This window comes from Anolis carolinensis, unplaced genomic scaffold (assembly GCF_035594765.1).
Source record: "Anolis carolinensis isolate JA03-04 unplaced genomic scaffold, rAnoCar3.1.pri scaffold_13, whole genome shotgun sequence".
Classification (NCBI taxonomy): Eukaryota; Metazoa; Chordata; class Lepidosauria; order Squamata; family Dactyloidae; genus Anolis; species Anolis carolinensis.
Genome location: NW_026943824.1, coordinates 16,382,795 through 16,454,883, shown reverse-complemented (window position 1 = coordinate 16,454,883; position 72,089 = coordinate 16,382,795). Strand labels below are relative to the sequence as shown.

Below are 72,089 nucleotides of genomic sequence, written 5' to 3'. Positions count from 1 at the left end.
CTATTTTATGGCTTATGGTCCCTTCACTGCTATCCATTTTTTGTTGTTTGTTTTTTAGTTGTCTGTGTATATTCACTGGACAGACATTCCTGGCACAAACGGAAAGGGTGGGGCAGGAGATTCTCTGATGTACTTCACCATGAGTTCCTTTCTGTTTGCCCTGGCAAAACAATCCTTCGACAATGCCATCGGCCAGGAAAGCTCAGAGGACTCTTGTCACTAACAACAGAGCTCAGCGGAACTGGTGACAGGAGGCTGTTCGGGGGAAAACACAGTCTTCAACTCTCTCTCGAAACTGCAGCCCTGCTAAGGTAGGAATCAGGGTTACTTGGATCAGAAGTAACTTCGTTCTGAATATTCTACAATTTTTTAAAAAAATATATATTTTCTATTAAGTATGTAATAGCACAACCTGTGAATAGGTAATAGACAGCTATTGCCTATACATATTGTAAGTCAGGGGTCCTCAAACTTTTGAAGCCGAGGGCCGGTCCACAATCCTTCAGACTGTTGAGGGGCCGGATTGTCATTTGGAAAAAATACAAACAAATTCCGATGCACACTGCACATGTCTTATTTGTAGTGCAAAAACAACAACGACAACAAGAACAATGAAAGATCAATACCATATTTAAAAATAAAAACAATTTTAACCAACATACATTGATCAGGATTTCAATGGGAAGTGTGGTCCTGCTTCTGGCCAATGAGATAGTCAAGTTAATTAGGGTTGTTGTTGTTGTTGTTGTTGTTGTTGTTGTTGTTGTTGTGTGCCTTCAAGTCATTTCAGACTTTGGGTGAGCCTAAGTCTAAAATTTATTTATTATTTATTTACTGCATTTATTTACTACATTTGTATCACACCCTTCTCACCCCAAAGGGGATTCAGAGTGGCTTACAAATTATATGTACATACAATATATTATATTATTAGCATAGCACAATATTAGCATTATATATTACTCTATTGAACTATACCACTATACTGTAATATTATTAGTAATATTATATGTAATACAGAATATATAATTAATATTATTATATGGTATTATTATTAGTGTTATACTATATTACATTATAATATTATTATCAATATTATATGTATATACAATATATTATATTATAAAACTGAGGGCGGGGGCCAGGTAAATGACCTCGGGGGGCCGCATCCGGCCCCCGGGCCTTAGTTTGGGGACCCCTGTTGTAAGTAATGGAGTATTTCTATATTACCGTATATACTCGAGCATACGCCGACCCGAATATAAGCTGAGGCACCTAATTTTACCACAAAAAAAGTGGGGAAACTTATAGACTCGAGTATAAGTCGAGGGGGGGAAATGCAGCAGCTATGGGTCAATTTCAAAGTGAAAATAGATCCCAATGAAATTATTTTGAGGCATCAGTAGGTTAAAGGTTTTTGAATATTTATCGTATTTCAAAGAAAAACAGTAAACTACAGTAGAGTCTCGCTTATCCAAGCTAAAGGGGCTGGCAGAAGCTTGGATAAGCGAATATCTTGGATAATAAGGAGAGATTGAGGAAAAGCCTATTAAACATTAAATTAGGTTATGATTTTACAAACTAAGCACCAAAACATCATGTTTTACAACAAATTTAACAGAAAAAGTAGTTCAATACACATTAATGCTATGTACTAATTACTGTATTTACGAATTTACCACCAAAATATCATGATATATTGAAAACATTGATTACAAAAATGCGTTGGATAATCCAGAATGTTGGATAAGCGAGTGTTGGATAAGTGAGACTCTACTGTAGTTCTGTAAGTGGAAAGGTAGAGTCAACAAAAACAATATGGTATTTACAATAATGTAATAATAGTAATAATAATAATAATAATAATAATAATAATAATAATAAAAACTTCATTTGTACCCAGTCCTATCTCCCCATGGGGACTCAGACCGGCTTCCAACATAGTAACCGGCAAACATTCAATGCTTATATAAACAATGCAGAGCTAGATCTAGATCTATAATTTAATATATAGATTTCACATATGCATTTCCCCCTGAAACGTTTGCAAATCCTCTCTCTATATATGAGCATTTCCCTCCTGCAATATTTGCAAGCCCTATATATTTATGTTTATATCTATCTAGAAATCTCTATATCTCTCTGTGTGTGCATTTTCCATATAATCCATATAATCCAGTTAAAATCAGATAATCTGTATTTTATAGGCAGTGGGGAAGAGGCCTAAATGATGCCTAACTCTGCCTGTCCCATGGGCTGAATGGGTTGCTAGGAGACCAAGTGGACGGAGCTTAGCCTTCTAACTGGCAGCAATTGGCTAAAAACAATTATTCCTCTCCCTCTAATTAGGACATTATTTTTCTTTTCATTTTGTTGTATGAACGTAGAGGCATGGATGAGGGGTTGTGCTGCCAAGTTTAGTGTTTCTGGGATGTGTAGTTTTTTTGTTTTGTCCTAGGCCAAAATTTCATTACCCTTATATATATATATAGATCTCGTGACATATCTGCAAGCAGCTTGAGGTTTCAACCACTCGCACAACATCCCTGGGCAAACACAATGCCAACCCATAGCAGAAGCAGCCTAGGACTCTTCTGGGTTCCAATTCCCATTCAGTTCAAATTCCCACTCAGTTATGGAAACCCACTTTAGGCAAGTCAGACACTTTCAACTTGACTGGAAGGTGGTGGGAGACTTGCATGAAGAAACCCCTACTTCTTAGTCAACTTGAAGGCAAGCAACCCAGGTTTGAATAATCATAATAAAGCCTGGGGTATTGGTCAACGTATTTACTAGACATGTCCAAAAAATCGTTTTGAATTTTATATCGGAATTATTTCGGATTGTTCTCGCTTTTTGATACGCATTCCGAGACATTGTCTCACAGCGCAACCAGCAATGTAATTCGAACCATTGTTGGCCCATTCTCTAATTGTCTCTTAATGTTTCGTTAATATTTTCCCCCATAACATTTTTTTTAAATATATTTTTAAAAATATTTTTTTAAAAAATTGTTTCTGCAACCTACCTTGAATGGGAGCTTAGTGCAGCCTAACATGGCTGCCGCTCCCCGGCCAATCAGAAGCTTCCACGATGGACGCAAAGGTGGGGGCTAACGTCCTCTGCGTCCACATGGAAGATTGCCATACAAGCCCAGTGTGTAGTGATTGCGCATGCGCATCCGCCATTTTAGAAACATTTAGAATCATTACGATTTTTCGGAAATATCCGAAATTTTTGGGTGAAAAAATCGGAAATACTTTCTATATCAAAGTGCTAGCACCCCCTACTTTAGAAACGAGAATTGAAACATTTTTTTCATCGATCGGACATGCCTAGTATTTACTGCAGAAATAAGTTCATATTCAACGATGATGTTATAACCACCACATTCTTGTTCTTGATTGAAGGAAGGAGGGATGGATTACACTTTGGAGGACGCCCAGCGCAAGGAGAAACTCCTGAAGACGGTCTACAGCCTCCAAGTTAAATCGGGCGCCACTTTCCAAAAAGCCAGCCCTCTCCTGAGCAACCACCCTGGACTGGGAATGGTGACCGAGGACCAAGTTCATCAGCTGGCGGAGAAAGCCAAGGGTATCTGCCACGACTTGGACAATATCAGGAATCATCTCCATTTCCGGCAGGACGACTTGGTTCAGCAGATCCCGAATCCCAACGGCAACCGATACGGAGCCGTGCGCGGAATTCACTGCTCCCTCGACGGGGCTGTCTACGTGACGAGTGAAAATGCTCCCCGGCTTCACATCCTCAAGCACCCGGGCCACACATTTCAGTCCTTGCCGTGTCTAGAATGGAAAAAGAAGGAGACCTTTTTGCCCGAGGATGTGACCCTGACCAGGGCAGGGCTGGTGGCTGTGACAGACATGGTGAGCGGCACCGTCCGCATCTTCAACAATCACTCCAAGTTCTCCAAAGGCGAATGGCTAAGCATTGGAAAGTTTTCTGCTCCAAGAGGGATTGGAACGGATGGGTCCGGGAAGATATTAGTGGCCGACTACACAGAAGGCCAAGTGCACAGCTTCGCCTTAGACCGCGCTTTCAAGATGCAGGCCGCCCGCTCCGTCTCCAACCTTCAAGGGCCACGTTACGTGTCCCCGGCCCCGGAAGGAGGGTTTGCGGTGAGCGAAGAGTGCGGGGACGTCAAGGTGTTCAGCAGCGCTCACAAACTGGTCTCGTCCATCACCAGCAAGTATCACCACCACTTTGGCAACCCCGCTGGGATCTGTTCCGACAACGAAGGCAACATTCTCGTGGCGGATGAGCAACACCAGAAAGTGCACTTGTTTCCCAGCAGCGGGTCCCCAATCTGCCTTGTATCGAAAGGTCTGCAGAGGCCGGCAGGGATCGCTTGTTCCACGCAGGGCTTGCTTTTTGTTGCCGACAGCGGGGATAATTCCATCAAAGTCTTCAAATACCGCGTACAACCCTATTACAGTGCTGACGTTACACCCGGGGACAGTCCAACTGTAACTCCTAGAAGGAGGGCAAAGTAGTGAAGGGACCATGAGCCAGAAAATAGTAGACTTTTGCATATATAGCTTTGCCTCTGCATATATCATATTAGCTTTTACTAGCTGTGCCCGGCCACGTGTTGCTGTGGTGTATGGTGGTATGGGAAATAAAGTACAGTATTATTATTATTATTATTATTATTATTATTATTATTATTATTAAACTTTATTTGTACCCCGCTAGCATCTCCCGAAGGACTCGATGCGGCTTACAAAGGCCAAGGCCTCAACACACAATATAACAATACAAAACAAAAGGCAAATTAAAACAATTAAAACAGTATAAACCACAAGCAATAACAATACGCTAAAACACAATAGAACTGGGCCGGGCCAGAGTAATGGGTACAAGATTAAAAGTGCTGATGTGACAGGTGATATATAAGGCTTCTAGGGCAAGTGCAGAGTGCGATATGCGATCTTAATTCTAATAAAGTGCTTATGGGACTTGGTGTTGGAGATTTCCTATTAATCTGGGAAGGCACATTGGAACAGCCAGGTCTTCAAGTTCTTTCTGAAGACTGCCAATGTCAAGGCCTGTCTGAGATCCTTGGGGAGGGTGTTCCAGAGTCGGGGGGCCACCACGGAGAAGGCCCTGTCTCGTGTCCCCACCAACCGCGCTTGTGACGCAGGCGGGATCACGAGCAGGGCCTCTCCAGATGACCGAAGTGAACGCGTGGGTTCGTAGACAGAGATGCGGTCACGGAGGTAGGATGGTCCCAAACCGATCAGGGCTTTGTAGGTAAGCACCTGCACCTTAAATTGGGCTCGGAAAGTAAATGGCAGCCAGTGGAGCTCCTTGAACAGGAGGGTTGACCTCTCTCTGGAAGGGGCCCCAGTTAACATCCTGGCTGCCGCTCGTTGGACCAGTTGGAACTTCCGAGCCGTTTTCAAGGGCAGCCCCACGTAGAGCGCATTACAGTAGTCCAGTCTGGAGGTGACCAAGGCGTGGACCACCCTGGCCAGATCAGCCTTCGCGAGGTACGGCTGCAGTTGGCGCACGAGTCTCAGTTGTGCGAAGGCCCTCCCAGACACCACCTATGACGCCTGAGCCTCGAGCGTAAGCGATGAATCCAAGAGGACTCCCAGACTGCGGACCTGTGGCTTCAGGGGGACCGTCCCGCCAACGGGATCCGTCTCCGATCTCCTGGCCCGTCTTATTGTGGAATCACGTTGGGGTCACCAGAAAATGTAGCGGAAGCCAGACTTCCCCTCTTCTCGGCTTCTCGTGTGTCTGTGCGGACGCAGTGGAAGTAGGAGACAGACAACTGGAGTTTTTTTTTTTTTCCAAAGAAAGCAGTTTACTAAAGTTCATGCAGCTGCAGAGGTTCATCCCACGCACAACTAGATGCTGAAAAGGGAGAACCCCGCCGACAGGGTCAAGTGTCTATTTATACAATTCAATGGGTTCGGTTTACGACCGCCCACATATCAAACCATTGGTGCATATTTGTGGTGCAGTATTACATTTCATTACTTTCGTTTCTCTCAAAACACATGATTTCGGGGAAATCATGTGATAACCCATCGGCTGTGTTCCTGGCCTGCTCGTACCTCCTTATATGGCCATTTCCTCCTACCCCTTCATTCCTGCCTTAGCTTCAGGGGGAGTGTAACCCCGTCCAGCACAGGTTGCCACCCTATACCCCGGTCAGGTTTACAATCGACCAGGAGGACCTCTGTCTTGTCGGATTGATCTTCAGCTTGTTCCTTCTCATCCAGATAGACACAGCGGCCAGGCACTCGTCCAGCACCCGAGAGGCCTCCTTGGAGTTCGGTGGAAAAGAGTAGTAGAGTTGTGCGTCATCTGCATAGAGGTGACACCCAACTCCAAAACTCCGGATGACCTCTCCCAGTAGAGTCTCACTAATCCAAGCCTCGCTTATTCAAGCCTCTGGATAATCCAAGCCATTTTTGTAGTCAATGTTTTCAATGCATTGTGATATTTTGGTGCTAAATTTGTAAATACAGTAATTACAACATAACATTACTGTGTATTGAACTACTTTTTCTGTCAATTTTTTTGTATAACATGATGTTTTGGTGCTTAATTTGTAAAATCATAACCTAATTTGATGTTTAATAGGCTTTTCCTTAATCCCTCCTTATTATCCAATATATTAGCTTATCCAAGCTTCTGCCGGCCCGTTTAGCTTGGATAAGTGAGACTCTACTGTATTGAGGAATTAGTGGTAGAAAGGTAAAGGGTAAAGGTTTTCCCCTGACGGAGCTTAGCCTTCTAACTGGCAGCAATTGGATAAAAACAATTCTTCCTCTCCCTCTAATTAGGACTTTATTTTTCTTTTCTTTTTGTTGTATGAACGTAGAGACATGGATGAGGGGTTGTGCTGCCAAGTTTAGTGTTTCTGGGATGTGTAGTTTTGTTGTGCTGATTTTAGCGATTATATTGTTCTGTATTATTATATCACAGTAATTATTACATATTATATTTATAATCTTATATTATCTGCTTAGAACTGGATTATATGAGGCCCCTTCTACACACCTCTATAAAATGCACACTGAAGTGGATTATATGGCAGTGTGGACTCAAGATAATCCAGTTCCAAGCAGATAATATAAGATTATAAATGGGTTATAGAGCTGTGTGGAAGGGCCTTGAGTCTACACTGCCATATACTATAATCCAGTTAAAATCTGATAATCTGTATTTTATAGGCAGTGTGGAAGAGGCCTAAGTGAGGCCTAACTCTGCCCGTCCCCTGGGCTGAGTGGGTTGTTAGGAGACCAAGTGGGTGGAGATTAGCCTTCTAACTGGCAGCAATTGGATAAAAACAATTCTTCCTCTCCCTCTAATTAGGACGTTATTTTTCTTTTCTTTTTGTTGTATGAACGTAGAGGCATGGATGAGGGGTTGTGCTGCCAAGTTTAGTGTTTCTGGGATGTGTAGTTTTGTTGTTTTGTCCTAGGCCGAAATTTCATTACCCTTTTATATATATAGATATATATACTAGTTGTGCCCGGCCACGCGTTGCTGTGGCAAAGTAAGGTGGTATGGGAAATAAACTCTGCCTGTCCCCTGGACTGAGTGGGTTGCTAGGAGACCAAGCGGGCGGAGCTTAGCCTTCTAACTGGCAGCAATTGGATAAAAACAATTATTCCTCTCCCTCTAATTAGGACTTTATTTTTCTTTTCTTTTTGTTGTATGAACGCAGAGGCATGGATGAGGGGTTGTGCTGCCAAGTTTAGTGTTTCTGGGATGTGTAGTTTTGTTGTTTTGTCCTAGGCCGAAATTTCATTACCCTTATATATATATAGATTTACATAAAACTGTTTAACTGCATTTTACGGCAGTGTAGATGCGACCTTTGAGAAACCACGCAAGGGAGTTGTATGGTTACAAGTAAGATTAGAAAGAAGGAAGGCATGGTTGCCATCTACAGCACTATCAATGCCCAGCAAAGTGTATGGAGGCAAAGGTGAAGATTGCTTCGTACCGCTCGAGGCTTATCAGAGAAAAGCAGGCATTATATTGGAAGGGGAATGCGTGTCCCACCTACAAGTCTGTTAGATCTGAATTTTGCATACATCCTTCCCTAGTTTTGCAGAGAGAATATTCTTGTAACTGTCAAAAACAGCAGACCGTTTTTCTGTTGCTCGAACGATTGCTCTCTTACATTCTCCCTTCTGGAATATTTAGGCTTCATCAGGTTAGTATGCAAGGAAGGGCGAAATGATCACTTACAGTAGAGTCTCACTTATCCAACATAAACAGGCCGACAGAACGTTGGATAAGCGAATATGTTGGATAATAAGGAGAGATTAAGGAGAAGCCAATTAAACATGAAATTAGGTTATGATTTTACAAATTAAGCACCAAAACATCATGTTATACAACAAATTTGACAGAAAAAGTAGTTCAATATGCAGTAATGCTACGTAGTAATTACTGTATTTACGAATTTAGCACCAAAATATCATGATGTATTGAAAACATTGACTACAAAAATGTGTTGGATAATCCAGAATGTTGGATAAATGAATGTTGGATAAGTGAGACTCTACTGTATTACTCTGCTATCTATGTCGTTCTAGTTGAAAATGCTTGAATTTGGCTATTAAATGATAGAGAGAGGTTGTGGTTCTTAACATTGAAAATGTTTTAATGTTTTTAACTGAATTCTTTCAATACTGTTTATATTTAATCTTGTTTTAATGTTTACATATACAGTAGAGTCTCACTTATCCAACATAAACGGGCCGGCAGAACGTTGGATAAGTGAATACGTTGGATAAGTGAATACGTTGGATAATAAGGAGGAATTAAGGAAAAGCCTATTAAACATCAAATTAGGTTATGATTTTACAGATTAAGCACCAAAACATCATGTTAGACAACAAATTTGACAGAAAAAGTAGTTCAATACGCAGTAATGCTATGTAGTAATTACTGTATTTACGAATTTAGCACCAAAAAATGTGATGTTTTGATAACATTGACTACAAAAATGCGTTGGATAATCCAGAACGTTGGATAAGTGAGTATTGGATAAGTGAGACTCTACTGTATTCGTATAATTTAAATCACATGCTAATGTTTTTATGTTAAGTCTCCTTTGGGAAGAGATAAAATGGGAAATTATTATTATTATTGTGCAATAGATAAACATGGAATTACAGTAGAGTCTCACTTATCCAACGTTCTGGATTATCCAATGCATTTTTGTAGTCAATGTTTTCAATATATCGTGATAGTTTGGTGCTAAATCCATAAATACAGTAATTACTACATAGCATTACTGCGTATTAAACTACTTTTTCTGCCAAATTTGTTGTATAACATGATGTTTTGGTGCTTAATTTGTAAAATCATAACCTAATTTGATGTTTAATAGGCTTTTCCTTAATGCCTCCTTATTATCCAACATATTCGCTTATCCAACATTCTGCCGGCCCGTTTATGTTGGATAAGTGAGACTCTACTGTAATCTTATTTTAATGTTCACATATATTCATATATTTTAAATCACATGCTAATGTTTTTATGTCAAGTCTCCTTTGGGAAGAGATAAAGTGGGATATTATTATTATTGTGCAATAGATAAACATGGAATTATAGTAGAGTCTCACTTATCCAACGTTCTGGATTATCCAACGCATTTTTGTAGTCAATGTTTTCAATATATCGTGATATTTTGGTGCTAAATCCATAAATACAGTAATTACTACATAGCATTACTGCGTATTGAACTACCTTTTCTGTCAAATTTATTGTATAACATGCAGTTTTGGTGCTTAATTTGTAAAATCATAACCTAATTTGATGTTTAATAGGCTTTTCCTTAATGCCTCCTTATTATCCAAGATATTCGCTTATCCAAGCTTCTGTCGGCCCATTTAGCTTGGATAAGTGAGACTCTACTGTACACATATATTCGTATATTTTAAATCACATGCTAATGTTTTTATGTTAAGTCTCCTTTGGGAAGAGATAAAGCAGGATATTATAATAATAATATAATAATAACTTTATTTTTATACCCCACCCCATCTCCCCGAAGGGACTCGGAGCGGCTTACATGGGGCCATGCCCGACACAACAATACAATAAAAGTAGTAAGACAATAGAACAAAATCGCATCAATAAAACTTCAACATCAGTAAAACAGTCATAAAAGTCAGCAAACATCTTATTATTATTATTATTATTATTATTATTATTATGCAATAGATAAACTTGGAATTAAATGCAATGACTATTGGAATGGCCCGAGTTGCGATTGTGGATAGCGTAGTTAATCGTGAAGGTATTGTTTTAAATGTTTTAATGTATTTTATAATTCTATTTTAAAATGTTATTCCAGTTGTACATTGTTCTAAGGCATTGAATAGCTGCCTATGTGTAAAGCCGCCTTGAGTCCCCTCCAGGGTAGAGAAAGGCGGAGTAGAAATGTCATGAATAAATAAATAAATAAATAACTGCTTCGAGTCTCCTAATAATAATAATAATAATAATAATAATAATAATAATAATAATAATACTTTATTTTTATACGCCACCTCCATCTCCTCGGAGGGACTCAGGGTGGCTTACATGGGTAAAAATGCAAACCGAAATAAAATAACATCAGAAAATACAGATACAAAAATTAAATTAACATTCCAAACATAGTAAACTATAAAATGATAATCATAATAAAAACATGGATTTGGCGCTCAAGTAAAAGGGATAAAAGGGACTGCATAAAGTGCAACGAGTGGATATTGTAAACAAGATAATAATAATAATAATAATAATATGCTTTCTTTAGAAGGAATTACACAATGTAACAAAATTTAAAAAATATTCTGTTCCTGAATATTCCTCTGAATAGGCAGAGGAACAAGAGACCCAATGGCCAATGTCTGCTGGATAATGGAATGGAAGCCAGGGAGTTTCAGAAAAACATCTATTTCTGTTTTATTGTATGTTTTCCGGGCTGTATTCATTCATTTATTTATTTATTTACAGTATTTATATTCCACCCTTCTTTCTCACCCCGAAGGGGACTCAGGGCGGATTACAATGAACACATATATGGCAAACATTCAATGCCAACAGACAAACAACATACATTAGACAGACTCAGAGGCATTTTTTTTAACATTTTTCCAGCTTCACGATTCCGGCCACAGGGGGAGCTGTTGCTTCACCGTCCAGTAGTGGCTGTACTTCCTCATTCCTTTCCTCGTGTTTTGCTGGCAGTTTTATGGTGTTGTAAATTAGTTAAACTAGCCTCCCGCATAAAGCGTACCTAAATTTCCCAACTTGACAGATGCAACTGTCTTTCGGGGCTGCATAGGTCAACAGCAAGCCGGGGCTATTAATGGTCGGAGGCTTAACCGGACCCGGGCTTCGAACTCATGACCTCTCGGTCAGTAGTGATTTATAGCAGCTGATTACTAGCCAGCTGCGCCACAGCCCGGCCCTATGTTCCAGAAGCATTCTCTCCTGACGTTTTGCCCACATCTATGGCAGGCATCCTCAGAGGTTGTGAGGTTTTATTTACTTTTTATTGTTTTATTGACTACTAGCTTGTATGCCCGAGTTATTTGAAAAGGGCCTTGTTTGTTTTTGGGTTAGGTAATATCAGTTCGGTCATATGTTACGCTATGCCTTAGAAAAAAATCAGTTTTTTTCAGTTTTTTTTTTTTAAATGAATGTTTCCATTAGAAAATGCATAGGGATGTGGATGAACTACAATTCCCAAAAATCTTGGGTCAGTACTCCCAAAACTCCTCCAATATTTACAGTTGTTGAGTCTGTGTGCCAAGTTTGGTCCAGATCAGACGTTGGCTGGGTTCAGTATTCTCTGAATACGGGTGAACTATAACTCCCAGAGATAAAGGTCAATCACCTCTAAAGTCCACCAGTATTCCCAGTTGACCATGTGGATTAGGGGAGGAGGAACTCCATTGGCCGGAACCTTTCCTTCGAGAGCGAGGAAGCCGCCCGGACGGGAATCAGAGCCGGACCCCGTCTCTTAGCAACCGCCCCTTTCGCCACCGGAAGTGGCTCCAATGTCAAGCTTGGCGCGGCCTTTGCTGCCTCCTGGGAAAAGTAAGTCGTGTTTTGAGCCGGGCCCTTCCACACTGCCGAATAACCCGGAATATCCAGGCAAAACATCCATATTATCTGCTTTGAGCCGGGTGATATGTCAGTACAGACCAGACATGGGCCAGCTTGGGCCCTTCAGGTGTTTTGGACTACAACTCCCACAATTCCTAACAGCCGATTAGGCTGTTAAGAATTTATTTGTTTATTTATTTACTACATTTATATGCCGCCCTTCTCACCCCAAAGGGGACTCAGAGCGGCTTACAAATTACATTCACATTCAATACATTATATCAGGGGTCCCCAAACTAAGGCCCGGGGGCCGGATGCGGCCCTCCAAGGTCATTTACATGGCCCCCTCCCTCAGTTTTATAATATAATATTTTTATATCATTTTAAATAATATAATATATTGTATATACATATAATATTGATAATAATATTATAATGTTATACAATATACAGTAGAGTCTCACTTATCCAACATAAACGGGCCGGCAGAACGTTGGATAAGCGAATATGTTGGATAATAAGGAGGGATTAAGGAAAAGCCTATTAAACATCAAATTAGGATATGATTTTACAAATTAAGCACCAAAGCATCATGTGTAACAACAAATTTGACAGAAAAAGTAGTTCAATACGCAGTAATGCTATGTAGTAATTACTATATTTACGAATTTAGCACCAAAATATCACGATGTATTGAAAACATTGACTACAAAAATGCGTTGGATAATCCAGAACGTTGGATAAGTGAGAATGTGTAACAACAAATTTGACAGAAAAAGTAGTTCAATACGCAGTAATGCTATGTAGTAATTACTATATTTACGAATTTAGCACCAAAATATCACGATGTATTGAAAACATTGACTACAAAAATGCGTTGGATAATCCAGAACGTTGGATAAGTGAGACTCTACTGTAATACTAATAATAATACCATATAATAATATTAATTATATGTCATATATTACATATAATATTACAGTATTGGTAAAGTTCAATATAGTAATATATAATGCTAATATTGGGCTATGCTAATAATATAATATATTGTGTGTACATACAGCTGCTCTGAGTCCCCTTCGGGGTGAGAAGGGCGGGATATAAATGTAGTAAATAAATGTAGTAAATGAATAAATAAATAATTTTAGACTTAGGCTCACCCAAAGTCTGAAATGACTTGAAGGCACACAACAACAACAATCCTAATTAACTTGACTATCTCATTGGCCAGTAGCAGGCCCACACTTCCCATTGAAATCCTGATAGGTTTATGTTGGTTACAATTGTTTTCATTTTTAAATATGGTATTGTTCTTTCATTGTTGTTGCTGTTTTGCACTACAAATAAGACATGTGCAGTGTACATAGGAATTTGTTAGTTTTTTTTTTCAAATGATAATTCGGCCCCTCCACAGTCGGAAGGGTTGTGGACCGGCCCTCTGCTTTAAAAGTTTGAGGACCCCTGCATTATATTATTGGCATAGTACAATACTAGCATTAAATTACTATATTGTACTATATCATTACATTGTAATATTATTAGTAATATTACATTTAATATATAATATATAATTAATCCAGTGTTAATGAAGTCTCACTAATCCAAGCGTCGTTTATCCAAGCCTCTGGATCAGGGGTCCCCAAACTAAGGCCCGGGGGCCGGATGCGGCCCTCCAAGGTCATTTACATGGCCCCTCCCTCAGTTTTATAATATAATATTTTTATATCATTTTAAATAATATAATATATTGTATATACATATAATATTGATAATGATATTGTAATGTTATACAATATAATACTAATAATAATACCATATAATAATATTAATTATATGTCATATATTACATATAATATTACAGTATTGGTATAGTTCAATATAGTAATATATAATGCTAATATTGTGCTATGCTAATAATATATTGTATGTACATACAGCTGCTCTGAGTCCCCTTCGGGGTGAGAAGGGCGGGATATAAATGTAGTAAATAAATGTAGTAAATGAATAAATAAATAATTTTAGACTTAGGCTCACCCAAAGTCTGAAATGGCTTGAAGGCACACAACAACAACAACAACAACAACAACAACAATCCTAATTAACTTGACTATCTCATTGGCCAGTAGCAGGCCCACACTTCCCATTGAAATCCTGATAGGTTTATGTTGGTTACAATTGTTTTCATTTTTAAATATGGTATTGTTCTTTCATTGTTGTTGCTGTTTTGCACTACAAATAAGACATGTGCAGTGTACATAGGAATTTGTTAGTTTTTTTTTTTCAAATGATAATTCGGCCCCTCCACAGTCGGAAGGGTTGTGGACCGGCCCTCTGCTTTAAAAGTTTGAGGACCCCTGCATTATATTATTGGCATAGTACAATACTAGCATTAAATTACTATATTGTACTATATCATTACATTGTAATATTATTAGTAATATTACATTTAATATATAATATATAATTAATACAGTAGAGTCTCACTAATCCAAGCCTCGCTTATCCAAGCCTCTGGATAATCCAAGCCATTTTTGTAGTCAATGTTTTCAATACATCATGATATTTTGATGCTAAATTCATAAATACAGTAATTACTACATAGCATTACTGCCTATTGAACTACTTTTTCTGTCAAATTTGTTGTATAACATGATGTTTTGGTGCTTAATTTGTAAAATCATAACCTAATTTGATGTTTAATAGGCTTTTCCTTAATCCCTCCTTATTATCCAACATATTCGCTTATCCAACATTCTGCCAGCCCATTTATGTTGGATAAGTGAGACTCTACTGTATTACATTTAATATATAATATATAGTTAATATTATTAAATTGTCTTATTATCAGTATTATATCGTAATACATTATAATACAGTAGAGTCTCAGGTTTTCTGTTTTAAAGTGGATTATATGAGTCCGTACTTCCAGATAGGTAAAGGTAAAGGTTTTCCCCTGATATTAAGTATAGTCGTGTCTGACTCTGGGGGTTGGTGCTCATCTCCATTTCTAAGCCAAAGAGCTGGGCGTTGTCAGTAGACACCTCCAAGGTCATGTGGCCGGCATGACTGCATGAAGCGCCATTACCTTCCCACCGGAGCAGTACCTATTGATCTACTCAGTCACTGAACTCGCCCAGAGTGAGGCGGTCAAAGAGGTATTCACAGCTGCATGTTTTTGAACTGCTAGGTTGGCAGAAGCTGGGGCTAACAGTGGGAGCTCACTCCATTTCCCGGATTCGAACTGCCGGCCTTTCGGTCAGCTAGCTCAGCAGCTCAGTGGTTTAACCCACTGCGCCACCAGCGGCTCCACTGCCACATAATCTGGGATAAACAGAAAATCTGAGATCGAATCCTGGGATATGGGTCCTTTCTGGGGGCCCTTCCACACAGCCATCTAACCTAGAATGTCAAGGTAGAAAATCCCACAATATCTGCTTTGTACTGGGTTATCTGAGTCCACACTGCCATACATTCCAGTTCAAAGCAGAAAATGGGAGATTACGATCGTCAAGAAACAGATGTCCTGACTGTGGCACACAAACACACCCAGATCACCCCAAAGCGCCCCATGCGTTCATTCTAAAGGTCCCTTCCACAGAGGCAAGGTCATTATGACACATCCGAGATTAGCAATGGCCCTTAAGAATGAGCATTGAGCCAAGGATTCTTGCCTTCCACATTGGTGTGCTTATATTTTTGCAGATTCGATTACAGGTAGTCCCCAAGTTACAAACACCTGACTTACAAATGGCTCCTAGTTAAGAACGGGATGAGACAACAGGAAATAAGTTCCCCTTCAGAAGGAAAGGAAATCCTCTCCTGGAAGAGCAATTATCTGGGGGAAAGAGATCTCCAATGAAGCTTTATCTCCAATCCTTGTTTCCACAATAAGCCAGATTCTTCAAAATCTAATTATCCTGCTTTTACAATTTTTCCATGAGATTGTGTTTGGATAACAACAAAGACTTGTGCAGATTAAAGACTGGTTGTTTTTCTAAGGACATATGCTTTTATATACTGATTATATGGGCTGTAACCATGAATGTTTATGTTGGTGAGGTTTGTAGGCAAGAGAGTGTTGAAACTTGGTTCTTTCCAGGCATGCGTGTCTTGGGTTCTGCTTTGAGAAACAAGACATCACAATTTTTCCGGTAACGGAATGATTGCTTTTCATGTGTTTCCTATAACTAGATGTTCAGATGGTTCAGATGGTTTATCTTGGGTTCTGCTTTGAGAAACAAGACACCACAATTTTTCCAGTAACTAAATGATTGCTTTTCATGTGTTTCCTATAACTAGATGTTCAGATGGTTTAATTTTTTTTAACTTTTCTGCTATAAAGCAAGCTAGAAAAGCTTTTTCTCTATATCTGGTCAGTATCCTTTCCTTCGGAAACATATTATAGGCTTTCATTAATTGGACAAAAATTGTCTACTCACATCCCATCAATGCAAATGGAAAAATAGTTTATCCTGGTGTTGAAAAAGATGGTCATGTTGGGGCCAGATAGGTGGCCCTGGGGAGAACATTTCATAATTGTGCAAGAAGGGCACAATGAAAAATCCTCCTTTAGAGAGCTATGTGATGTGGCTTGTCCTACTTTTGACAGGAAAAAACCAGAGGCAATGACATGTTATGAGCAATTGTGACTAGGATTCCACTTTTTTTCTTGTTTCTTCCTGGTAACGTTTAAAGAGGTTTACGGATGTCTCCTCATTTGCTTGGCCTGTTGTTTTTTTCACTGTCTGCCTTCAAGTCATTTCCGATTTACGGTGACTCTAAGGCAAACCTGGGCTTTATTCAGAGGAGAGTTGACATTGCCTTCCTCTCAGACTAAGGTTGCCAGAGATGTTCATAGCTAAACAAGAATTTATACCTAGTCCGACTCTCAAACCATTTCCATGCTGTTTGCAAGAGAACACTATAAGATATAATGTGCTGCTTCTGATCAGCATTTCTAAACAGACCCGAATAGATGTGAGAGCAGGTAGAAAATTTGCTGTTGGGTGTGAGGACTCAACCAAAGCAAAAATCTTAAAATAAAGCAATAGCCAGTCGACTATTCCTGAGAGATTTGTCTACTGTTTGAAATATTTTTTGGAAAGTAGTCAGCTGCTACTAGAACTGGGGCCTGGCAAAATGCTGGTGGTACTTCCTACTATAGCCGGGATGGGGAATATTGTTGTACAGCAGATGCCATTATTCTTGACCATTTCCTGTGCTGATCATCCACAACATCAAGAGGACCATGTGTTGCCCAACCCTCTTTCAGGAGCATGATTTTGGGAGGCTTCAGTGGGAGCCAGATCTGGTCTTAAAGCTAAAATGCCATGCATTTGTTGTTGAGACAGCGAATCAAATCACATTAACTGTGAGCAAAGGGTGACCAACAGCTCTTGTCCCACCAACCTTTGTTTAAATTAGAATAGAGTTTTTCCACACTTGACATTGTGGGTACTGACTTTGAATATTGTAAGTAATTTGCAAGTGTTTATCTCAGCTTTCCGTTATTTTAAAAATCTACTCAAATGATGGTACAGTCGTTTGTATATTATGCTTTACTTGTTTTAAAAAACTGTCTTAAGTTTCCTTTTTTGGAAATAAGGGTGAGATAAGAATGTGAAAAAATATAAAAGCAAATTATATATGCAGTCTGCAATTTTTATATTTGGTATACAAGGCACCATCTACACTGCCATTATAATGCATATTGAACTTGATTATATGGCATTGTAGACTCATAATCTAGTTCAATGCCATTCAATCTGCATTCTGTTAGTGTACACTGACCCGATTCAAATTTTTCAGTTTAATAAAGGCCAGCTGCACTGGCCTAGAATGAGAATACCTAAAGATGTTAGTATATGTCAACTTCTGCAATGCGCTGTACATTGGGCAAACTGTACTAAGTCTAGAGACTCCAGTTAGTTATAAACATGGAAGCTAGATTGCTTACGGGAACATCTTTTTAAACTTTTTGTCCTGTTTCTGAGTGTTTTTTCTTGGTCTTCCATCACTCTGGGCTTGGCACTTCATATATCAAGGTCAATGAAATACTGAGCAAACTCCCATAGCTAGTGATTTAATTATCAGCTCTTGCACAAGTACAGCTTTTAAATCACATGTAAAATCTCAAATTGATAATTTTCTCCATAAGCCAAAATGGGTATTTGTAGGACGGACTTGCAGGGCAAAAACTGCTTCTATTTTCCCCCCTCAATAAATGCATTATATTTTATTTCCTCCTTCCCCATCAAGAAGAAGCTAGCCTGGCTGAAAGGAAAATAGGCAGAAGGAAATCGGTGGTGGCAGAGAACTGCTGGGAGCGGGTTAAAATATTCAGGTTTTTCCCCAAACCCATTCTCTCCTGTTCATATTCTTTTTGCCCAGGAATTTGTGTTACATTTTGGAACACACACACACTAAGGGTGTGCAAAATGGCACAGAATTCTGTTCTGTTTTCGTTCTGTTTTCAGGTGCCTCTCCCCTGTTTGTTTTTGGGAAGATTCTTCCCGAAACAGAAACAGAACTCACGGTTCGGAATTACCAATCCAAATGGCACCCCTCCTAATCTCCTGGAATCTTCTCAAAAACAGAACCGGGGAAGGGGGGGGGTCCAAAATTCCAAATGCAAACAGAACTAAAACCGAACGGATTTGCACACCTTTTGTTGATATATATTTACACTTTTTCCCAGTTTGTCTTCTTTATCGGCTTTCCTCTAATTTCTTTCCTATACCAAGTTAGTTTGTCCATATTCTTTATTTCTTCTATTTTCTCCAACCATTGATCAATTTGTGGGATCTGTTCTATTTTCCATTGTTTTGCTAGAGTTATTCTGGCCGCTGTTGAAATATATGTGAAAAGTTTATCATAATTTGTATTCAATTCTAATGATGTATCTGAAATCCCTAACAAATATAATTCAGGCTTCATGGGGATGTTTCTATCCAGTATTTTTTGTGTCTCTACATGGATCATTCTCCAAAATCTTTGTACTCTTTCACAAGTCCACCATAGATGGTAAAAAGATCCTTCATGCATTTTACATTTCCAACAATTTTTTTGGTGATTTTTATACATTAATGCTAATTATTTTGGGGTCATATACCACCTGTGAAAAATCTTTAACTAGTTCTCCTTAAGGTCCCAAGCATATGTGTATTTTAATTTTTTTATTCCAAATTTGTTCCCATTCTTCAAATTTTATCGGACGACCAATATTCCTTGCCCAATTAACCATACATTGCTTTACAGATTCAGATTCGGTAGATGTTATAAATCTTCGATATTTCCTTCCTTTTAGTTTGTAATAGTTTATCCCATGTTTCTCCCTCTTCACAAAAGCCCGTTTGCCTGTCTTTTATAAATTGTTCATTAATTTGTGCATATTGAAACCATGATAGGTTTCTAAATTTAGTTTTTAATTCCTCCATGGTTTTTAGTCTATACTAGCTTTGCCCGGCCACGCGTTGCTGTGGCTTATGCTTTCAGAGTGTTGTTCTTTATTTACTGTCCTGATTTTAGAGATTATATTGTTCTGTATTATTATATCACAGTAATTATTACATATTATATTTAGAATCTTATATTGTCTGCTTAGAACTGGATTATATGAGGCCCCTTCTACACACCTCTATAAAATGCACACTGAAGTGGATTTTATGGCAGTGTGGACTCAAGATAATCCAGTTCAAAGCAGATAATATAAAATTATAAATGGGTTATAGAGCTGTGTGGAAGGGCCTTGAGTCTACACTGCCATATACTGTAATCCAATTAAAATCTGATAATCTTTATTTTATAGGCAGTGTGGAAGAGGCCTAAGTGAGGCCTAACTCTGCCTGTCCCCTGGGCAGCGTGGGTTGTTAGGAGACCAAGTGGGCGGAGCTTAGCCTTCTAACTGGCAGCAATTGAATAAAAACAATTATTCTTCTCCCTCTAATTAGGACTTAATTTTTCTTTTCTTTTTGTTGTATGAACATAGAGGCATGGATGAGGGGTTGTGCTGCCAAGTTTAGTGTTTCTGGGATGTGTAGTTTTGTTGTTTTGTCCTAGGCCGAAATTTCATTACCCTTTTATATATATATAGATATACCTTTAGATTTCTTTAATACATCTTTATATCTTGGCCAATTTTTCCAATCCAAAATGTGTCTTTGATTTGCCTAGTACATGCACTTTCATACATTTCTGAGGGTCATTTTTTGGGGATCTCAAGCTTATCCTTTCAGCCATAGAGTGGGGATTTGGGCATCTTTCAGATTTGAAGTGAATGCTGCTCTTCAACCCTTCTGCATTGGAATGATCATGCTGCAAGGCTTGTTGGTCTCATCCTCTGCTCCCCAGTCCCGCTCCCAAGTTCTTCCCACCTGCCCATGTGTCATTTTGAATGAGAGTGGGTTTTTCAGGACTTGTAAGGCAAAAGCGCGAGTGAGATGAATTAGCCTTTGGTACCAGTAACTGTGGTCTTTCTCTCATTACAAGTAAGAGGACATGTACCAAGCAGACACCACTTTTCTGCCTCAAGGGACTGGGAATTCATCCATGAACAGGCATCGCTTCCTCCAGCAGCAGTTGACAGTCCCTGACTAAATCAGCCTGGGTGCCAAGGCATCCCGAATGCAAATGAATTGCATCCTTTCTCGAGCTAAATGCCAGAATCATGTATACTTTCATGGTGTACTTTCTCGAAGAGAAATAGGGTTCGGCAGAGACTGTATATCCCCTTTTTTGCTATGTATGCCATAAAGAGAGAGAACAAGTTTTTTTTCCCAATCACTGGGCCTGTCACAGAGAATACGGCCTGAGGGGAGCTTGGAGTTTTTCACGTGGCTTCCCTGGTGCAGCGCTGAAGGACAGAACAAGGACAATGATTGCTGGGTGTTGTTAACTCCAGGCCTGCCCCCTCCTTACAGAAATGATGTTTCTGTTTGATACTTCTGAGTTATTTAAAAAGACAGCGTCACTTAGTTCCTGGGTCAACATTCTGTTTCTCTTTATGAAAACTGAAGTTTTGGTGTCACCTTGGATTTCAGGGTAAAATCACATATATGTTTGTGTGTATGCATGTGTTTGACTAATGTAGTATTTGCTTTGCCACCTTTGTTTCTGTCTGTGCTTTTGCTTCTTTACTTAACATAGAAACTCAAAAGCTGAATAGTTCACTAGCATAAAGATAAGTTGCAGGAAAAACTTTTGAAACCCTTTCACAGAGGAGACCAATCACCTCCGAAGGCAATCTATTTTGCTTTCATCTACCATGTTTCCCTGAAAATAAGACAGTATCTTATATTAATTTTTGCTCCCAAAGGTGTGCTAGGTCTTATTTTCAGGGGATTTATTGTTGAACAAAAAAAAAAGAACAGTAGTTGTCATCACAAACCAGCATAACCATACAAATTGTGAATCCTTTCAAGAATTTCTTGTTACTACAGTCGAGTCTCACTTATCCAACATAAACGGGCTGGCAGAATGTTGGATAAGCGAATATGTTGGATAATAAGGAGGCATTAAGGAAAAGCCTATTAAACATCAAATTAGGTTATGATTTTACAAATGAAGCATCAAAACATCATGTTAGATGACAAATTTGGCAGAAAAAGTAGTTCAATACATAGTAATGCTATGTATTAATTACTGTATTTATGAATTTAGCACCAAAATATCACGATATATTGAAAACATTGACTACAAAAATGCATTGGATAATCCAGAACATTGGATAAGCGAGTGTTGGATAAGTGAGACTCTACTGTGCCATTATTTCCATGTACATCAATCTATGGTACATACATTTACCGATCCTGCATGCTCTGGTGTTCTGTTTGGTGGGCATGCTTCCAAACAAAAACTTTGTTAGGTCTTACTTTCGTGGGAGGCCTTATATTTAGCAATTCAACAAAACCTATACTAGGTCTTATTTTCAGAGGATGCCTTATTTTCCGGGAAACAGGGTAACTCTTACTGTTAGGAAATTTGACCCAACTGAAATCTTATTGCTCTGTGATTTTTACCCATTGGTACTTCTATCCCAGTGGTTCTCAACCTGTGGATCCCCAGATTTTTGGCCTTCAATTCCCAGAAAACTTAACAGCTGGTAAACTGGCTGGGATTTCTGGGATTTGTCAGAAAAAACACAAGTTGAGAACCACTGTTCTAGCCCTTCCCTTACAGCAGTTCCCAATCTTTGGTCCTCCAGGTGTTTTGGACTTCAGCTCCCACAATTCCTTACGGTTGGCAAGCTAGCTGAGATTTCTGGCAGTTGAAGTCCAAAATATCTGGAGGACCGAAGGTTGTAAACCACTGCCCTAGAATAACAGAAGAAAGGGGCAATTCCAGCGTAGAGAAATTGATTGGGGAGCCAAGGTTGAATTTTCAACATCTGAATTTTCTTCATTTGCCTTTGTGCTTCAACCAATGAGTCTCTTTTTTTTTAAAAAAAAATCTTTATTAGTTTTAACAGAATAATAAAAAGCAAAACCCCAAATTGGGTGAAAAAGAAAAGGAGAGAAAAGGTTAAGAAAAGAAAGGAAGGAAATGTAAAAAAAAAAAGATTTAAAAAAGTGAATATAAAAATGACTTCTCGGCAGTTTCTTCAAGGTAATTTTTTCTTTCTTCCCTAATTTCTCCTTAAATTCTAACTCCTTTTCTTCTTATTTCCTTTTCCTTTCTATTGAGGTTATCTTTCTTTCTCTTTATATTTTATCTTTCCTTTTCCTTTATCATCTATTTTTGCTTCTTTCTCTCATCCGTTTTAGGTTTTCCATCATTCTGTCCCAATTTGTTTCTTTGATTGGTCCTCCTTTATTGTTTGCTAGTAAGAAAGTCAGCCTGTCCATGTTACGTATGTCAAGCACCTTTATCAACCAATAAGTCTCTTAATATAATTTTTGTGTTTGTTTTATCTCTAGGTTTTATAGTTTTCAGACTGCTGTGTCATGGTGCTTAAGATTTTCTTCCCTTTCTGCTGCTCCTCAGCTGAAAGTGGCCTCCTGGTCGGGCGATGGATTTCGGAACAGAATTCCGCCGTCATCTTGGCTGTCATCCACTTCCCTTTCATTCCTGGTCAAGTGAAGCAGTATCTCTTCAAATTGCAACATATGACACAGGTCAATATGACTGTGTTGGGTTCCTGGACTAACAGTAAGCAACCCAAAGAAGAGAGTTTGGAAAGGTTCCTGGAAGACCTCGGTGCAATCTTCTCTCATGATCCTTGGGTCCAGCTCAGCAAGGAGAAAGACAGCAAGTTTTGGAGCTGTGTGGCCACTCAGAAACTGTCCGATAGAAATGAAGAAGATGAAATTGTCTTGATTTATTATGACCAGCGCAAAGTGATGCTTTCACAGCTTCACCCTCCTCAGTGGTCAATTGCTTCGAATGATCAGAAGACAGTAGATTCTTCCAGATTAACTGTTGTGTTTGACACAGTGGCAAAGAGCAAGTTACTGTTCATGAGAGATCAATACGATGAGGGGCCCATCAAGCTTACCCACTGGCAGTCAGAAGGCGTAGAAGCTAGTATTATTGTGGAACTGTTAAAGCAGGCTTCTGTACCCACATGTATGCTGATAACATTCCTCCTTTCACTTGTCTCTGGAATTTGTAAAAGCAGGTATGTCATGTAGTCCGGGGTCTGCTTCATGTGATTTATTTATCGTATCAGAAGTGAACCAAGGGTGCAGTTGTATTTAAAAACACAAAGTTTAAAAAAAACTTGGCATTATACTAAATGTCCTTAATAGCTGGCCACTTGGAGTGTCTCTGGTGTTTCTATAAGAAGGTCCTCCATTGTGTTTGTGGCAGGGCTCAGACTGCATTGTAATATGTGATGGGTAAGAGGCAAATGCAGATCAGAATCAGTACAGCGGGCTACTTCTACATGTGTAGAACAATTAATTGTTCTACACGTTATTAGCATTATGAATTTATGATATAATAATAATTATTATTATTTTATTTTATTATGACACAGCAAACAAGATAGATATGCTGGATTTCGTATCACAAAATCACAAGTCGAACACTTCCCAAGTGTCTAGGACTGTGTGATGTATTTTCGGATGATGCGTGCAGATCCCAGTAGGGTGGCCTTTTGCAGTTGGCAGATCGTAATTTTGTCAATGCCTATTGTTTCCAAATGCCGGCTGAGATCTTTTGGCATGGCACCCAATGTGCCGATCACCACCGGGACCACCTGCACTGGTTTCTGCCAGAGTCTTTGAAGTTCAATCTTGAGGTCCTGATAGCGGCTGAGTTTTTCCTGTTGTTTTTCGTCAATGCGACTGTCACCTGGGATGGCGACATCAATGATCCAAACCTTGTTCTTTTCCACAACTGTGATGTCTGGTGTGTTGTGTTCCAGAACTTTGTCAGTCTGGATTCAGAAGTCCCACAGTATCTTTGCGTGCTCATTTTCCAATACTTTTGCAGGTTTGTGATCCCACCAGTTCTTTGCTGCTGGGAGGTGGTACTTGAGGCATAAGTTCCAATGAATCATTTGGGCCACATGGTTGTGCCTCTGTTTGTAGTCTGTCTGTGCGATTTTCTTACAGCAGCTGAGGATATGATCCATGGTTTCGTCGGTTTCCTTGCAGAGTCTGCATTTTTGGTCATCAGCTGATTTTTCGATCTTGGCCTGAATTGCCTTTGTTCTGATGTCTTGCTCCTGGGCTGCAAGGATCAGGCCTTCTGTCTCCTTCTTCAGGGTCCCATTTGTGAGCCAGAGCCAGGTCTTCTCCTTATCAGCTTTTTCCTTCCAAAATATAATAATATTTTGTCATTATTATTATTATTATTATTATTATTATTATTTTATTCTTGTACCCCGCCTCTATCACCCCGCAGGGACTCAGGGGGGCTTACAAATGCAAAAGAGTATACATACAAAAACATCAAATACCGAAAACGCACAAATGAAAAATTAAAACATACGATTAAAATCAAATGATATTTTGATATGCAAAGTTTAGTTTCCTGAATGATGTGGTTCGGCAGAATGATTTTCAAGCTTTCTACTTTCCAGAAAGTTTTTCCTCATCAAGTACATGCCACGATGTTCCTGGCATTGGAGAGAAAGCTGCCAAATATTTTAAAGAAGAGCTAAGGAAATATGGGTTTCCTTGGACTAAGGAAGCAATATTTATTGGAATATGGTGCTTGATCTCAGGAAAAGGTCATTATTGTTGGCATTCAACCCCACACTGTTCTAGTCTGCAGTTCTTAATGACAGTTGGAATGTATCTATTTTTTCTCTCCTTTCTGTTTCTGCTCTCATTCTGATTGGATATGTAGAATGGATACTTTGCAGGTGCATGGCTTTTGTCTTTGACTTCTACTTTTACATCTGAGTGTATGCTGTGTGTATTTGCTAGTGTCTCAGAAGAGATGTAGTGCTTGGAGATTTTTCCCTCTCTTTGAACTCTAGAGAGATGGACCTAGACTCAGTTCTGTACTATTAAGAAATGTAGTTATTATTTTTGTAAATAAACCTTTTGTAACTGTAAGCCCCCTAATCTAAACTCTTTACAGCCACATGGCACTTCACACTCTGCTTGCTGTGAGCTGATTGCTCAACTATAAGTATCCTGTTTGTGTTTTGGATGCTCTGCTGTATTTTTGGGAGTTTCCCCTAACAAAATCCTAACAATTGTCAGTTAAATTGCTTTACACTGGATGAGAACGAAAGAAAGAATGATGGCTTAAATAATTTAATGACATCTAATAATGCTGAGAACAGAAGATGGTTTGATTGTGCAACTATGCTCTTTACTATGTGGGCTCTTGCATGATAAATGTAAAAAAAAATCCATGTTCAGGTTGCATGATGTGAGGGCCATTTCTTATAAAAGTGGGCAAAGCTCTGCCTAGTGACATGCCTGGTGCAACTTTGTGCAATAGAGCTATTGTCATAGACAGCCTAAAAATCATCATTATTAATGATAATGTTGATACTGAATACAACATGCTAAAAACTGTATGTGAGACCTTGAACCATATTTTAGGAGTTTTCATGTCTAACCATGTGATATGGCAGCCAAGATATACTTAATGCTACTTCTTCCTGAGTTTATAATAATAATAATAATAATAATAATAATAATAACAACCACAACAACAACCCCTACTGGGATCTGCACGCATCATCTGAAAATACATCACTTGACAAAATTACGATTTGCCAACTGCAAAAGGCCACCCTACTGGGATCTGCACGCATCATCTGAAAATACATCACACAGTCCTAGACACTTGGGAAGTGTTCGACTTGCGATTTTATGATACGAAATCCAGCATGTCTATCTTGTTTGCTGTGTCATAATAAAATAATAACAATAATAATAACTGCAAAAGGCCACCCTACTGGGATCTGCGTGCATCATCTGAAAATACATCATAATAATAAATAATAATAACAATAACTTTATTCTTGTACCCCGCCTCCATCTCCCCGAAGGGACTCTGCGGCTTACATAAGAAAAACAGTCAATAATTTTAAAACACAATATAATAACATAGTTATAAAACCACATAACATGACAATTATTAAAACCAATGTAAAGCAAACCATTATAACCTCCCTGCCCTGCTAAAATTCTCTTGGAGAGCTTGGAAGCCCTCCCAACAATGTTTTGTTGCTATCGAAGGCTGCCCCATGACGGAGAAGTGGAGAAAAGCCAATTTCATGTGTTCAGCAACAAAATAAATATTTTTCACAATAGCAAAATAAATAAAATGGTATAATCCTAGTGATGGATAAACTGGAATGTTTACTATTAATGGGACTCTGTACTTTTGTATCTGCGTTTGCTAGAGACCTATATGCCCAGTATAGTTGTTCACTTGCAATATATTTTAATCTTTCATGCAGTAAATAAGGCCAATTTTGAATGAGAGGATGGGTTTTAACAGCATATATTCACCTGTTATTCCTGATGGGATTCGGATTGGCCTTTCTTAAGAATCTGGCTCTTTATCGTTTCTGTGGCTATAATACTATAATACAATTCTTTATTGATTAGTCACTTTTGACCACATCAAAACATGTAAAACATACAATACGTACACACTTACACATACATACAATAAAACCATGTAAAGATACAAAACATCCCGACCTGCGGCCTAATAACCCGCTCCTAGATAATAATAATAATAATAATACTAATAATAACTTTATTTTTATACCCCGCCCCATCTCCCCGAAGGGACTCGGGGCGGCTTACATGGGGCCTTGCCCGATAAAACAATCAAATCAATAACACAGCAATAAAACAATTATCCCAATAAAAACATCAATATCAGTAAAAACAATCGTTAAAATCGACATGAGCATACAGTATTAAAACAGGAGACTAATTCATAGAACCCAGGCAAAGTGCAGAATGTGCCAAAATGGGGAAGGTAATTTCACAGTTGAAATGGACAATAAAGTGCAATATAACATTGGCAACATCTCAAGAATGGGGCTATTATAAAATGGGCAGATAGATAGATAAGTGTACAAATACAGAGTAAAAAGGTTAAAATTAGTAATATCCTAAGGTAAGGTTTGAACGAGGACAGGGGTAAATAAAACAAGTGTCTTGTCCATAGTAAATTTTAAGTTTGGATTTTGTTAATGGCAATAATGTGTCAGCTCTCAGCTTCCATCTTCTCACGAATGGCCAGCGCTTTTTGCATAAAAGGGCCAGTTTTTTGCATTAAAAAACACCGTTGATGTGGAGTTATCTCACTGCTAGTGCTGACAAAATGCTTGCTCCTAAGTTTCATTTTGAAAGGATGTGAAGTTTAAAAGCCTGTGCTTGTAAAGCTCAGCACTAGAGCCGGAGTAGGCCATAGGCTGAGATTATGCTGCGCTGTCAGAACGTGAGGATTGGAAGTTTTGTTTCCAAGCTGGCAAAGAGCAGCTTGATTAATTCCATTTGGATGCGAGTTGCTAAAAGCATTTGTGACCAAGCCGCAGCAAGTGTAGCCTTGGGCTATGGGAAACCGAGTCCATCAACAGGTTTCGAGTGAGCTACATTTGTCATGGAAGATTATGCTTAGCTTTTTCCTACTTTCTGTTGGATGTGTAACTATTTTAGCTTTCATCATGTTGTTTAAATGCCTGTGAAGGAATGGAAGTGTTGTGTCAAACTGCATCCTTTGCAGGCAAATGGATCTCCAGGAACAATTTACAACATGTGTTGTCGAAGGCTTTCATGGCTGGTGTGAAGAACTGAGGCAGGGAGGAATCCTTTTGATCCCACCGCTGCCACCAATTTGTGAAGATGTCTGGATGATGATTTTAATTATATATATATATATATATATATATATATATATTACTAGCTGTGCCCAGCCACGCGTTGCTGTGGCGAAGTATGGTGGTATGGGAAATAAAGTATTTAGGAATTGGTGGTAGTTAAGGTAAAGGATAAAGGTTTTCCCCTGACATTAAGTCCATTATAAATGGGTAATATAGCTGTGTGGAAGGGCCTTGAGTCTACACTGCCATATAATCCAGTTCAAATCAAATAATCTGTATTTTATAGGCAGTGTGGAAGAGGCCTAAGTGAGGCCTAACTCTGCCAGTCCCCTGGGCTGAGTGGGCTTAACTTCTTTAAGGCACTTAAATAACTGTTCCAACTTCCAAAATATTTTCTCCTCTTCAATCAAAACTATTAACTGATCTCTTGGATCTACTGGGATTACTTCCCCTTACTTCTCAGCCTCTACACATAACCCTAAACAAGTCACCCAACTTGCTTAGTCTGGCACTATTAGAGGTCTGCTTTCCTGGTTTCCCTAATCTGGAACCAGTGTCCTTCCCCTGTGACTAAAAATCACAGACTCAGATTTGAACTTCCCTGGTTTCCCTAAACCTGGAACCAGTCTATCTCCTGTGACTCTCAGATCACAGACTAAACTGGTTTTTAAAACATTCCCTCCTTTTCTCTTCAAACATTTGGCTCCGCCCCCATTGCTATGGTAACCTGCCTCAGAATGCTGAGCTGGTTACCTTCCCCCACATATTGTTAACTCTAATACTTACCCATTTTAAACATAGCCAAACATGACTTCTAAAACAAAATCAAACAAACATGTCATCCATAAATTAAACAAAAACACACACTTCTTTACAGCCGGGATCACAGGGTTGTTGTATGTCTTTCGGGCTGTGTGGCCATGTTCCAGAAGTATTCTCTCCTGACGTTTCACCCACATCTATGGCAGGCATCCTCAGAGGTTGTGAGGTATGGATAAACTAAGTAAGGAAAGGAAAGAATATATATCTGTGTAGAGTCCAGGGTGTGGCAAGAGTCCTTTGTCACTGGGAAGTCAGCATTAATGTTTCAGTTAATCACCCTAATTAGCATTGGAAAGGTTTTTGTCTCTTGCCTGGGGGCATCCTTTGTTCAGTCATTAGCTGCCCTCAGAGTGTTGGTTCCCATCTACTGTTTTGATTTTAGAGTTTTTTAATACTGGTAGCCAGATTCTTTCCTTTCCTTACTTAGTTTATCCATACCTCACAACCTCTGAGGATGCCTGCCATAGATGTGGGCGAAACGTCAGGAGAGAATACTTCTGGAACATGGCCACACAACCTGAAAGACATACAACAACCCCAATTTACAACATGTCTAATTCAAAACGGTTTGTAGAAGCACAGTGGAGCATTAACCAGGAACTAGATTGCTGAGCATAGCCCAAAAATCTCAAACTCATTGTGTATCCTTGATGGGATTTTGGGAGGTAAGGAACCCCTTTCTCTAATTGAGTTCCTGGAGAGTTTTTACTAACCAGAGCAGACAATACTAAAGAGATGGGAAGTCGAATAACCTGGTTCATAGAAGGTCAATTTCTATATTCCACAACTACTGGAAGATTTCAGTGGAAAGAAAAATTTAAATTCTGCTTGTGAAATTAAAGGGCTAAACATTGGCACTGACTTTGAACTTTAGAAAGGTAAATAAATATCTATGGCAGGTTTTTCATACAGCAGCATAAGATATAGATAGTGACATGGATATAGGGAAGTTTTTTACATTTTCATATATTAAATTATTGGAACAGCCAGCCTCTTTCGTCTACTGAGTTGCTCTGGACCACCATCTTCTGGCTAGTATTGGTAATATAATATTTGTGTGTGTGTGTGTGTGTTTTTTTTAAGGTTAAGTTTTGCTATAATTTTGCACCATAACAAGTAATCAGCTCTGAACGTACAGAGATACAGTAGAGTCTCACTTATCCAACACTCGCTTATCCAACGTTCTGGATTATCCAATGCATTTTTGTAGTCAATATTTTCAATACATCATGGTATTTTGGTGCTAAATTCGTAAATACAGTAATTGCTACATAGCATTACTGCATATTGAACTACTTTTTCTGTCAAATTTGTTGTCTAACATGATGTTTTGGCACTTAATTTGTAAAATCATAACCTAATTTGATGTTTAATAGGCTTTTCCTTAATCCCTCCTTATTATCCAACATATTCGCTTATCCAACATTCTGCCAGCCCGTTTATGTTGGATAAGTGAGATTCTACTGTATGTTTTCAAGAAGATGTGTTTCAAAACAAACAGTTCCTCAGGGGAAAAAAATCATGTCAAGAGCGACTTGATAAACTAAACTTCAAGTTGCTTTTGGTGTGTGAGAGAATTGGCCATCTGCAAGGATGTTGCCCAGGGAATACCCAGATGTTTGATGCTTTACCGTCCTGTGGGAGGCTTCTCTCATGTCCCTGCATGGGAAGCTGGAGCTGACAGATGGGAGCTCACCCTGCTCCCCAGATTCAAACCGCTGAGAATTGGCCTGCAGGGACATTGCCCAGGGGATTGCCTGGATGTTTGATGTTTTACCGTCCTGTAGGAGGCTTCTCTCATGTCCCCGCATGGGAAGCTGGAACTGACAGATGGGAGCTCACCCCGCTCCCCAGATTCAAACCGCTGAGAATTGGCCTTCTGCAAGGACGTTGCCCAGGGAATTGCCTGGATGTTTGATGTTTTACCATCCTGTAGGAGGCTTCTCTCATGTCCCTGCATAGGAAGCTGGAGCTGACAGATGGGAGCTCACCCTGCTCCCCTGATTCAAACCGCTGAGAATTGGCCTTCTGCAAGGACGTTGCCCAGGGAATTGCCTGGATGTTTGATGTTTTACCATCCTGTAGGAGGCTTCTCTCATGTCCCTGCATAGGAAGCTGGAGCTGACAGATGGGAGCTCACCCTGCTCCCCAGATTCAAACCGCTGAGAATTGGCCTTCTGCAAGGATGTTGCCCAGGGGATTGCCTGGATGTTTGATGTTTTACCATCCTGTAGGAGGCTTCTCTCATGTTCCTGCATGGGAAGCTGGAGCTGACAGATGGGAGCTCACTCTGCTCCTCAGATTCAAACCGCTGAGAATTGGCCTTCTGCAAGGACGTTGCCCAGGGGATTGCCTGGATGTTTGATGTTTTACCATCCTGTAGGAGGCTTCTCTCATGTCCCCGCATGGGAAGCTAGAGCTGACAGACGGAAGCTCACCCCACTCCCTGGATTTGAACCGCTGACCTTTTGGTCAGCAGTCCTGCCAGCATTAACACTGTTCAAGATTCCCTCTTAATTTTGAAGAATATAACCAAACAAGAACCTTGGATTTATTAATCAAAAATATTGATACATTGATTCCTTTTCCTGTAGCAAGAAAGTATTGACTTCTTACAGTTTGTTATGGTTCTACAAATGAAAATGTTATTTGAAGAAACATCTTTTAATTAGAGGTGGTGCTACTACTGTATCAAAAGGACTTGGATTGACTGGTTGGAGAAACTAATCTATTAAAAATTGCACCTCTAGCTATTGGATTAAAGCACAGCTAAAATTCTGCCTTCATGGCATCTTGATTCTTTGGATTCTCTTTTCATAAAATAAGGTCTCGCTGGTTATAATAGGCAGAAAAGAAAACAAAAGACAATAATTCCAAACTTAAGTGTCTAACTATCCAAATGTGCAGTTAGCCCAGGGTGATTCTCTCTGCCCATCCACCAATTGAGCCTTTTAGCGCATCCGTAAGTGGCATTTTTCCCCCTCTGTCACTTCAGATGTTGTTCATAGACAGGCCAAGTGATCAGCACTGTGCTCATTTTACTCTGAGGTGGCAATAGGTTGCAGCCAATTGTGAAATGACTCTGGAGAGCCAAAATAATGATTCACACTGTGTGACTTTTGGCTGTTATGCGTTTCTTGGTTATTCTCAGGTGGAGCAAACTATGATGGGATCAGAGGATTGGATTTTAGCTCAGCAAACCTTCTGTGAAATGTAACTCAAAAGGTTGTAAGGATTGCCCATCAATAATTCTTGATGAGAAATGGCTCATTAAAATAATGGATGTGATGAATATGGATATATTAACACAAAAACTAGCACAGGATAGAGCTCCAGAAAACAAAACAGATTGGAAACCTATGATCGAATACTTGCAAAAAGAGAAAATTAACTGATGTATAAAGTTTGAGTAAGGAAATTCCAGGGGATAACAACATAAAATAAAGGTACAGTAGAGTCTCACTTATCCAACATAAACGGGCCGGCAGAATGTTGGATAAGCGAATATGTTGGATAATAAGGAGGCATTAAGGAAAAGTCTATTAAACATCAAATTAGGTTATGATTTTACAAATTAAGCACCAAAGCATCAGGTTATACAACAAATTTGGCAGAAAAAGTAGTTCAATACACAGTAATGCTATGTAGTAATTACTGTATTTACGAATTTAGCACCAAAATATCACGATGTATTGAAAACATTGATTACAAAAATGCGTTGGATAATCCAGAATGTTGGATAAGCGAGTGTTGGATAAGTGAGACTCTACTGTAGATGGGAAATTACCTCCACAAGAAGAAATGGTATTTTGGAAAGAGAATGTAAATTGAAGTGGCTTGGGGTGGAGGAGGGGGCACAGAGGTAAATATAACAACATACAAGATATGCGTACATATATAGTCGAGGCAATGAATTAAGTGTGAAATAAAAGTGTATGGAAAGTACTGATATATTGATGTATTTTAAGAAAACTAATAATTAGTTTAAGAAAACCCTTTGAATTTGAACATGCCCATTTTAGAATGTACTAGCTGTGCCCGGCCACGCGTTGCTGTGGTTAGGACTTTATTTTTCTTATTTATTTATTTTTCCCGAGTCCCTCTAGGGAGATGGTGGCGGGGTACAAAAATAAAATTATTATTATTATTATTATTATTATTATTATTATTATTTTCTTTTTGTTGTATGAACGTAGAGGCGTGGATGAGAGGTTGTGCTGTCAATTTTTGAGGTTGTGGGGCGTTTAGTTTTGTTTTATCCGGTGCCGGGATTCCTTTACCCTTTTATATAGAGAGATTTTAGAATCTTTTTATGAATGTTGACGTTAGTTATAATTCTTATATTGATTTATAGTGTGTTGTAAAATTTTTATACGTGTGCTTATTGTAAGCCGCCCTGAGTCCCCTCTCGGGTGAGAAGGGCGGGATATAAATGTTGTAATAAATAAAAATAAAATAAATTTTAAAAGTCTGGATTGTCCCCTCAAAACTATTTGGACTCTAGTGGGGGTGAAAATTGGGTGAGGAATACAATTAACCAAGGGGAGATTGTGTGTTCAACAGACGAAACACTTCAGTCAGTTCCTGCCTTTAACTAATGCTGCAGTTGTAGTTTTGGATTGCAAGAGTGGCTTGAGCTTTGAGGAAAACACAGGAAACTTATGTTTGTTTTCATTTGTGCTTTACTTAGAGCCTTGACCATCTGGCCACTATCTTTCATCTGGAGCAAACTTTCAACATGCGAGCAACTGGGGCACCGGCTGCAGCACCTCCAAATCATCAGCAGTAGCAGAAAAGCTCCAAATCAGACCCAGCTGATGAGGTGGGGAATCTGTGAGAATCTGTTTCTGTTGCTCTGTCTGGGTAGTTTTTTATGTCAACTGTGTTAGGTATGCCTTGTATGTCTAAACATGTATGTCTATTGGTCATACTGGCCAGTGTCTAAGACAAGGGTCCCCAAACTAAGGCCTGGGGGCCACATGCGGCCCATCGAAGCCATTTATCCGGCCCCCGCGGTGGCGGATAAATAATAATAATTATTATTATTATTGACACAAAGACACAGTATAACACAGCAAACAAGATAAATATGCTGTATTTCATTTCACAAAATCACAAGTCGAACACTTCCTAAACGTTTAGGACTGTGTGATGTATTATTATTATTATTATTATTATTGACACAAAGACACAGTATAACACAGCAAACAAGATAGATTTGCGGGATTTCATTTCACAAAATCACAAGTCGAACACTTCCCAAGCATTTAGGACTGTGTGATGTATTATTATTATTATTATTATTATTATTATTATTATTGTTATTATTGAGACAAAGACACAGTATAACACAGCAAACAAGATATATATTCTAGATTTCATATCACAAAATCACAAGTCGAACACTTCCCAAGCATTTAGGACTGTGTGATTTATTATTATTATTATTATTAATAATAATAATAATAATAATATTTAAGCTGGGAGGCCATCTGTCAGGGGTGCTTTGCTTGTGCTTTTGGAGCACAAAGGCAGAAGGGGGTTGGACTAAATGGCCCAAGGGGTCTCTTTCAACCCTCTTTATTATTTTTATTATGATAATGGTGATGATATGATGATGATGATGATGATGATGATTAACATTGAGGCTGTATTTGTTCCCGTTTTGTTTGTTTACTTCAAAATAAGATATGTGCAGTGTGCATAGGAATTTGTTCACAGTTTTTGTAAAACTATAGTCCGGCCCTCCAACGGTCTGCGTTATAAAAAGTTTGGGGACCCCTGGTCTAAGAGTTGATGCCCATGGCATTTAGCATTTCCTAGTGGAGGCCCCAGTGGCGCAGCGGATTAAACCGCTGAGCTGCTGAAGTTGCTAACTGAAAGGTTGGCGGTTCGAATCCAGGGAGCGGAGTGAGCTCCCGCTATTAGTCCCAGCTTCTGCCAACCTAGCTGTTCAAAAATATGCAAATGTGAGTAGATCAATAGGTACTGGTCCAGCGGAAAGGTAACGGTGCTCCATGCAGTCATGCTGGCCATGTTACCTAGGCGGTGTCTACAGACACCGCCGGCTCTTTGGCTTAGAAATGGAGATGAGCATCAACCCCCAGAGTTGGACACAACTAGACTTAATGTCAAGGGAAAACCTTTACCTTTACTACCTTTTGGTGGGTTATTTGTGCAAAGAAGCACACATGTATTGTCTTAGTTTTGACTATGTTCTCTTTATATAGGCTGATTAGTAAAAGGCCAGTAAGTAAATACAATTGGGCATCAAACAAAATTGGATTTTGATTAACTGTAGCACAGAAGTACAGTAGAGTCTCACTTATCCAAGCTAAACGGGCCGGCAGAAGCTTGGATAAGTGAATATCTTGGATAATGAGGGATTAAGGAAAAGCCCATTAAACATCAAATTAGGTTATGATTTTATAAATTGAGCACCAAAACATCATGTTATACAACAAATTTGACAGAAAAAGTAGTTCAATATGCAGAAATGTTATGTTGTAATTACTGTATTTACGAATTTAGCACCAAAATATCATGATATATTGAAAACATTGACTACAAAAATGGCTTGGATTATCCAGAAGCTTGGATAAGTGAGGCTTGGATAAGTGAGACTCTACTGTACTGTCAGATTTATGTTGTGTTGTTGTTGTTATTATTATTATTATTGATTTTTTTCTCCCATGGGTGGGACTCAAAGCAGTGTTTTTCCAAAGTGATGTAGTATGAAGAACTATTAACATGTTGCTGAAAATGCACTGGCACATTGTGTGTTTTTCTCTGCGAAAGAGAACGTGCTGTGTTCCATGGTGTTCATGTTCTGTGCTGCTGCACCTCAAAAACTCATATTGTGCTTTTGCCCCTCTTTTGCCACCCACACAACTTTAAATTCTGTCTCCTTCAAAGGGAGAGGGTTGCCCAGGAAACAGTCCTGGCAACCCAAACTGGCACAGCCATTTGACATATCTGTACGTTCCTGCCTCTGCTCTCTCCTTTGCCGCAGTGACCTCAGGTGCCCCCGTGATTCAGGATCTTGTCATGCCATTGTTTATCCTCTATATGTATCTCTCTTTTGAGTCGATTTTTTTTGGTCAGTGCAGAGTTTTGAAACTTTTAAGTCAATGAGGGGGTGATGGCATGGTTGACTAAACACCATAAAAGAGTTCTGGATGCAGGAACAGATTTTTAATAAACCAAAGAGGACAAAACTTTCCAGATCTCAACATACAACCCCACATAAGGATACCTAATAATGAACTTTCTATGTTGGCTTCCCTTTCCTATCCCTTAGAATAGGCTTATCCATACAGTAGAGCAGGGGTCCCCAAACTTTTAAAACAGGGGGCCAGTTCACAATCCTTCAGACCATTGGAGGGCCGGACTATAGTTGGCCACCAAGCAATAAATAATAATAATAATAATAATAATAATAATAATAATAATAATAATAACAACAACAACAACAACAACAATAATAATAAAGAGGGTTGGAAGAGACCCCTTGGGCCATTTAGTCCAACCCCCTTCTGCCTCTGTGCACCAAAAGCACAACCAAAGCATCCCTGACAGATGGCCATCCAGCCTCAATGTTATTATTATTATTATTATTAATAATAATAATAATAATAATAATAATAAAGAGGGTTGGAAGAGACCTCTTGGGCCATTTAGTCCAACCCCCTTCTGCCTCTGCGCACCAAAAGCACAAGCAAAGAACCCCTGACAGATGGCCATCCAGCCTCAATATTATTATTAATAATAATAATAATAATAATAATAATAATAATAATGAGGGTTGGAAGAAACCCCTTGGGCCATTTAGTCCAACCCCCTTCTGCCTCTGTGCACGAAAACCACAACCAAAGCATCCCTGACAGATGTCTACCCAGCCTCAATATTATTATTATTATTATTAATAATAATAATAATAATAAGGGTTGTAAGAGAAGAAGAGACCTCTTGGGTCATTTAGCCCAACCCCCTTCTGCCCTTGTGCCGTGGGGGCCGGATAAATAGCTTTGATGGGCCGCATCCGGCCCCTGGGCCTTAGTTTGGGGACCCCTGCAGTAGAGTCTCACTTATCCAACATAAACGGGCCGGCAGAATGTTGGATAAGCAAATATCTTGGATAATAAGGAGGGATTAAGGAAAAGCCTATTAAACATCAAATTAGGTTATGATTTTACAAATTAAGCACCAAAACATCATGTTATACAACAAATTTGACGGAAAAAGTAGTTCAATATGCAGTAATGCTATGTAGTGATTACTGCATTTACGAATTTAGCACCAAAATATCATGATGTATTGAAAACATTGTCTACAAAAATGCATTGGATAATCCAAAACGTTGGATAAGTGAAACTCTACTGTATATTTTGGATGTAAAATCACAGTTAGCCTTGCTAGATAAAACTCATGGGATTTGTTGTCCAAAGCTACTTCAGAAAAAGAAACCCTGTCTCCATTTTAATAACCTTCCTTTGGTAACTTGATATATTTCTGTTCTGATTTCAGAAAAGCAAACATTTTTCTTTCTATCCTCATTGATGTGGCTCTGGGGATACTGCTAATGTCATGGCTGTATCAGAAAAATCGTATTGGACATCTTGCCAATGACCTTGTTCCAATGGCTGATGTAAGTTTTTGGCTTGAGCCTTATTTACATATAAAATTGGAACTCATTCTCTTCCAACCTGTTGCCTTGCACATATTTTAGAGTCCTGTTCCATCATCCCTGCTGGAAATAGCAACCATCTCAATCCTCCACTAGTCATTTGTATCATTCAGGTTGCTTACTGTATTGTATATGTGTGTATTGGTTTGCAGTTTTCCTTAACTCTTTATTGTGGGAGGGACTGCAGACCACATGATCAGGTATGGGCTTGTTTAGGGGCTCTGATTCCATTTTAAAAGGTCAGAAGCCATTAGACCAATGGTTCTCAACCTGGTAAACTGGTTAGGATTTCTGGAAGTTGTAGGCCAAAACACCTGAGGATCCACAGGTTGAGAACCACTGCATTAGACTTTTAATGTAGAGACTTCCGCAGGAACAGTATGCTTAGAAACCTCAGTAGAAATAGAACATAATAATAATAATCCAGCATATATATCTCGTTTGCTGTGGCATACTTTGTCTTTGTCTTTGTGTCAATAATAATAGCTATTCTAGAGCTATAATTATTATAATTATTATTGCTGTTCCAGAGCATTGCATCATCATCATTATTACTATTTGCCCAGAGCAGTATTATTATTGTTATTATTATTATTATTGACACAACAACATTGTATGACACAGCAAACATGATAGACATGCTGGATTTCGTATCACAAAATCACAAGTCGAACACTTCCCAAGTGTCTAGGACTGTGTGATGTATTTTCAGATGATGCATGCAGATCCCAGTAGGGTGGCCTTTTGCAGTTGGCAAATCGTAATTTTGTCAATGTCTATTGTTTCCAAATGCCGGCTGAGATCTTTTGGCACGGAACCCAGTGTGCCAATCACTACCGGGACCACCTGCACTGGTTTCTGCCAGAGTCTTTGAAGTTCAATCTTGAGGTCCTGAGAGCGGCTGAGTTTTTCCTGTTGTTTTTCGTCAATGCGACTGTCACCTGGGATGGCGACATCAATGAACCTTTTTCTTTTCCACAACTGTGATGTCTGGTGTGTTGTGTTCCAGAACTTTGTCAGTCTGGATTCAGAAGTCCCACAGTATCTTTGCGTGCTCATTCTCCAATACTTTTGCAGGTTTGTGATCCCACCAGTTCTTTGCTGCTGGGAGGTGGTACTTGAGGCATACGTTCCAAGGAATCATTTGGCCCACATAGTTGTGCCTCTGTCAGTAGTCTGTCTGTGCGATTTTCTTACAGCAGCTGAGGATATGATCAATGGTTTCGTCGGTTTCCTTGCACAGTCTGCATTTTGGGTCATCAGCTGATTTTTCGATCTTGGCCTGAATTGCCTTTGTCCTGATGTCTTGCTCCTGGGCTGCAAAGATCAGGCCTTCTGTCTCCTTCTTCAGGGTCCCATTTGTGAGCCAGAGCCAGGTCTTCTCCTTATCAGCTTTTCCTTCCATTTTGTCAATGAACTTTCCATGCAATGTTTTGTTGTTCCAGCTGTCAGCTCTAGTTTGTAGTGCGGTTTTCTTATACTGACTCTTTATTTGCTGTGTTTTGAGGAGTTTCTGATTTTTGACTTCAGTCAAAGCAGGTTCTTCACTTTGCTTTACATGTTCTGCCAGGGCATGTTCTTCTTCTTTGACTGCTTGTTTGACTTGTAAGAGTCCTCTGCCCCCTGATCTTCTAGGCAGATATAGCCGGTCCACATCACTGCGAGGGTGCAGTGAATGATGAATGGTCATGGGTTTTCTTGTTTTTCTGTCCAAATTGTCCAGTTCCGCCCATGTCCAGTTTATGATGCCAGCAGTATATCTTATGATAGGTATGGCCCAAGTATTTATGGCCTTGATGGTGTTGCCTCCATTGAGCTTGCTTTTGAGAATTTTTCTGATTTTTTGAAATTTTGAGAATTATTATTATTATTATTATTATTATTTGTCCAAAGCAGTATTATTATTATTATTACACTACTATTACTATAATTACTATTATGGTCGAAATGTGGAGAGGCACCTAAGGTCAAGCAAAGTGGTTTTTGGCAGGTTTGGTTCTGCAAGAAAGTCTCATAAACCGCCCTGAGTCCCCTCGGGGAGATAAGGCGGGGTATAAAGTATTATTATTATTACAGTAGAGTCTCACTTATCCAAGCCTCGCTTATCCAAGCCTCTGGATAATCCAAGCCATTTTTGTAGTCAATGTTTTCAATATATCGTGATATTGTGCTGCTAAATTCGTAAATACAGTAATTACAACATAACATTACTGCGTATTGAAGTGCATTTCCTGTCCAATTTGTTGTATAACATGATGTTTTGGTGCTTAATTTGTAAAATCATAACCTAATTTGATGTTTAATAGGCTTTTCCTTAATCCCTCCTTTTTATCCAAGATATTCGCTTATCCAAGCTTCTGCCGGCCCGTTTAGCTTGGATAAGTGAGACTCTACTGTATTATTATTATTATTATTATTATTATTATTATTATTATTATTATTATTATTTATCATAGTGCTTAGAAATATTATTGAGGAGTCCTGGGAGTTGCAGTCCCAAAAATGTAACTTTTTGAACACTTGTTTAGCATTCCAGCTAGGCTGGGAACTCTGCCTTAGAATCATAAACCATATTGCCCAGTCGAAGCTTGTCAAGGGTGAAGCAGAATTCCCATTGTGCTCTAGATCCCATGAAGACAGGAGCCAGATTTTCTGAGAAATGTACACTATTGGACTATATTAAACGCTAGGAGCCAAAATCCAAAGCACCTGGAGGGCATTAGTTCGAGGAAGTTGTGTCAAGCTATATTTTGCCTATATTCTTACATTCCAGCAGACTAGCATGCAAAGCTGTAGCTGCCAAGGGTTTCAAACCGCTACCATGGCAGAAAATGAACTTTCCTCTAAGAAGAGTTCTCTCTTTTTTTTAAGTTCGGTGAAAGAATCGATCGCTGTTGTACAGCTCTCACATTGTAAATATTAAATGAAGTCTATTTCTGAAGCATCCTGCACTTCCCTCTGTATAGCAAGGGAGGAAGTCCACAGTGGTACAGAAAGGCCCTGGATCACAGCCAGGCCTCAGCTGGCAGCGAAATGCAAGAAGATGCGCAAAAGTGCTCCATGGCTCAGTCTTGCAGGCTAAAAGCAATATGGCAGAGAAACACATAGAAAACTCCGTTCATAAATCTGAGGCATTAGGGAGTTGCAGCCCAATATTTCATCCGTTCATTTTTGAACGTGAAGTTCAGTCTGCTCAGGTTTCTTGGTCTTTATCCACCTTTTTCTTCCTTGAGATTTTCTCTTTGCATCCAATCCTATTCGGTACATGGCTTTTCCACAGCAGCTAAGGCATTTGTCAACCTCAACACTCATTCCCAACTAATGTTAGAGTATTATTTATTTATGTATGTACAGTAGAGTCTCATTTATCCAACATAAACGGGCCGGCAGAACGTTGGATAAGCAAATATTTATTTATTATTTATTTATTTATTATAATAATAATAATATAATAGCTTTATTTTTATACCTCGCCCCATCTCCCCGAAGGGACTCGGGGCGGCTCACATGGGGCCATGCCCAATACAACAATCAAAAAACCAATCGCAAATCCCGATAAAAACATCAACACCAATAAAAACAAACATTAAAAATCATAAATCATGCAATATTAAAATCAGGGGACTAAAATCAGGGGATTTAGAGCATTTATATTCCGCCTTTCTCACCCCGAAGGGGACTCAGGGCGGATCACATTACACATATAGGCAAACATTCAATGCCTTTTAACATAGAACAAAGACATGACAAACATAGGCTCCGAGCGGGCCTCGAACTCATGACCTCCTGGTCAGAGTGATTCATTGCAGCTGGTTGCAGCTGGCTTGCTCTCCAGCCTGCGCCACAGCCCGGGCCCAGAATATGTTAGATAATAAGGAGAGATTAAGGTGAAGTCTATTAAACATCAAATTAGGTTATGATTTTACAAATTAAGCACCAAAAACATCATGTTATACAACAAATTTGACAGAAAAAGTAGTTCAATAGGCAGTAATGCTATGTAGTAATTACTGCATTTACAAATTTAGCACGAAAATATCACGATGTATTGAAAACATTGACTACAAAAATGCGTTGGATAATCCAGAACGTTGGATAAGCGAGTGTTGGATAAGTGAGACTCTACTGTATTTATATCACGCCCTTCTCACCCCGAAGGGGACTCAGGGCGGCTTACAAGTTATATCTACATACAATATATGATATTATTAGCATAGCACAATATAATCATTATATATTATTATATTGTACTATATCACTATATTGCAATATTATTAGTAATATTACATAGGAGTCCCTGATGGCGCAGTGGGTTAAATCCTTATGAGTTGGAGGTTGGGTTACTGACCCTCTCTCCCTGCAGAGCTAATGGAGTTCAAACTGCATTATTATTATTATTATTATTATTATTATTATTATTATTATTATTATTATATTATGACACAGCAAACAAGATAGATATGCTGGATTTCGTATCACAAAATCCCAAGTCGAACACTTCCCAAGTGTCTAGGACTGTGTGATGTATTTTCGGATGATGCGCGCAGATCCCAGTAGGGTGGCCTTTTGCAGTTGCCAGATCGTAATTTTGTCAATGTCTATTGTTTCCAAATGCCGGCTGAGATCTTTTGGCACGGCACCCAATGTGCCCATCACCACCGGGACCACCTGCACTGGTTTCTGCCAGAGTCTTTGAAGTTCAGTCTTGAGGTCCTGAGAGCGGCTGAGTTTTTCCTGTTGTTTTCCATCAATGCGACTGTCACCTGGGATGGCAACATCAATGATCCAAACCTTTTTCTTTTCCACAACTGTGATGTCTGGTGTGTTGTGTTCCAGAACTTTGTCATTCTGGATTCGGAAGTCCCACAGTATCTTTGTGTGCTCATTTTCCAATACTTTTGCAGGTTTGTGATCCCACCAGTTCTTTGCTGCTGGGAGGTGGTACTTGAGGCATAAGTTCCAATGAATCATTTGGGCCACATAGTTGTGCCTCTGTTTGTAGTCTGTCTGTGCAATTTTCTTACAGCAGCTGAGGAGATGATCGGTTTCCTTGCACAGTCTGCATTTTGGGTCATCAGCTTATTATTATTATTATTATTATTATTATTATTATTATTATTATGACACAGCAAACAAGATAGATATGCTGGATTTCATATGTTAGGGTTATTATTATTATTATTATTATTATTATTATTATTATTATTATTATTATTGGCCTTCATGGTGCAGTGGGTTACAGCCTTGTGACTTGAAGGTTGGCTTGCTGACCTGAAGGCTGCCAGGTTCGAATCCAACCCGGGGAGAGCGCGGATGAGCTCCCTCTGTCAGCTCCAGCTCCATGCAGGGACATGAGAGAAGCCTCCCACAAGGATGGTCAATACATCAAAACATCCGGGCAACAGATGGCTTTCCCCCCTAGAAGCATCCCAGAGAAGACTTCTCGGGTGGACAGACTGGCCTAGATATGGAGAAATAATAAAGAAAGAGAGACAAGAACATGAGCTATTATCACAACAAGAAATAAAAGATAAGTACAGTAATATTACGTGGTTGCAATATTGGCAATTAAAAGAATTCTTTAATAAGGATAAAAGTCACGGCTTCATGGACAAGGAGAATAAGTGGGACAAAGTATGGATCTCAGACAATAGAACTCTCTCAAAAATTTATAAATATCTAAACGAGTGGAATACTGAAACTGAAATAGTGAAAAACTGCATGACTAAGTGGGCTAAAAATATTGGAAGGAGCATTTTAATGGCAGAATGGGAAGACTGTTGGAATAGGAAGATCAAATTCACGTACGCTTATAGTATGAAGGAAAACTGGTGGAAGATGCTTTATAGGTGGCACTTTACCCCTAATAAATTAGGCTCAATAAATAAAAACAATAGTACAAAATGCTGGAAATGTGGAGAGACAGAAGGAACATACCATCATATGTGGTGGACTTGCAGAATTGCAAAGGAATTCTGGATAAAGATTCACGAATACACCCAAAAAATATTAGGCAAGAAGCTACCCAAACTGCCAGAAATATTCTTATTAAATATATCAAGAATCCAAGCAGGTTCGAATGATGAAAAGATCTTAACATTCCTTTCGACTGCAGCCAGGATAGTGTTTGCTAGATATTGGAGACAGAGCAAAGGTCCTACAATAGAAGAATGGCTAATAAAGGTAGCGGAAATCAAGAATATGGACAGATTGACCTATCTATTGGCCAAACAACAAGGAAGACCAAGAAAGGAAACGGATTGGAATAAAGTAGAAAGTTTTTTAAATAGAAAGAAAATCTTATAATGCATGAGGAAGAATTAACCTTAGGAAGAAGTACCGGACCGGAACCAGAGAAGAGACAATTGAAGACAGCGGATAAGAAGAAAAGAAAGGTAGAATGCAAAATGACCCCGGAGCAGTCCTGGAAGTACACATCATCAAATGCCTCCCCCCGCACACTGACCTCATCCATACCCGCACCCTCTTCCCCCCCCCCCCCAGTATACCTATCCTACCCATACCTACCCCATCTATTCACAACCCCCATGGACAGTTCTTTTTTGCTTCTTTTCTTTTAACATCTGTTAATAACTAAAAGTTAATAAAGATTATTTTAAACAAAACATCCGGCAACATCCCCTGGGCAACATCCTTGCAGACAACCAATTCTCTCACACCAGAAGTGATTTGCCCTCTCCCCAAGACCAAAGGCGACTGAATTGTTGCTGGTTTATCACCAGCTATAAATCCAATTTATTTGAACGTATAGCATTGTATAGCAGTAGACAGTGCTATAGAGTACACATTCGTGGAAGGATAAAGCTTGCAAAAATTCAAGCACATTTGCCATTTCCAGAGCTAATGAATTTTTTTTCCCCTTTTCGTAGGGGAAAAACGAATAAAACTATTCAGCTGACCCTTGCATTTTGTGGGTGGTGTTTGGCATGCACAAGGGAACAATTTTCAATTGACCATCCTCTTCCTTTCTTCCTTTAATGCAGCATGTTGCCCAGCAGCTACAAAGCCTCCTGCAGTGGCTAATGGGCGCACCGGCTGGCTTAAAAATGAACAGAGCTTTGGACCAAGTCCTGGGCCGATTCTTCCTCTATCACATTCACCTCTGGATTAGTAAGTGCAGCTGTTTAAACTGTGATTTTTTTAATCATTTGTTTCTAGGAGGGAGGAAGCCAACCTGCCATGCTCCAAGAGTCGAGGTTACAACAACAACAAGACTTTATTTATATACCGTTCTATCTCTGATAAGGACTCGGAGTGGTTTACACATCATAAAAACATTCAATACGTATACATAATACAACATACAAGAACCAATACAATAACAATTAACAAACATGTTTAAAATTCCAACATTTTAAAACAATATAATACCTAGTAAGAACAATTGCAACCTTCTTCATTAATTGGGCATGCTTATTGGGAGCTAGGGAGCCCTCGGTGGCGCAGCATATTAAAGTGCTGAGCTACTGAACTTGCAGACCGAAAGGTTGCAGGTTCGAATCCGGGGAGCGGAGTGAGCACCCGCTGTTAGCCCCAGCTTCTGCCAACCTAGCAGTTCAAAAACATGCAAATGTGAGTAGATCAATAGGTGACGCTTTTGCGGGAAGGTAACGGTGCTCCATGCAGTCATGCCGGCCACATGACCTTAGAGGTGTCTATGGACAATGCCGGCTCTTTGGCTTAGAAATGGAGATGAGCACCAACCCCCAGAATCGGACACGACTGGATTTAACGTCAGGGGAAACTTTTACCTTTACCTTGCATACAATATTGATAATAGTATACTAATAATAATACAATATAATAATATTAATTATTATATATTAAATATAATACAGTAGAGTCCCACTTATCCAACATTCGCTTATCCAACGTTCTGGATTATCCAAGGCATTTTTGTAGTCAGTGTTTTCAATACATCCTGATATTTTGGTGCTAAATTCGTAAATACAGTACTTACTACATAGCATTACTGCGTATTGAACTACTTTTTCTGTCAAATCTGTTATTAGACATGAGGTTTTGGTGCTTAATTTGTAAAATCATAACCTAATTTGATGTTTAATTGGCATTTCCTTAATCCCTCCTTATTATCCAACATATTCGCTTATCCAACGTTCTGCCAGCCTGTTTACGTTGGATAAGCGAGACCCAACTGTACCTAGTAAGAACAATTGCAACCTTCTTCATTAATTGGGCATGCTTACTGGGAGCTAGGGAGCCCTCGGTGGTGCAGCATATTAAAGTGCTGAGCTACTGAACTTGCAGACTGAAAGAATTATTATTATTATTATTATTATTATTATTATTTGGAGCCCCGGTGGTGCAGTGTGTTAAAGCACTGAGCTGCTGAACTTGCAGACCAAAAGATCGCAGGTTTGAATCCGGGGAGCGGAGTGAGCAACTGCTGTTAGCCCCAGCTTCTGCCAACCTAGCAGTTAGAAAACATGCAGGTGTGAGTAGATCAATACGTACTGCCCGGGGGCTGTGGCGCAGACGGGAGAGCAAGCCAGTGCAATTAACTGCAATGAATTACTGACCAGGAGGTCATAAGTTCGAGGCCCGCTCGGAGCTATGTTGTTGTTTGTCTTTGTCCTGTGTTAAAAAGGCATTGAATGTTTGCCTAATATGTGTAATGTGATCCGCCCTGAGTCCCCTTCGGGGTGAGAAGGGCGGAATATAAATGCTGTAAATAAATAAATAAATAAATAAATACTGTTCCAGCGAGAAGATAACGGCACTCCATGCAGTCATGCCGGCCACATGATCTTGGAGGTGTCTACGGACAATGCCGCCTCTTTGTCTTAGAAATGGAGATGAGTACCAACCCCCAGAGTGTGAGTAGATCAATAGGTACTGCTCCGGCGAGAAGGTAGCAATGCTCCATACCACCATGCCTATGGCCACATGACCTTGGAGGTGTCTACGGACAACGCCGGCTCTTCGTCTTAGAAATGGAGATGAGCACCAACCCACAGAGCCGGACACAAATGGACTTAACATCAGGGGAAAACCTTTATCTTTACCTTTACACACACATGCAAATAGGTTCTTGCTGGTGAAATCCGTTCCTTGAGGGGGGCATTTGCCCAGGGCCCCCTCCTATCTGGGAGCAATCCTGCCAAGAAAAGCAACAATCACGACCTCAATATGGGGTGAGCTCTCTCCATTAGGCTTCCTGTGGGCAGCACCATGAAATGGAAACTCTCCATGGCAAAAACAGCCCGCCAAAACCCAAACAGTCCTATAAAACCAAGTATAAAAAAAAAAAAACACACACACACACACAAGGAAAAATATTTTATTGTGGGGGGAAATCCTCCCTATGTAAGAGAGCATATAATTAGCTATTGCTGTTTTTAATATTTTGCCAGTGATGCTGCCTCAGCAGAAAGAAGCCCAGGGCTGATGGTAGAACATGCGATTTCAACCAAAGCTGTTCAATTAATAGCTTCTGGGTTGGGTTCATCCCTTAGAAAACTTTCCTTTGGGCCCTGAAGACATAACTAAATTATACGCAATATAATTTAGAATGATATATAATAATATAATATATTGTATATATATAGCAAAAGGTAAAGGCTTTCCCTGACGTTAAGTCCAGTCGTGACCGACTCGGGGTTGGTGCTCATCTCCATTTCTAAGCCCAAGAGCTGGCGTTGTCCTTAGACACCTCCAAGGTTGTGTGTCCAGCATGACTGCATGGATCGCCGTTACCTTCCCACCGGAGCGGTACCTATTGATCTACTCACATTTGCATGTTTTCCAACCTCTAGGTTGGCAGGAGCTGGAGCTGATAGCGGGCGCTCACTCCGCTCCTGGGATTTGAACCTGGGACCTTTTGGTCCACAAGTTCAGCAGCTCAGTGCTTTAACACACTGTGCCACCAGGGCCCCCTTGTATATAATATTATCAATATTATATGTATATTGTAATACGATATACAGTAGAGTCTCACTTATCCAAGCTTCGCTTATCCAAGCCTCTGGATAATCCAAGCCATTTTTGTAGTCAATGTTTTCAATATATCATAATATTTTGGTGCTAAATTCGTAAATACAGCTATTATAACATAACATTACTGTGTATTGAACTACTTTTTCTGTCAAATTTGTTTTATAACATGATGTTTTGGAGCTTAATTTGTAAAATCATTACCTAATTTGATGTTTAATAAGCTTTTCCTTAATCCCTCCTTATTATCCAAGATATTCGCTTATCCAAGCTTCTGCCGGCCCGTTTAGCTTGAATAAGTGAGACTCTACTGTAATACAGTACTAATAATAATATAATAATATTAATTATATATGATATATTACATGTAATATTACTAATAATATTATAGTATATTGATATAGTACAATATAGTAATTTAATGCTAGTATTGTGCTATGCTAATAATAGCATAATTTGTAAGCTGCTCTGAGTCCCCTTCGGGGTGAGAAAGTCGGGATATAAATGTAGTAAATAAATAAATAAAACTGCAGATCCCATGATTCCATGGCATTTGGCCACAGCATTCATAGTGGTGTCAAACTGCATTAATTCTACAGAGTGTAAATGCCTTGGAGACTACTTTGGAGACTACCTGCAGAGTGTAGGTGCCTTAGACTACCTTGGAGAAGCCATTTGTGTCAGCTAGAAGCTTGATATTGGAAGCTTGATATATCCCCCCCCCCCTCGACAATCTCTGTGGAAATGTTCTTTTAAGTGCTCGTCTTTCCTTTTATTGTTTTTCAGGCTATATCCACCTGATGTCCCCCTTTGTGGAGATGATCCTGTGGTACGTCGGCTTGTCCGCCTGCCTTGGCCTCACTGTGGCCCTTTCCATTCTCTCGGACATCATTGCGCTCCTGACCTTCCACATCTACTGCTTTTATGTCTATGGAGCAAGGTAAGGGTGCAATAATAATAACAACAACAACAACAATAATAACTGTAGTCTTATAACCCGCCTCCATCTCCCTGAAGGGCCTCGGGGTGGCTTACCTGAGGACCAAGCCCAGCATAAACAGAGAATTCAAGTTAAAAAATTAAAAACACATAACAAATAAACAATATAATAACAGGGTTGTTGTGTGTTTTCCGTGCTGTATGGGCATGTTCCAGAAGTAGTCTCACCTCTGAGGATGCCTGCCATAGATATGTGGGTGAAACGTCAGGAGAGTATACGAGGGTTGAATGAAAAGTAATGCCTCCACCTTGGTAACTCCTCAACAGATGGCAGTCCTGGTATGCGACAGGTACTGGTTTGTTTAGTAGACTCTCCTCTACAGCTCCATTTGGTGGGAAGCCTTAGCACTGAACGGTTGTGTTGTTAAAGTGCAAAGTATGGAACCCTGCGCAGACAGGGAAGCCTTAGCATTGAACGGTTGTGTTTTTAAAGTGCAAAGTATAGAACCCTTCACAGATAGGGAAGCCTTAGCATTGAACGGTTGTGTTGTTAAAGTGCAAAGTATGGAACCCTGCGCAGATGGGGAAGCCTTAGCATTGGACGGTTGTGTTGTTAAAGTGCAAAGTATGGAACCCTGCGCAGATGGGGAAGCCTTAGCATTGGACGGTTGTGTTGTTAAAGTGCAAAGTATAGAACCCTGCGCAGATGGGGAAGCCTTAGCATTGAACGGTTGTGTTGTTAAAGTGCAAAGTATGGAACCCTTCGCAGATAGGGAAGCCTTAGCATTGAACGGTTGTGTTGTTAAAGTGCAAAGTATGGAACCCTGCGCAGATGAAGCCTTAGCATTGGACGGTTGTGTTGTTAAAGTGCAAAGTATAGAACCCTGCGCAGATGGGGAAGCCTTAGCATTGAACGGTTGTGTTGTTAAAGTGCAAAGTATGGAACCCTTCGCAGATAGGGAAGCCTTAGCATTGAACGGTTGTGTTGTTAAAGTGCAAAGTATGGAACCCTGCGCAGATGAAGCCTTAGCATTGGACGGTTGTGTTGTTAAAGTGCAAAGTATAGAACCCTGCGCAGATGGGGAAGCCTTAGCATTGAACTGTTGTGTTGTTAAAGTGCAAAGTATAGAACCCTGCGCAGATGGGGAAGCCTTAGCATTGAACGGTTGTGTTGTTAAAGTGCAAAGTATGGAACCCTGCGCAGATGGGGAAGCCTTAGCATTGGACGGTTGTGTTGTTAAAGTGCAAAGTATAGAACCCTGCGCAGACTGGGAAGCCTTAGCATTGGACGGTTGTGTTGTTAAAGTGCGAAGTATGGAACCCTGTGCAGACGGGGAAGCCTTAGCATTAAACGGTTGTGTTGTTAAAGTGAGAAGTGTGGAACCCTGTGCAGACCAGGTCGGTCCATGCGACTTAAGCAATGTGCAGTCATTGAATTCTTGACAGCAGAAGGTGTCACCCCAAAAGAGATTCATCAGAGAATGCAAGTTGTTTATGGTGATTGTGTTGATGTGAGTCCTGGTTGGGCGAGTAAGTTTCAAGATGTTGAGGTGGGAACATCTGACTTGCGTGACAAAGAGTTGGACGTCCTGTGACAGCAACCACCGAGTTTCACAAGCAAAAGGTTGACAGATTGATTAAGGATGGTCATCGTATCACTCAGAGAGAAATTTCAAGCATAATTGGCATTTCACAAGAACGTGTGGGTCACATGATTGCTTTGCTTGGCTATCAGATGTTGAGAGAACTGTGAGACACTGGTTGCGGAAACAGAGTGTCAACTTCTTCCGTGACAGCTTCAGAAAACTTGTTCATCCTTGGCAGAAATGTATCCAATTGTCTGATGATTATGTGGAAAAGTGAATAGTGGTAGTTAAAGAGCACATTCCAAGGATTATTTCTGCATTTGATTTATTAAAATATTCCCATCCTAACCCAAGTAACGAAGGTGGAGGCATTACTTTTCATTCAACCCTCGTACTTCTGGAACGTGGCCATACAGCCTGGAAAACACACAACAACCCGGCCATGAAAGCCTTCATCAATACATTAAATGTATCTTGTCTCCTATCAAGCAAAGCATTGCCACATGGTATTTCCCTGAACCGCCAGGGGGCACCATGGGCTTTATTGTCACAAATAGAAAAATGGGGACAAATTGCCCGTATGCCCATTGCGATACAGCCCAGTTTCATCAGATTTACTTTTTACAACAGCCGTTCCGAGAAAATCTTAGTTGCTTAATCTTTAGTATGGAAAGAACGAAGACGATAAAAGGAAGCAAAGTGAAGTTTCACAACAGATAGCCTATCTATGAATACAAGGGCAGATTTTCCTTCTTAAAACAACCTAAACCACAAAGGTGGTCCCATCTGATATTGGAAGTTAAGTAGAGCCAGTCCTGTTTCATGGAGGGAAGATTAACCTATATTTCAGAGGACAAAACAGGAGAAACAACCTTTTGCCTGTTTTTTTCCTCTGAAATTTAAGTTCCTCTTCCAGAGGAAGTCCAGGTGAAATCCCTGCAAAGGCCTCGTCGATACATACTGTAAATATAAGCAAGAGTAGGAGAGGCTTCTTTTTAAATGCTACTTCAGCAGGAGTAACATTGATGTACAGTAACAAGTGAGTCATAACAAAACCAAGCACAAAACTAAACAAAAGCTTACCAGGAATCTTCCAAAGATGTATCTCTCTGGGTGTTGCTAGAATAATGAAATAAATGGGATTTATTCTATCCAGATAGGTGTACATTGAGCTTAATCACCACCTAATAATAATAATAATAATAATAATAATAATAATAATAATAATAATAATAATAATAAAAACAACAACAACAACAACAGGAAAAACTCAGCCGCTATTAGGACCTCAAGATTGAACTTCAAAGACTGGCAGAAACCAGTGCGGGTGGTCCCGGTGGTGGTGGGCACACTGGGTGCCGTGCCAAAAGATCTCAGCCGGCATTTGGAAACAATAGACATTGACAAAATCACAATCTGCCAACTGCAAAAGGCCACCCTACTGAGATCTGCACGCATCATCCAAAAACACATCACACAGTCCTAGACACTTGGGAAGTGTTCGACTTGTGATTTTGTGATACGAAATCCAGCATGTCTATTTTGTTTGCTGTGTCATACAATAAAATAATAATAATAATAATAATAATAATAATAATAATAATAATAATAATAATAATAGGTAAAGGTTTCCACTGACGTTAAGTCCAGTTGTGTCTGACTCTGGAGTTTAGTGCTCATCTCCATTTGTAAGCCGAAGAGCTGGCGTTGTCCATAGACACCTCCAGGTCATGTGGCCATTGGCATGACTGCATGGAGCACCGTTACCTTCCCGCCAAAGCGGCACCTACAAATTAAGGACCAAAACATCATGTTAGACAACAAATTTGGCAGAAAATGTAGTTCATTACGCAGTTGGATAAGCAAGTTTTGGATAAGTGAGACTCTACTGTACAAGTTTACAAGCAGTAATCATCAAGACAAACGGACTTGTAGACAATGGACACAGGACTTGACTCTCAGCAGACAGGACTCAACTCAACTCAGAACAGAACAGATCTGATTCAATCAGCAAATGCACACACACTTGTGTCTGGACACTCCCTGGTTCCAGCCACACATCAAGGACATCACAGCTTCTCAGTAATTAACTCTTTCCAGACTATGTTACACTCTGGATGATGAAATCAGTATGCAATACAGGCAAGACACAAATTTCATTTAAACACTACCAATACACAAATCCCACATTAACAATTTTCCTGCTTCTTGGCAGAATGGGATTGGACTGGATGGCCCAACTCTATGATTCTATATGTGTCCTCTTCCTCTGCATCTAGACTCTACTGCCTCAAGATCTATGGCTTGTCATCCCTGTGGCGTTTGTTCCGTGGGAAGAAGTGGAACGTCTTGCGACAGCGGGTGGATTCTTGTTCCTACGACTTGGACCAGGTAGAAGCCTTTGGGGAAGGAAGAGGGAAGAAATCTGAGTTATAAGGGGAATTTATGTACATGTGACACAGACAGGTGCAGCAGCAAAGGGCTTGATTTGACATTATTTCCAGTAATTCCCCATTAGTGTCACAATACGTCGTTGCGTTGGCAGAAATAGCGGCGATTAAGCCTTGTTTTGTTAATGTGCTGGATATGGTTGTGATGGTGATGCATACCACCAGCACACGGCTCCGGTTTTACTCCTGGCTTATAATAATACAGTAGAGTCTCATTTATCCAACATAAACGGGCAGGCAGAACGTTGGATAAGCGAATATGTTGGATAATAAGGAGAGATTAAGGAAAAGCCTATTAAACATCAAATTAGGTTATGGTTTCACAAATTAAGCACCAAAACATCATGTTATAGAACAAATTTGACATAAAAAGTAGTTCAATATGCAGTAATGCTATGTAGTAATCACTGTATTTATAAATTTAGCACCAAAATATCACGATGTATTGAAAACATTGACTACAAAAATGCGTTGGATAATCCAGAATGTTGGATAAGCGAGTGTTGGATAAGTGAGACTCTACTGTACTAGCTGTGCCCGGCCAAGCGTTGCTGTGGCTAGGACTTAATTTTTCTTTTCTTTTTGTTGTATGAATGTAGAGGCGTGGATGAGAGGTTGTGCTGTCAATTTTCGAGGTTGTGGGGCATTTAGTTTAGTTGTTTTGTCCAGTGCCGTGATTCCATTACCCTTTTATATATATAGACTAGCTGTGCCCGGCCACGCGTTGCTGTGGCATAGTCCTAAGTGGGTTTTTATTTGTGGAAGCAAGTATGAATGTTGTAATTAGTCACCTTGATTAGCATTGAATGGCCTTGCAGCTTCAAAGCCTGGTTGTTTCCTCCCTGGGGACTCCTCTGTTGGGAGGTGTTAGCTGGCCCTGATTGTTTCCTGTCTGGAATTCCCCTGTTTTCAGAGTGTGGTTCTTTATTTACTGCCCTGATTTTAGAGATTATATTGTTCTGTATTATTATACCACTGTCATTTTTATATATTATATTTATATTTTTATATTATTTGCTTAGCACTGGATTATATGCTGCCCCTTCTACACAACTGTATAAAATCCACACTGAACAGGATTATATGGCAGTGGGGACTCAAGATAATCCAGTTCAAAGCAGATACTGTGGATTATCTGCCTTGGCATTCTTGGTTATAGAGCTGTGTGGAAGGGCCTTGAGTCTACACTGCCATATAATCCAGTTCAAATCAGATAATCTGTATTTTATAGGCAGTGTGGAAGAGGCCTAAGTGAGGCCTAACTCTGCCTGTCCCCTGGGAGCTTAGCCTTCTAACTGGCAGCAACTGGATAAAAACAATTATTCCTCTCCCTCTAATTAGGACTTTATTTTTCTTTTCTTTTTGTTGTATGAATGTAGAGGCATGGATGAGGGGTTGTGCTGCCAAGTTTAGTGTTTCTGGGATGTGTAGTTTTGTTGTTTTGTCCTAGGCTGAAATTTCATTACCCTTTTATATATATAGATAGCTGTGCCCGGCCAGGTGTTGCTGTGGCTAGGACTTAATTTTTCTTTTCTTTTTGTTGTATGAACGTAGAGGCGTGGATGAGAGGTTGTGCTGTCAATTTTCGAGGTTGTGGGGCGTTGAGTTTAGTTGTTTTGTCCGGTGCCGTGATTCCATTACCCTTTTATATATATAGATGACACAGAGATAGACTTCCTGTTTTTTTAGCGGGCCCTGAATGTCACCATTCTTTGCAGACCAATTTTCTTGCAGTTATCTCCGAAGGGGGCCTCATCCTGCGAAACCCCTGGTGCCACGTGAGTCAGAGCACAGGGTGTGATAATGGGGTGGCCGTGGTTGGGAAAGCAATTTGAGCAAAAAACACCAAATAATTACAGCCATACCCTACAGGGTTGCCATAGTTACCCGCTGCTTTGTGTTTCTATTAAAAGGCCGACTTAATTCACATTGGATGGAGCTAGGCCCACATGTTCCCATCGGGATGTGGAAGGAATATATATCTATCTATCTCCTTTTTCTCTGAAACGTCAAGGGAACAGCAGAGGCCGCATTGTGGCTGTTCTTCGCCCCCACTCTCCCCCACTGCCCAGTCTGAAAAAAAGAAGAAGGGAAAAAGTTGGGAACTTGGGCTTTGTGACACAATCCTTCCATTCTATTTTATTCCTTTGCTGGTTCGTGGGAAAACGGTCGATAGCCAGTAGAGATGTGCACAGTGTTTGTCTCATATGTTTCATTCGTGTTTCTGTTTCGTATCGTCCATTCAAGAGGGCACAAAACAGAAAGACTCCCAACGAAACAAAAACTTACTCGAAACAAAAGGCAGACGAGCACCAATATTGGCGGGTCTAGGGGAGTTTTGTATCATCTTCTTTCTTTTTTTGGTCTTTTAGTCCTTGGAGCCCCGGTGGCAAAGTGTGTTAGAGCACTGAGCTGCTGAATTTGCAGACCAAAAGGTCCCAGGTTCAAACCCCGGGAGCGAAAGGAGCGCCCGCTGTTAGCTCCAGCTTCTGCTAACCTAGCAGTTTGAAAACATGCCAATGTGAGTAGATCAATAGGTACCGCTCCAGCAGGAAGGTAACGGCGCTCCATGCAGTCATGCTGGCCACATGACCTTGGAGGTGTCTACAGACAACACCGGCTCTTTGGCTTAGAAATGGAGATGAGCACCAACCCCCAGAGTCAGACACGACTGGACTTAATGTCAGGGGAAAACCTTTACCTAAGTCCTTCTCACTGTGTGTTTATACTTTTTTGTTAGTGGTGGTCACTGCTTGGGCTGTTAAGCGTTTTGTGGCCAAATTTGGTGTCATTTCATCCAGTTGTTTTTTTCTTTACTCCGTCCTACAAACGAACAGTACATATCTATATATATAAAAGGGTAATGAAATTTCGGCCTTGGACAAAACAACAAAACGACACATCCCAGAAACACTAAACTTGGCAGCACAACCCCTCATCCATGCCTCTACGTTCATACAACAAAAAGAAAAGAAAAATAAAGTCCTAATTAGAGGGAGATGAATAATTGTTTTTTATCCAATTGCTGCAAGTTACAAGGCTAAGCTCTGCCCACTTGGTCTTCTAGCAACCCACTCAGCCCAGGGGACAGGCAGAGTTAGGCTTCACTTAGGCCTCTTCCACACTGCCTATAAAATACAGATTGTCAGATTTGAACTGGATTATATGGCCGTGTAGACTCAAGGCCCTTCCACACAGCTATATAACCCATTTATAATCTTATATTATCTGTTTTGAACTGGATTATCTTGACTCCACACTGCCATATAATCCACTTCAGTGTGCAGTCGGACACGACTGGACTTAATGTTGGGGAAAACCTTTACCCTTGACCTTAACTACCACCAATTCCTCAATACTTTATTTCCCATACCACCAGACTTGCCACAGCAACACGTGGCTGGGCACAGCTTGTGAGTGTGTGTGTGTGTGTGTGTGTGTATATATATATGTATATGTATATAAACTGTGCCCGGCCATGCGTTGCTGTGGAGTATGGGAATGCTTTGTTGGCCATATCTTGGATGTGTTGGTGTATTGTGGCCAAATTTGGTGTGATTTGGTTCAGTGGTTTTGTTGTTTAGTCAGTCCTACAAATGTACATTACATTTTTATATATATAGACTAACTGTGGCTTTGTTTTCGTATCAGGAGCAACCGGAGTTGCTTCTGGAGTGAGAGAATTGGCCGTCTGCGAGGATGTTGCCCAGAGGACGTTGCCCAGATGTTTTGATGTTTTACCATCCTTGTGGGAGGCTTCTCTTATGTCCCCGCATGGAGCTGGAGCTGATAGAGGGAGCTCATCCACACTCTCCCCGGGTGGGATTCGAACCTGGCAGCTTTCAGGTCAGCAACCCAACCTTCAAGTCACGAGGCTTTTATCCCCTAGGTCACCGGAGGCTCCTGTGGCTTATGGGAATCCTTTGTTGGCCGGGTGGAATAGCAGTGAATAGCCTTGCAGCCTGAAAGCCTGGCCATTTTCTTCTTATGGGAACCCTTGTTGGCTGGGTGGAATAGCAATGAATAGCCTTGCAGCCTCAAAGCCTGGCCATTTTCTTCTTATGGGAATCCTTGTTAGAGTTAGAATGCAACGGAATAGGCTTGCTGCTTGGAAGGCTGGGTACTTGTGTGCTAGGAGAGTGCTTTTTGGGCTGCTAGAATTGCAATGAATAGCCTTGCTGCTTCAAAGTCTGGCTGATTTCTACCTAGGGGACTCTTTAGTTGGCCAGCTTCAATAGTACAGAGTAGTATTGCTGCTTCAAAGCCTGGCTGCCTTCTACCAAGGTTAATCCTTTGTTGGTCTGGTTACATTGCACTGAATAGCCTTGCAGCTTCAAAGCCTGGCTGTGTTTACCTAGGCTAATCCATTTTTTTGGGGGGGAAGGACATATCTTGAGTGAAGGACATACCTTGGATGTGTTGGTGTATTGTAGAAATGGTAAAGAGAATGTATGCAGAGACATGAAAAAACCGTACTGCTATCTTGCTAAGAGGTTGAAAAGGAGAATTTATTACCCTTTTGCAGCTTTGTATTTCAACCATGCTTTAGATTTATTCGTATAGTTCGTCTGTGCTAATACTGTGTTATTTAATGTTTTTTGCCCTCCTCCAGTTATATATTGGCACGTTGCTATTCACCATCTTGCTGTTTCTCCTGCCAACAACTGCACTGTATTATTTAGTCTTCACTTTGGTAAGTTTGCTTTTCTTGGGAGTATGGGGTGGTGGTAAAGTAGGATACAATTCAGGCAGGGGTGAATTTTTTATCCCACCGCCCTTTTATTTTGTCTTTTAAAAAAAGATTAATTGCTTCCAGGGGACACAGTTAGCCATTCTAGTCTATTTCAGACCTTTTCTTTGGCCGCATTTATGTTCATACAGGATTTTTTCCTTTTCATTTATTGGAGCTCATTGAGCCGTGGTGGGGCAGTGGATTAAACCATTGTGCGAGCTGGACTGCTGACCTAAAGGTTGGGTTGCTGACCGGATGGTTGCTGGTTCGAATCCGTGAGATGGGCTGAGCTCCCATCCGTCAGCTCTAGCTTGCGGGGACATGAGAGAAGCCTCCCAGCACGATGTATTGGAGCTCATTGAGCCGTGATGGCGCAGTGGATTAAACCTTTGTGCCAGCTGGACTGCTGACCTGAAGGTTGCGGGTTCGAATCCGTGAGACGGGGTGAGCTCCCGTCTGTCAGCTCTAGCTTGCGGGAACATGAGAGAAGCCTCCCAGCAGGATGGTGACACATCCAGGCGTCCCCTGGACAACATCTCTGTAGATGGCCAATTCTCTCACACCAGAAGTGACTTGCAATATTGTTTTTTTTTGTATATATTTTTTATTATGAGGTTTATAAGCAACTTGCACATTTCTTGTTACAACAATAATTCTCTTTTTCTCCATATAATAAAATACATACATGAAGTCAGGGTATTTGGGGGGGGAGAGAAGGGGTAGGTAACTTCGACATAAAGGGAAACATTGACATAAAAGGTGAATGACAATATTGAAGCAACAGGAAAAAAATAAAAACAAAAAGACCCACAACAACAGCTTGGGATATACTGTACATGTATACAGTTGCTTTAATGTCCTTGTTACTTCCAGAGCTCTGGATATGGTCCTTTTACAGCATTGTTGAAGGCTTTCACAGCCTGAATTACTAGGTTGCTGTGAGTTTTCTGGGCTGTATGACCATATTCCAGAAGCATTCTCTCCTGACGTTTCACCCACATCTATGGCCGACATCATCAGAAGTTGTGAGGTCTCTTAGAAACTAGGCATTCTCTCCTGACGTTTCACCCACATCTATGGCCGGCATCATCAGAAGTTGTGAGGTCTCTTAGAAACTAGGCATTCTCTACTAACGTTTCACCCACATCTATGGCAGGCATCCTCAGAAGTTGTGAGGTCTCTTGGAAACTAGGCATCTAACACCTCCCAACAATGATTCCCCCAGGTAGGAAGCAGCCAAGCTTTGATGCCGCAAGGCTATTCAATGCTAATCAAGGTGGCCCATTGCAACATTCACACTTGCCTCAAGCAGACAAGAGTTCTTTCTCCCACCCTGGACATCATTCCACAGATATATAAACCCCACTTGCCTGGTTTTCAGGAAACCTCACAACCTCTGAGGATGTCTGCCCTAGATGCAGGCAAAACGTCAGGAAAGAATGCTTCTGGAACATGGTCATACAGCCCGGAAATGTGTGTAAAGGGTCAGTTACAGGGGTTGGGAAATATACGCGACTGGAACAAATCTAACCAGGAAAAAAAATTATCCTTCCAGCTGCGTCTGCTGGTGGTGGTTGTGCAAGGCTTGATCCATTTGCTAGTGGACTTCATCAATTCGCTGCCCTTTTACTCCGTCCTTCTTCGGCTCTGCCGGTCCTACAGACTCGCCTGTAAGTTTGACAACTCTCTCATTTGCCTCCTTGTTGGTTGTTTTCGTCATCTACCCCAATACTCGTTCAGCCTTTTCCTTTGTTCGCTATAATTTGAAAAGCTAAATAGAAAATTATTTCCCACACTGTTATCCTCTAGAACACTTATAAGCAAACTTTGGACCTTCAGGTGTTTTGGACTTCAACAAAACAAAATCACAAGTCGGACACTTCCCAAGTGTCTAGGATTGTGTGATGTATTTTCGGATGATGCGTGCAGATCCCAGTAGGGTGGCCTTTTGCAGTTGGCAGATCGTAATTTTGTCAATGTCTATTGTTTCCAAATGCCGGCTGAGATCTTTTGGCACAGCACCCAATGTGCCCATCACCACCGGGACCACCTGCACTGATTTCTGCCAAAGTCTTTGAAGTTCAATCTTGAGGTCCTGATAGTTATTATTATTATTGTTGTTGTTGGGATCTGCACGCATCATTTGAAAATACATCACACAGTCCTAAACACTTGGGAAGTGTTCAACTTGTGATTTTGTGACACGAAATCCAGCATGTCTATCTTGTTTGCTGTGTCATACTATGTCGTTGTGTCAATAATAATAATAATAATAATAATAATAATAATAATAACAACAAGAATAATAATCACAATAAAAATAATAAAGAGGGTTGGAAGAGACCACTTGGGCCATCTAGTCCAACCCACTTCTGCTTTTGTGCACCAAAACATAATCAAAGCACTCCTGACAGATGGCCACCAGTCTCAATGTTAATAATTATCATAATCATAATAAAAATAATAAAGAGGGTTGGAAGGGACACCTTGGGCTATTGAGTCCAACCCCCTTCTCCCTTTGTGCACCAAAAGTGCAAGTAAAGCACCCCTTAATAATTAATAATTAAATAATTAAAAATAAAATAAAATACATTGATAAAAAGCACAAGCAAAGCACTGGAAGGCATGCAGTGGGCGAGTGAGGAGGTGGGAAAAGCATAGTTTTATGCAACTATATACCATGCATAATTGCAAATGTAGCATTGATATAGCCCTGGCGTTGGGGTTGGATGCTTCTCCCTATTGCTGGATAATGTGGATTAAAATGCTGGAATTGCAACCTAACATTTGGAAGTCTGCAGGAATCCGTACATGTGCACTGTAATAGTCAGTTGATCTTTTATTTATTGTATTTGCTCTATTTTTACCGCAATATAAGGGACTGAAGGTGGCTCATGCCCATAACCTTCAGTCAACGACTTTTCTTGTGTCTTTACAGCCGGTGTCAAGTTCCGGGTTCTTGAGCAGGAGTCTGGGAAACCTCTTCGGCTTTTAATGCAGGTAAATAATAATAATAATAATAATAATAATAATAATAATAATAATAATAATAATAATAATAATAGAGAAAAATAAATAGCTGCAAAAAAAAAAATAGCTGCAAAAGGCTACCCTGCTGGGATCTGCGCGCATCATCCGAAAATACATCACACAGTCCTAGACACTTGGGAAGTGTTCGACTTGTGATTTTGTGATATGAAATCCAGCATATCTATCTTGTTTGCTGTGTCATAATAAAATAATAGAGAAAAATAATAAATGTAATAATACCAATAATAATAAAGAAAAATAATAAATGTACCACATATTCTCGACTATAAGCTGACCCAAATATAAGCCAACCAGGACCCTCACCCGAGTATAAGCCGAGGGGGGCTTTTTCAGTCTTAAAAAGAGGGCTGAAAAACTAGGCTTATACTCGAGTAGATACAGTGTGTGTGTGTGTGTGTGTGTGTGTGTGTGTGTGTATACACACATATACACACACACACACACGCACACACACACATTGGTTCTTTTCCAATTTTAATTTGTGTAGAAATAGAAATATTTCAGCCTTTACAAAATAATACAGGATCTCAAAAAATCAAAAGAATTTTGGGTCAAGGCTTTTTCTAGAATAAGCTTTTCAATACCTGTGAAGTCTTAAAAGATATATTAACCAATATTATTTTGTAAAGGTTGAATGTGTTTACATTATGTTGGTTGCCAAATCCAATTGGAGTCTTCAGAAACTGTTTAAATAGTGGAGACTACTTGATATGTTTTGATTTTAGTCCACATTTAAGCCTTGATAATTACAGTTTACTTTAAACATTACAGTCTGGAAGATACTACTGCGAATTACAACAGTTGACTGTACTTATTATTTTCATTGTTGTTGTTAACTCTCAGGTAATAATGTTTGTACATGATGCTCTAAATTACATAGTGCATTCTATGTTTTGAACCTTTATAGTATTTGCTTATCTTTTTCACATAGAAAGAAGATAGCTGTATACTCAGAGAGGCCTGACTATTTCTGTGGCCCTGACATGTCACATCTCTTTTTATGTTTTGAACCTTTAGAGTGTTTGCTTATCTTTTTCACATAGAAAGAAGATAGCTGTATACTCAGAGAGTATTTCTGTATACACAGAAAAGTATTTCTGTGGCCCTGACATGTCACATCTCTTTTTATGTTTTGAACCTTTAGAGTGTTTGCTTATCTTTTTCATATAGAAAGAAGATAGCTGTATACTCAGAGAGGCCTGACTATTTCTGTGGCCTTTACATGTTACATCTCTTTTTATGTTTTGAACCTTTAGAGTGTTTGCTTATCTTTTTCATATAGAAAGAAGATAGCTGTATACTCAGAGAGGCCTGACTATTTCTGTGGCCTTTACATGTTACATCTCTTTTTATGTTTTGAACCTTTATAGTGTTTGCTTATCTTTTTGACATAGAAGGAAGATAGCTCTATACTCAGAGAGGCCTGACTATTTCTGTGGCCTTTGCATGATGCCCTAATATACATATCTCTTTTTATGTTTTGAACCTTTATAGTATTTGCTTATCTTTTTCACATAGAAAGAAGATAGCTCTATACTCAGAGAGGCCTGACTATTTCTGTGGCCTTTACATGTTACAACTCTTTTTATGTTTTGAACCTTTATAGTGTTTGCTTATCTCTTCGACATTGTCATGCTTGGTCTATTCTGCACGATACTATGCTCACGACTCTTGCTTCTCTTTGCCCCCAGATCAACCCTCTCCCGTACAGCCACGTGGTACAAACGTACAGGCTCCCAACGTACAGCTGCTACCCAAAGGACTCCTGGGTCTCTCTGTGCAGGAAGCTCTTTGTCGGAGAGTTAATCTACCCTTGGAAGCATAAAGGAGAAAAACAGGCAGGCTCAAAAGAGTGAATATTGTGAGGAAAAGGCCATTGTCCAGGCCATCGCACCTTGAAACCAGCCCTTGCAGAGCGGTAGCCAAATACACACCTCTTTTGCAAAGATCTTTGTAGTAACGATGCTTTCCGGGCCTTTTTCCTGGCCGCCAGTGGAATTGCCTCCCACCACCTCCATGAATTGTTTTTGTAATGAAATATTATTTCATCCTGAATTATAACTGTGTGCCTAAAAAGCAACAACAGCCATAACCTCCTAACCCGACTCTCCGCAGTATCTTTGGTTCAAAGGGTCCACTTTATAGAAATAGCTGTTGCCTTTCAAAAATTGTACAGAAAGTTTGGTGCCACAGGCAGAAATAATATAGAATAGGAATAGGTTGCTGTACCTTAAGAAAGAAGAGCAGTTCAGTGTGGTGTAGTATTTTTAAAATTCGGAACAAATAACATGTACTGTATATATGCGAGTATAAGCCTAGTTTTTCAGCCCTTTTTTTAAGACTGAAAAAGCCTCCCTCAGCTTATACTCAGGTGAGGGTCCTGGTTGGCTTATATTTGGATCAGCTTATACTCGAGAATATACAGTACATTTATTATTTTTCTCTATTATTATTGGTATTATGACATTTATTATTTTTCTCCATTATTGTTGCTACTATTACATTTATTTTACTCTATTATATTATTATTAATAATACATTATTAATAATATTAATAATATTATTAATTATTAATAATTATATTATAATAATAATATAATAATAATATTATATTATATTATTTTACTCTTTTTATTATTACTTGTATTATTTTCCTGTCTTTATTATTATTATTCCATGTATTATTTTACTCTATGATGATGATGATGATGATGATGATTATTATTATTATTATTATTATTAAAAGTATACATAAGCACATTTACATTGAAGAAGATGAGAATAATGATTTGATCAGAGTTGGACAGTCTTATATTAAACTAGCTGTGCCCAGCCACACGTTGCTGTGGCTAGGACTTTATTTTTCTTTTCTTTTTGTTGTATGAACGTAGAGGCGTGGATGAGAGGTTGTGCTGTCAATTTTTGAGGTTGTGGGGCATTTAGTTTAGTTGTTTTGTCCGGTGCCGTGATTCCATTACCCTTTTATATATATAGATTTGAGCTTTATGTCAATCTATATATATAAAAGAGTGATGGCATCACGGCGACCCACAAAACAACAAAACTACAGGCCCCCCAACCTCGAAATTTGACAACACAACCCATCATACACGCCTCTAGGTTGATACAACAAAAAGAAAAGAAAAATAAAGTCCTAATTAGAGAGAGAGGAATAATTGCTTTTATCCAATTGCTGCCAGTTAGAAGGCTAAGCTCCTCCAACTTGGTCTCCTAGCAACCCAATAAAAAATAATAAAAAACACTAAAAAATTAATACAATAAAATACTATAATAACAGAAAATAACTAAAAATAATACAAGAAAATAATAAAATATAATAAATAAAAAGATAACTTACAATAAAATTAATTAAAAAATACAAATAACATCAAATAAAAATTACACAACAATTTTTAACCAATACCACCACCACTTTGCCACAGCAACGCGTGGCCGGGCACAGCTAGTATTTAAAAATATTTAACCTACCGATACCTCAATTAATGCAATTTTATCGGTATCTGTTTTTATTTCTGAAACGGTATTTTAGACATAGGAGGAACATATAAGTATCAGGACACATACCGATACCATGGGGACCAGTAAACTACAATGCACTTCTAGAGAAAATGTATAAAGTCCTCTTCCCCTTTTTATGTGCCTGCTTTTCATTGTTGGGGGTTTGTTGACCTGAGGGAGGCAGAATGTTGGAGCAAAGCAACATCTTCCCTTCTTAGAAAACCCTTTGTTGCCCTGCAGACCTTGACGTCCTGCAGTTTGTCCAGGGAAGGAACATTCTTCCTTGAAAGAATTCTTCTTTGCCTCCTTGCAAACACAGAAAGAAAGCCCTTCCATTGGAGCTCCTCTCATCTTCATGCTGAGCACAACTGCCTTTGATTTGCAAATGCCAGCCCTCCCAAATGTAAAAGCTCCGTCTTCCCTGCCTTATATAGATTGCCAAACCCTAGAGCAGGGGTCCCCAAACTAAGGCCCGGGGGCCGGATGCGGCCCATCGAAGCCATCTATCCGGCCCCCACGGCACAAGGGCAGAAGGGGGTTGGGCTAAATGACCCAAGGGGTCTCTTCCAACCCTCTTTATTATTATTATTATTATTAACATTGAGGCTGGGTGGCCATCTGTCGGGTGCTTTGCTTGTGCTTTTGGTGCACAGAGGCAGAAGGGGGTTGGACTAAATGGCCCAAGGGGTCTCTTCCAACCCTCTTTATTATTATTATTATTATTATTATTATTATTATTATTATTATTATTGACATTGAGGCTGGGTGGCCATCTGTCAGGGGTGCTTTGCTTGTGCTTTTGGTGCACAGAGGCAGAAGGGGATTGGACTAAATGGCCCAAGGGGTCTCTTCCAACCCTCTTTATTATTATTATTATTATTAACATTGAGGCTGGGTGGCCATCTGTCGGGTGCTTTGCTTGTGCTTTTGGTGCACAGAGGCAGAAGGGGGTTGGACTAAATGGCCCAAGGGGTCTCTTCCAACCCTCTTTATTATTATTATTATTATTATTATTATTATTATTATTATTATTGACATTGAGGCTGGGTGGCCATCTGTCAGGGGTGCTTTGCTTGTGCTTTTGGTGCACAGAGGCAGAAGGGGTTGGACTAAATGGCCCAAGGGGTCTCTTCCAACCCTCTTTATTATTATTATTATTATTATTATTATTATTATTATTATTATTATTATTATTGACATTGAGGCTGGGTGGCCATCTGTCAGGGGTGCTTTGCTTGTGCTTTTGGTGCACAAAGGCAGAAGGGGGTTGGACTAAATGGCCCAAGGGATCTCTTCCAACCCTCTGTATTATTATTATTGACATTGAGGCTGGGTGGCCATCTGTCAGGGGTGCTTTGCTTGTACTTTCGGTGCACAAAGACAGAAGGGGAATGGACTCAATGGCCCAAAGGGTCTCTTTCAACTCTTTTTTATTGTTGTTGTTATTATTATTGCTCGGTGGCCAACTATAGTCCGGCCCTCCAACGGTCCGAAGGATCGTGAACTGGCCCCCAGTTTAAAAAGTTTGGGGACCCCTGCCCTAGAGAAAGCAGGAGGGTTTGCTCCAATTTTGGGATTTCTTTTTCCCTTTGCCAATAAAAGAATGTATGTGGACAACTCTTGTGATCACTTCTGGGGCTTTATCTCGGTTAATCGGCCATTGCAAAAAACTATATTTAATCTGGGTCGCTGTGAGTTTTCTGGGCTGTATGGTCATGTCCCAGAAGCATTCTCTCCTGACGTTTCACCCACACAACCTCAGAGGTTGTGAGGTTTGTTGGAAACTGGTCAAGTGGGGTTTGTATATCTGTGGAATAAGGTCCAGGGTGGGAGAGAGGACTCTTGTGTGAATGTTGAAATTGGCCACCTTGATTATTATTATTATTATTAATAATAATAATAATAATAATAATAATAATAATAATAATAAGTTTATTTGTATCCCGCCACCATCTCCCCCGGAGAGGACTCGGGGCGGCTCACAGAAATATCAAATACAAAACAATAACAATATGCAATACATCAATAAACAATAACATGCACCAATTATAATATTTAAACATTAACCAAAAAAAAGGAAACACACTTACTAAAAACATAGAATTAAAAACAGTGAGGTTGTCATGGTAGATTTAGCAAAGTGCACATTATAAGTAGCGAACTTTGGAATTTGGAATCTGGAGGAGTCTTCTTTTCTGGATGTCTTCAAGCAGAGGCTGGATGGCTATCTGTCAGGAGAGCTTGGATTGTGGATTCCTTTACTTTTGCAGATGATGTAGAGCTTATTGTTAGAAGATTAGCATTAAATGACCTTGCAGCTTCAAAGCCTGGCTGCTTCCTGCCTGGGGGAATCCTTTGTTGGGAGGTGTTAGATGCCTGGTTTCCAAGGGACGTCACAACCTCTGAGGATGCCTGCCATAGATGTGGGCGAAACATCAGGAGAGAATGCTTCCGGAACATGGCCATACAGCCCAGAAAACTCACAGCAAACCAGCGATTCCAGCCATGAATGCCTTCCATAATACCTCTTCCAGCCTGGGGGAATCCTGTGTTGGGAGGTATTAGATTCCTGATTTCCTTTTAAACACCGTTTTAAAAGGATTCCAACAGGCAGGAAGCAGCCAGGCTTTTAAGCTGCAAGGCCATTCAGTGCTAATCAAGGTGGCCAAATAATAATAATAATAAGGCCACCCTACTGGGATCTGCACGCATCATCCGAAAATACATCACACAGTCCTAGACACTTGGGAAGTGTTCGACTTGTGGTTTTGTGATACGAAATCCAGCATATCTATCTTGTTTGCTGTGTCATAATATAATAATAATAATAATAATAATAATAATAATAATAATAATAATAATAATAATAATAACAACATCACACAGTCATAGAAAATACATCACACAGTCCTAGACACTTGGGAAGTGTTTGACTTGTGATTTTGTGATATGAAATCCAGCATATACATCTTGTTTGCTGTGTCATAATATAATAATAATAATAATAATAATAATAATAATAATAATAATAATAATAATTACATCACACAGTCCTAGACACTTGGGAAGTGTTCGACTTGTGATTTTGTGATACGAAATCCAGCATATCTATCTTGTTTGCTGTGTCATAATATAATAGTAATAATAATAATAATACTTTATTTGTATACAACCCTATCTCCCTGAAGGGGCTCCAACATGTAAGGCAAAACATTTAATTGCTGGAAGAAAAAAATACAAACAATACAGGGAATATTTATATACCTCACAACCCCTGAGGATGCCTGCCATAGATGTGGGCGAAACGTCAGGAGAGAATGCTTCTGGAACATGGCCAGACAGTCTGGAAAACTCACAGCAATCCAGTGATTCAGGCCGTGAAAGCCTTTGTCAATATATTAAATCTTCAAGTCCTTCCCAATTTATGGCGACCCTTATGTACCTATCACAGGGATTTCTTGGCAATATTGTCTGGAAAGGGTTGCCATTGCTTGTATCATAATATTGTCATGAGGAAATGTGTCCTACTTCAGAAAAAGAGACAGATTCTTGTATCTGGTGTTTTCTTTGCATGCAATCCATCTCTGTGATTCAACCAACTGTCTAAAACAGTGATGGCCAACCTATGACACGCGTGTCAGCACTGACACGCCTAGCCATTTTTGCTGCCACGCTGCTGCATGCAGATTGATTGGATGACTATGTCTTTTGTGGCCAAATTTGGTGTGATTTGGTCCAGTGGTTTTGTAGTTTACTACGTGGGAATTATGCACATTCCATTTATATATATATACTAGCTGTGCCCTGCCACGCGTTGCTGTGGCCAATTGGAATTGCAGTGAATAGCCTCGCTGCTTCAAAGCCTGGCCGATTTCTACTAGGGATGTGTAGTTTGTTTGTAAGAACGTAGAGACGTGGATGAGGGGTTGTTTTGTCAATTTTCTAGGTTGGGGGGCCTTTAGTTTTGTTGTTTTGCCCGGTGGAGCGGTGCCATTCTCCTTTTATATATATAGATATAATTTCTATTATTATTCTATTATTATTGTAGTATATTATCATATTATTACTATTATATTATTTTTATATTATTCATTATTCATGACTACATTGAAGCTATAATAGAGAGAAATCAGCATGGAAACTGCAAGAGGTACCATAGATTGTTGTACATGGAAATAATGGTAGTAAATAGTTTTTGATTTATTGAATACAGTTATATATTACAACTAGCTGTGCCCAGCCACGCGTTGCTGTGGCAAAGTGGTGGTGGTATTGGTTAAAAGTTGTTGTGGAAGTTTTATTTGATGTTATTTGTATTTTTTAAATTACTTTTATTGTAACTTATCTTTTTTATTTATTATATTTTATTATTTTGTTGTATTATTTTTAGTTATTTGGTTATAATATTTTATTGTATTAATTTTTAGTGTTTTTAATTATTTTTATTGTATTATTTGTATTTATTTTATTTTTTATTCTTTTATTAACACTGGGCTGAGTGGGTTGCTAGGAGACCAAGTGGGCGGAGCTTAGCCTTCTAAGTGGCAGCAATTGGATAAAAACAATTATTGCTCTCCCTCTAAGTAGGACTTTATTTTTCTTTTCTTTTTGTTGTATCAACCTAGAGGCATGGATGATGGGTTGTGTTGTCAAATTTCGAGGTTGGGGGGCCTGTAGTTTTGTTGTTTTGTGGGTCGCCGTGATGCCATCACTCATCTATATATATAAAAGAGTGATGGCATCAGGGCAGTGGACAAAACAACCATACCACCATATTTTGCCACAGCAACGCGTGGCCGGGCACAGCTAGTTTATATATATAGATTATATAGTTTTTTGTTATTTAAACTATACATATTGTGAAATTATGTTGTTGTTTTTTCTCGAAGTGACACACCACCCAAGTCATGCTAGGTTTTTTGGTGAATTTTGAAGTGCAAAAGGTTGCCCATCATTGGTCTAAAAGCATCACCCACATGTATGTCATGAGGGCCTAGTTTCGAGAACTCCCATAGTGTGGGAAACCGGGCACTGGTTTTGTATCATTGGTGCTCTGCAACTCTTTGAAGTCTCCCTGGTTTGCACTCTGTATTCAAATAGCAAACAACTTTCCATGTATGAATTATTTTGAAAATCCATTGCAGTGTCAAATATGATTTAATCTCCCTTTCAGTTGGAAAAACAAGGATCAGATTGTCCAGTACGGTCCGCTAAATGAGAAAAGAATATGACTGTCTGCTTTCCTCTCCTTCCCGAAGCTGCTTCTGTTGCTTTAGCCCTGGATCGGATTCAAACCACCGAAGCCATCTGGTGAGTCAGGGCTCCAAACCAGCTGATCTCAGGAGCTTTCTGTTTGTCTAAACGTGGGTGCCAGCTGTTCGTGGTGTAATTGCTCACGATCCGGCATTCTGAATCTTCTCAGCGCAAGATGTACCACAAAGATGGAGGAGGAGGACTTGGGAAACTATAACTCCCAGGAACATATAGTATAGAGCAGGGGTCCCCAAACTTTTTAAACAGGGGGCCAGTTCATGGTCTCTCAGACCATTGGAGGGTCGGACTATAGTTGAAAAAAAAAGCCTATAAACAATTCCAATGCAGACTGCACATCTCTTATTGTGAAGTAAAAAAAAAACAACCAAATGAGAACAAATACAGCCTCAATGATGATGATGATGATGATGATGATAATAATGACCCAAAATGCAGACTGTGCAAGGAAACCGACGAAACCATTAATCATCTCCTCGGCTGCTGTAAGAAAATTGCACAGACAGACTACAAACAGAGGCACAACTATGTGGCCCAAATGATTCATTGGAACTTATGCCTCAAGTATCACCCTGCAGTAAAGAACTGGTGGGATCACAAACCTGCAAAAGTATTGGAAAATGAGCATGCAAAGATACTGTGGGACTTCCGAATCCAGACTGACAAAGTTCTGGAACACAACACACCAGACATCACAGTTGTGGAAAAGAAAAAGGTTTGGATCATTGATGTTGCCATCCCAGGTGACAGTCGCATTGACGAAAAACAACAGGAAAAACTCAGCCGCTATCAGGACCTCAAGATCGAAAGACTCTGGCAGAAACCAGTGCAGGTGGTCCCGGTGGTGATGGGCACATTGGGTGCCGTGCCAAAAGATCTCAGCCGGCATTTGGAAACAATAGACATTGACAAAATCACGATCTGCCAACTGCAAAAGGCCACCCTATTGGGATCTGCACGCATCATCCGAAAATACATCACACAGTCCTAGACACTTGGGAAGTGCTCGACTTGTGATTTTGTGATACGAAATCCAGCATGTCTATCTTGTTTGCTGTGTCATAATAAAATAATAATAATAATAATAATAATAATAATAATAATAATAATAATAATAATAGCATTTAAAATAGGTATGGCATTTATTCCGCAATGCAGATGCATCCAGAGAAGGGTATGGACCTTGGGAAACTATAACTCCCAGAACAGCATGGAGACATGGCATAATAATAATAATAATAATAATAATAATAATACTTTTCCGGCTTTCCCGTGGAACACAAGGCACAGACATATCACGGAAGGGAGGGAAGGAACCATAAAGGATATTTTTTTTAAAAAAAAATTGTTCTGACAAAGTAAAATCTCAGTGAGCAAAAGATCATGCTTTTCCTAACAAATATACTTTCAGCTCCTTCCACAAATGGGGGAAATGTTTTATTTTAAACCTGAGAGCAACAAATGCCATCACTTTAGAGAACTGGACAAACATCCAGATAATCAGGTTGTTGTGTGTTTTCCGGGCTGTATGGCCATGTTCCCGAAGTATTCTCTCCTGACGTTTCGCCCACATCTGTGGCAGGCATCCTCAGAGGTTGTGAGGCTGTTTTGTGTTACCTCACAAGCTCTGAGGATGGCTGCCATAGATGTGGGCGAAACGTCAGGAGAGAATACTTCGGAAACATGGCCATACAGCCTGGAAAACATACAACAACCCTGTGATCCTGGCTATGAAAGCCTTCGACAACACATCGGTTAGGGACTGGAGTGGAAGTAAAGGAAAGAATTCCAAGAGAGCGATAAAACAAGCCTTTTATTGTTATCATAACTGATGATAAGGCAAACAGCCGTGCATACCCCAAAGGGCTGTATCATGGAAATTAACAAAGAATATATATCTTTGGCTTATCTAAAATTGACCGATGGCTGAGGATCTTCCTCACCTTCCACATCTACTTGGCATAAATTATACCTGTGACCTCACTTGTTTACTCTGAGCTTTCTTCTCTCCTTGGAACTTTCTGGAGAAAGGCACCAGCTCACAGGAATGGAAAGGCATATGCAGAGGCAAAGCCACACAGGCAAAAGTTTACTAATTTTTGGCTTATGGTCCCTTCACATCCAGATCCAGTTCCCCACCATCTCCTCAAACGTTTGAAAAGAATGCTGGCCCCCACACTTAACATTAGCAAAGAATGCTTTATCCTAGACTTGAAGCCAAACTAATGAGATGAGAACCGTGGCTTCCCAGATGTTAAGTGTAGCACTTAGTAGAATTTAGTAAATGTGATGAAGTGGCTGGTCTGCACCATGCCTGCCCCAAAACTAAGCCTTCCTTGTGAAGGAACCATAAACCAGACATAGTAAACTTTTGCCTATGTAGCTTTGCCTCTGCATATGATCCTCCCTTCCTGGGAGCTGGTGCCTTTCTCCAGGGAGTTCCAAGGAGAGAAGAAAGCTCAGAGTAAACAAGTTTGGTCATTGGTATCACTTGTGCCAAAGTAGGTGTGGAAGGTGAGGAAGATCCTTAGCCATTGGTCAATTTTAGATAAGCCAAAGATATATATTCTTTGTTAATTTCCATGATACAGCCCTTTGGGGTATGTACGGCTGTTTGCCTTATCATCAGTTGTGATAACAATAAAAGGCTTGTTTTATTGCTCTCTTGGAATTCTCTCCTTCAGGCAATTCCCAAACACTTGATTTT

At 39.8% G+C, this 72,089-nt stretch overlaps 2 protein-coding genes across 3 annotated transcripts in view; both read left to right on the top strand.

Moving 5' to 3' along the window:
- Positions 1–4,984, top strand: part of nhlrc4 (NHL repeat containing 4) — a 5,012-nt gene extending 28 nt beyond the window's left edge. Inside the window, exons 1-2 of the mRNA XM_003230627.4 lie at positions 1–311; positions 3,411–4,984. The exon at positions 1–311 is cut by the window's left edge and continues 28 nt beyond it. Of these exons, the coding sequence (XP_003230675.1) occupies positions 3,420–4,514 (1,095 nt within the window). The 5' untranslated portion in view covers positions 1–311; positions 3,411–3,419 and the 3' untranslated portion in view covers positions 4,515–4,984. The remainder of the gene's footprint in view (positions 312–3,410) is intronic.
- A 6,973-nt stretch (positions 4,985–11,957) lies between these two features.
- Positions 11,958–62,692, top strand: pigq (phosphatidylinositol glycan anchor biosynthesis class Q). Of its 2 annotated transcripts, none has more exons than XM_062964176.1 (11): positions 11,958–12,093; positions 23,016–23,716; positions 33,864–33,995; positions 37,700–37,820; positions 44,864–44,990; positions 48,621–48,774; positions 52,639–52,750; positions 57,422–57,502; positions 59,097–59,211; positions 60,480–60,541; positions 62,284–62,692. In XM_062964176.1, exons 2-11 carry the CDS (start codon positions 23,043–23,045, stop codon positions 62,446–62,448), a joined length of 1,743 nt encoding a protein of 580 aa, XP_062820246.1. In that variant the 5' UTR covers positions 11,958–12,093; positions 23,016–23,042; the 3' UTR covers positions 62,449–62,692. The 2 variants fall into 2 exon arrangements, with proteins under 2 accessions (XP_062820246.1, XP_062820247.1); XM_062964177.1 differs by lacking the exon at positions 11,958–12,093 and adding an exon at positions 20,880–21,141.
- The last annotated feature ends 9,397 nt before the right edge of the window (positions 62,693–72,089 follow it).

Coding starts and splice junctions, on each gene's coding strand:
- pigq (XM_062964176.1), top strand. CDS start 23,043: ATGGTGCTTAAGATTTTCTTCCCTTTCTGCTGCTCCTCAGCTGAAAGT. Junction 37,821..44,863: donor ACCTTGTTCCAATGGCTGAT/GTAAGTTTTTGG, acceptor CCTTTAATGCAG/CATGTTGCCCAGCAGCTACA. Junction 57,503..59,096: donor ATTATTTAGTCTTCACTTTG/GTAAGTTTGCTT, acceptor TTATCCTTCCAG/CTGCGTCTGCTGGTGGTGGT.